Source organism: Hordeum vulgare, chromosome 3H (genome assembly GCF_904849725.1).
Source record: "Hordeum vulgare subsp. vulgare chromosome 3H, MorexV3_pseudomolecules_assembly, whole genome shotgun sequence".
NCBI classification, from domain to species: domain Eukaryota; kingdom Viridiplantae; phylum Streptophyta; class Magnoliopsida; order Poales; family Poaceae; genus Hordeum; species Hordeum vulgare.
This window is the reverse complement of record NC_058520.1, coordinates 558,160,540-558,232,628: the sequence shown is the minus strand read 5'-3', so window position 1 is coordinate 558,232,628 and position 72,089 is coordinate 558,160,540. Positions and strand designations below refer to the sequence as shown.

The window sequence follows — 72,089 nt, the reverse complement described above, 5'->3', positions numbered from 1 at the left end:
AGCCGGAACCACTCCCGGAGATGACCATAGTATGAGGAGTTCATGTATTCACCAAGTGTTAATGCGTTGGTCCGGTTCTTTATTAAAAGGAGAACCTTAATATCCCGTAGTTTCCATTAGGACCCCGCTGCCACGGGAGGGATGGACAATAGAAGTCATGCAAGTTCTTTTCCCTAAGCATGTATAACTACATACGGAATACATGCCTACATTAGTTTGACGAACTGGAGCTAGTTACTTATCTCTTTGTGTTATAACTGTTGCATGATGAATAGCATCTGGCATAATCATCCATCACCGATCCAATGCCTACGAGTCTTTTCCTATTGGTCCTTGCTACGTTACTTTGCCGCTTCTGCTGTCACTGCTGCTACTGTTACTCTGTTGCTACTGCTGTTACTTTGCCGCTACTGCTGTCACTTTGCTGCTAGTGGTTACTGTTGCTACTGCTACTATCATACTACTTAGCTACTGATACTTTTCTGCAAATACAAAATCTTTCAGGTGTGGTTGAATTGACAACTCAACTGCTAATACTTGAGAGTATTCTTTGGCTTCCCCTTGAGTCGAATCAATAAATTTGCGTTGAATACTCTACCCTCGAAAACTGTTGCGATCCTCTATACTTGTGGGTTATCAAGACCTTTTCTGGCGCCGTTGCCGGGGAGGCACAGCTATATTCTCTGAGTCACTTGGGATTTACGTCTGCTGGTCACTATGAGGAATCCGATAGATCCAAAAACCAAAGTCTTGCCCTCAACTACGAGGACATGTAAGGAACTACCATCTAGCTCTGCACTTGATTAACCTTCAGTTATTAGTAAGTTTGCGACACCACCTCCTGCTAGAAATCTTGATGTGTCGCCTGTGCTTGATGATGCTACTTCTGCTGCCCATGATGCTTATGATGATGCTATGCTTGATAGTGCTTTGCCTGATGATGCTATCCTTGATACTGCTTTGCCTGATGATGCTATGCTTGATACTCCTTTGCCACTAGGTGCATTCCTTGATGCACAAATTGCTAGAGTTGCTGCTAGATGTGATGATACTTCTGAAACTGCTGATACTATTGAAGTAGAACCTGCTATTTTGCCTGCTAGAACTAGCTCTCCTAAACATGAATTGCCTGATATGCCTGAGTGTTATGTTAGTGAGGGAGAGATAGCTGAGGATTTTCTTGCGTGTAAGGATAGCTATGATGTTGATAAATTACTGCTCAAGTGGAAAGAAAAATCTCTGAACGCTAGGATGAAATATGACCCGAAGTTTGCTACTTTGCCTATCTTTGTGACCGATAAGGATTATGAATTCTATGTCGACCCTGAGTTAATCACTCTGGACTAATCTGATCCTTTTCACGGTTATGAGTCTGAAACGGTTGTAGCCCATCTTACCAAACTGCACGATATAGCCACCCTATTCAATAGTGAGGAAAAGATCCACCACTACTATATCCTCAAGCTGTTTCCTTTCTTGCTAAAGGATGATGCTAAGACCTGGTTCACTTCGCTTGCTCCTAGTTGTGTGTGTAGCCCCTAGGATATGGTCTACTACTTCTCTGAAAAATATTTCCCTGCCCATAAGAAGGAAGTTGTCTTGCAGCAAATATACAACTTTGCTCAAGCTGGAGAAGAGAGTCTCCCACAAGCTCGGGGGAGGCTTGTCGAGCTACTGAATGCTTTGCCTGATCACCCTCTTGAGAAGAATGAAATAGTTGATATCTTCTATAATAGACTTACCGATGCTTCTAGAGACCACCTAGATAGTTGTGCCGGTTGTGTTTTTAGGGAACGAACTGTAGAACAAGCTGAGATCCTACTGAATAACATCTTGTGCAATGAGAATGCTTGGACTATTCCCGAACCACCTCCTAAGCCAAATCCGAAGAAAAGAGGTATTCTATTCCTCAGTCCTGAAGATATGCAAGAAGCTAAGAAATCTATGAAAGAGAAAGGCATTAAATGTGAAGATGTCAAAAATCTACCACCTATCGAAGAGATCCATGGTCTTGATAACCCGATACAGGTAGTAGAAGTAAATTCTCTGCGTAGGTTTGATGAGAGTGATATTCCTTTTGATAAACCTGCTAGCCTTTGCCTGGATGAATTTGATAACTTTGTTGCCAAACAACAGAGTTTCAATGATTATGTTAGGAGACAATTGGAACAGAATGCTCGTATGCTTAGTCATTTAAGTGTTTGTGTAGACAGAAATGTCAATGGTCTTAAGCTTCTGAGTAAACATGCCTCTATGGTTACTACTCAAGTAGAACAAGTACTTAAAGCTCAGAATGACTTGCTCAATGAGTTGAATGACAATTCTATCAGAGTCATTACTAGAGGCGGTAGAATGACCCAGGAACCTTTGTATCGTGAGGGTCATCCGAAGAGAATTGAACAAGATTCTCAAGGAGTTAGCACTGATGCACCTAGTCATCCTAGAAAGAAGAAGAAAGATGATAGGAACCTGCATGCTAGCAACCCAGATGCTAATACACCTGAGAATCCAAATGATGTCTCTGTCTCTGATGATGAAACACAATCTGGTGATGAACATGAGCCTAATAATAATATTAATAGTGATGTTCATGTTGATGCTCAACCTAGCAATGATAAGGATCACTACTGGAAAACAGTTTTTTGCCATATGCCTAATCTTTGTCATCTGCTAGCTGATGGCAAAGAGTGTCTTTGTCGTCAGCTTCAACAAAGCAGACGACAAAGCACTGGCTGATGGCAGAGAGTGGTTTTGCCATCACTCACATCTTTGCCGTCAGTTAGCGGACGGCTAAGAGCCTCACACCGGACGACAAAGATGTGGATGGGCCCACCTGACCGCGGGGTGGCTAGGTCAAACTGGAGTCCCTTCTTTGCCGTCTGCTAGCGGACGGCAAAGAGCCTAGACTCTTTGCCGTCCGCCAGCAGACGGCAAAGAGCTAACTCCATTAACGGCTCTCTCCCCACACCCCGCCCCTCTCTCTCTCTCACCCACACTGTGTAACAGCACCCCGCCCCTCTCTCTCTCCCAATCCCCGACGCCCACCGGCCGCCGCCACCATCGTCGCGCCGTCGCCCCCGTCGCGCCGTCGCCCCTGTCGCCCCCGCCACCGCCCGTGTCGCCCCCACCGCCGCCCCTGTCGCTCCCGCCGCCACCGTCGCGCCACCACCACCGTCCTGCCACTGCCCCACCTCGCCCCCGCTACCGCTGCCCCACCACCGTCGCGCCCCCGGCGCGGCCCCGCCACCCCCAAACCCTGGGCCCTCCAGAGCCGCCCCTCCCGGTGAGCCCCCACACCCCCACCCCCCCACCCCGCACCCGCATTATTTTTTAGTAGTTTTAGTAGTTGTTCTTGTTAGTAGTTTTAGTGGTAGATTTAGTTAGTTGGTAGATTTAGTAGGTAGTTTAGTGGTAGCTTGTTAAATTAGTTTGGTTAGTTAGTTAGCTTGGTTAGTTAGGTGGAGGAGGAGAAGAGGAGGAGGAGGAGGACGAGAAGAGGAGAAGAAGAAGAGGAGTAGGAGGAGGAGGAGGAGAAGAAAAAGAAGAGAAGAAAAAAATAAGAAGGAGAAAAAGAAGAAGAAGAGAAGAAAAAAAATAAGAAGGAGAAGAAGTAAAGAAGAAGAGAAGAAGAGAATAAGAAAAAAATAAGAAGGAGAAGTTAGTTAGCTTGGTTAGTTAGCTAGATTCTTTTTTAGTTACTTAGTGGTAGATTCTGTTTTTTTTATTTTTTTGCTGTTTAGTGCTATCTAGGTTTAGCAATAGGTTTAGTTAGCTTGGTTAGTTAGGTTAGTTAGGTTAGTTAGTTAGTTAGCTTAATAGAAAGAATAGGAAGAAGAAGAAGAGGAGGAGGAGGAGAAGAGGAGAAGAGGAGGAGGAGGAGAAGAGGAGAAGAGGAGGAGGAGGAGGAGGAGGAGGAGAAGAAGAAGAAGAAGAAGAAGAAGAAGAGGAGGAGGAGAAGACAAAAATAAGAAGGAGAAGAACAAAAGAAGAAGAAAAGAAGAAGAAAAGAAGAAGAGAAGAAGAATACCTTCTCCTCCTTCTCCTTCTTCTCCTCCTCCTCCATCTCCTTCTTCTTGATTTCTTCTTCTTCTCCTCCTCCTCCTCTTTCTTCTCCTCTATCTTATTCTCCTTACCTTATTTTCCCCAACAATGAGATAATTAGCCCATTTAGCTACAAAATGGCATAAAAACCTTGGTTAGCTCATGAATATTATATTCTTAACTTGTTTTCCTCTAAAATGACATAATTATAATATTTGTGTTGATTGGGTGGATTTACATGTGATAGTTGTCTCGTCGCTGTGAGGTCTGCTGTGCGAAGACCTCCCCGTGCGTTGTACGAGCTCCGCCCCTGCATTCGTGGGTCAGTACAAATTTCATCTCCTCCCCGCCCCTTCATTTACTGTGGCTCGGTTTCCAGATGAAACTTTCTAGATTTAGGTAATTAAATTAATTTATCAGTATGCGTGACCAGTATGCGTCTCCCGTTCGAAAGGGCGACATCTATAAATATGCATGTCTTTGCATATTTATAACCGTCATCCTTTCGAATTGTCCAACATTATCCATGGGCAGCCCGAGTATGTGTAGATTGGGTTCGTTTTCCCGTATGTTGTGCTCTGGATCCGATGCGGAATTTTGTTAGTGCCTCCCTGTTGTTCTCCGGATGCACATCCTCTCTGTTTATTGCGGAGAAGTGTATCAGGAGAAAAGCGGGGAGGTGCTGCCAAAATTTTGCGTTGGATCCGGAGCAGAGCATGGGAAAACGAACCCAATCTACACATACTCAGGTGGGATTATGACCTATCTTTACCTATTAGCGTGTAGGTTGCCTGGACGTAATGAAAATGGCGAACCTGATTAACCGATGAATATAAATGCTAAATTATATATAAATATATTTCTTCTGTCTTTAGTAGCTAGGCAAGATGAGTGATCGTGCGTGGATGTATACCGTTCACCCTAGTCAGAAAGATATGACGAAAGAATGGTTTGTAAAAACAAAGGAATTTGTGAAAGCCGTATTCGCAAATGGCCAGGAAAGAAACTATTGCCCCTGTCCTGGATGCGACAACTATAAAAAGACGACACAGGCTGTAATGATTAAACACCTGCAGAGGAGGGGTTTTAACCTTAATTATACGGTGTGGACATTTCATGGTGAGTCTATACAACGCACAAGAGCTGAGGTGGTCCGTCGTCGCACGAACGAGCATGGTACCGGGATCGAAGACATGGTGCAAGACTTTGATGATGCTCGGGATTCGGAAGATGAGATGGAGGAATTTGCAAAGGTCTTTTATGAAATGTTGGAGTCTTCAAAACGTCCTCTCCATGAGCACACCGAGCTCTGTCAGCTGGATGCAATTGCACATGTAATGGCTCTGAAGGCTCAGTTCAACTTGGGAAGAGAATGCTACGACGCGATGATGACACTATTTGGACGCTTCCTACCCAAAGGCCATGTCATGCCTGCAAACCTGTACCAGTCGGACAAAATACTTCGTGTACTTGACATGCCCTATGAGAAGATAGATGCATGTGAGAAGGGATGTGTCTTATTTAGGAAGGAGTATGCACACTTGGACTATTGTCCCAACTGCGAGTCTTGCAGGTATCTTGTGGTAGACAACGGTATGGGTGAGAAGAGGCAGACCAAAATCGTAGTTAGTGTTCTTCGGTATATGCCAATCGTACCAAGACTTCAACGTCTTTTCATGGTCGAAGAGACAGCCAGACAGATGACATGGCACAAATTGGGCAAAAGAACCGAACTAGATGTGGATGGGAATAAGATGGTGGTACACACATCGGATGGGGAAGCGTGGAAACATTTCGATGGATTGCATCAGGATAAAGCGGCAGATCCAAGGAATCCTCGAGTCTGCATCGCCATGAATGGTTTTAATCCCTTCGGCATGACGGCAACCAAATATAGTTGTTGGCCTGTATTTGTCATTCCACTCAATCTCCCCCCGGACAGATTATGCAAAGAAATAACATATTTCTGATGTTGATAATTCCAGGGCCCAATTATCCGGGGAAGAATATGAATGTGTACCTGCAGCCGCTTAAGGATGAATTGGAAGATGCTTGGGATAATGGGGTCAAGACATACGATGACGCTAGAAAACAAAACTTCAAAATGCATGTGTGGTACATGTACTCTACGCATGACTTGCCGACGTATGCACTATTCTCTGGATGGTTTGTGCATGGAAGGTTCTCGTGCCCCCAATGCAAGGCAGCTCTTCAGTTTCATTGGTGGCAGGAGGGTCGGAAGTATTCTTGCTTTGACTTGCATAGACAGTTCCTGGATCCTGACAATCAGTTTAGAAAAGACAAGAAGAACTTTACCAAAGGTAAAGTTGTCAAAAACTTGGCACCACCTGCATTGAGAGGCCAACAGATCCTGGATGAGTTAAACGCCCTCGAGCCTGATCCAGAGCGTCCAGGGTATTTCAAGGGGTATAATTCAAAACACGCCTAGACTCACAAGCCATGCTTCTGGGATCTGCCTTACTTCAAAGACCTCCTTCTTCCACACAATATCGACATGATGCACACTGAAAAGAATATCGGAGAGGCTATTTTTGGTACATTGTTCGACATAGATGGGAAGAGAAAGGATAATACTAAGGCTAGAGTCGATCAAGAGACACTATGTCATAGACCGTTACAAAACATGCGAGAAGGCAAAGGAAAGCACAAGTGGTCGAAGCCAAATGCCTGGTTCAATCTTGGAAGGCCAGCTATGAGGGAAATTATCTTGTGGGTCAAAATGCACTTGATGTTCCCCGATGGGTATGGAGCGAATCTAAAGAGGGGAGCGAGTCTTGAAAAATTAAAAATCTTTGGTCTCAAGAGTCATGATTGGCACATATGGCTAGAGCGGGTAATGCCGGTGATGTTACATGGCTTTATTCCTGAGGATGAATGACTAGTACTAGCGGAGCTGAGCTATTTCTTCCGTGTTCTTTGTGCGAAAGAATTGTCGCCTGGCGTGGCAGAAGACATGGAGGAGTTTGCACCGGAGTTGTTGTGCAAGTTAGAGAAGATCTTTCCATCGGGCTTCTTTAATCCAATGTAGCATTTGATTTTACATCTACCGACCGAGGCAAGATTGGGTGGGCCCGTGCAAGATCGTTGGTGCTATGCAACTGAGAGGATGCAGAAGACCCTTCGAGCTAAATGTAAAAATAAGCGTAGAATTGAAGTATCGATGGCTGAGGCATTCATTACTGAGGAGGTGGCAAACTTTGTGACAGCACACTACGAAGCCAAATTCATCATTTGCATAATCCGAAGCCTCGGCACAATGATGCAGACCCTAAAAAAGGTGGGTCCAACCTCAGCCTATTCAAAGGGAAGCTCGCACCAGCCGGTGCTTCGAAACCAATAATGTTGGATGTCGAAGAATGGCGGAACATTTTGTTGTATATCTTCAACAACCTAATAGAAGTGTGGTCGTACATCGAGTGAGTTCTCGGCACATTTTCCCGTAACTTCTAATTCCTTTGAACTTCTCTTATTCCCGGATATTTCAAACAGCCGTTACGTCGCCAAATTCTCGAATGGAGCGGTGATCGAAAATGATTCCGTCGAAGAGTATGAGCTTCTGTCAAAGACAGGAGGCGGCTATCCCGGTTTCGTCTCTTGGTTCAAACAAACGGTAATTATCAATAATGGACCATTTCATTTCTTGGTCTAACTTGCGGCTAATGCAACAATCGTTTCGTATTAAACTTGTAGGCTAATAAAGAGTCTATGGATGCCGAATTGAGACAAGTCGCTAATGGTTTTGACTATAAGGTCCGTTCATTTGAGAAATACAACATCAACGGGTATCTCTTTCGTACCTTTGGCAAAGAGCTATCTATGCCCGACCGGAAATATACAAATTGTGGTGTCTCTGCTATCGGCAAAGGTGTTATCGAGTATTATGGAAGAGTTGAAGCAATTTATGAACTTCAATTCTATGGTGAAAACCCACCGAATGTCGTAGTCTTCAAATGTTATTGGTTCCAGCCGAAGGAGACTAGAAGGACTCATGAACATATAGGACTAGTCGAAATCAATCCAAATACCCATTTAGATGTTCCCAATGTCTATATTACGGCTCAACAGGCGACCCTAGTTTTCTATCTACCGTGGGCATGCCAAACGGATAAGAATCTGGAAGGTTGGTATGTTGTTTATGAACTGCCGTCACATGTCAGACCACCTATCCCAAATGAACAGGATTATGAACCTCACATTAACCCAGACACATATGATGGAGAATTCTTCCAAGAAACACGTCTTTCCAAGAAACGTTTCAAGAACCACCGTGCTTCACCCAAGAACATGGAAGTAGACAGCGACAATGAATCCGACTCCACCCCTGAGCCGGAACCAGAAGACCTGAAACTCGTAGAGGTTACTCATGCCGATGACCTGTCAATGCTTCAACGATTAAAGAAAGGCCTTTCACAACTTCACGCCGTTGAACCCGACGAGCACGTCATTCATGAAGACATGCATGATAGTGATGATGATGATGATGCATTTATTGATGATGATTATTAGTTTGTAAGATTCACAACTTAAATTATATATATATTAATCTTTATTATTCATGTACATATTATTATTTATGTCAGTTATTCAATTTTTTTATGTTATACTAATTTATTTTAATCTTTATCATGGCAGGTCACCAGGTGTTGAAAGATGGTGGGCGCTGGTCCAGAGCGCTCGACGGGTTATTCCCAGCCGCCCCGCACGAGGGGTGGTACTTCCCTTCCACCCCTATGTCTCTATAGAGCCTTGGCAGACAGTCTGTCGACACCACCCGTGGGTTCTTCTTCGTCGGCGGCATTGCCCACTGGGAGAGGTGCTGGTCGGGTAGGGAAGAAGGGGAAGGGTACAGGGAGAGGTGGTGGCCGCGGAAGACCCAGGAGGACTGTTGAGCCGTCCTCGCCACCACCACCATCTCATTCACCCGAGCATAGGACTACTATGGTCGACCCGTTTGCGGAGGAGGCTACGGGGACTCTGGTCCAGGAGCCTGGTGTTGACGGGCATTCGTCCCATGAGACTCCGGTCCAGGATCAGCCTCGGGTCGAGGTGCATTCGGTCCACGAGACTACGGTTCCGGAGGCTTCACCCGACGTGGAGAGGTCCGGATGGGATACCTGGCCGGATCGGACCGAGTTGCCGGATTGGACCGAGGGTCCGGGTGGCTTAGGGGGCGGGGATGGCGGGGATGAGTTTACGGATAGTGAGGGCGATGTGCAGGTGGACGGGGCCACCGTGTACAATCGTGGTAGTACACGTCTCCCGGTCGTGCCAGCTACCCGCGAGAGAGGCCGGTGATTAAACCTGAAGGAGATAGGTAAGTGCATTTACTCTTTTTTAGCTTTTGCCTTCAAGTTTGTTCAAATATCTAATGCGTTGAACTTATCATACTGCAAGGGATGGGTACACCCTCTTGGAGTCCACAGGCCGAACTCCGTCCTTGGTGTGCTTTGTTGGACAAATTTCCCGGAGTTTGTCACGTTGCGTGGTGAGGGTCAGGTTCCTACACTAGGAATTTCCTGGGAGCACTACCAGGCTGCGCAGGCCCCGCCGGAGGAGATTATAGATGGTGTTTTGTGCCACACGAGGGCCGAGATGGTGATCAAGAGCTTTTGGGTAAATTATCCTTTTACACAATCTAAAATTAACAATATAGCTAATTATTGTACTAATCGGTGTTTTCACGTTTGATTGCAGACCTTCTATAGGTGTGAGGATGGATATGAGGAGCAGGCGGCCAAGGTTCTCGAGGCCAAGTGTAGGCGGTTACTACAGAACTTACGCCATGAGGCTCGGCCGCAGGCTATTCGAGACTACTATGCCACGCGTGGTATTAAGAAGCAGAAGAAGGATTGCCGCGGAAAGTTTCTGAAGAAGGAGCAATACATGAAGGTAATTACCTATTCTTAAGTCCTTCTACGTAGTTTCTTGATTTCATTCATAGGCGTAGCGCTCAAAATTCTTTCTAATAACTTACAGGTGCCCCCGAGATGGTGTGCGGATAAGATGGATTGTTGGGAGGCGTTGGTTGATGAGTGGTGCACAGGCAGCTCATGAGCCGTCCACGAGAATGCGAAGGATCGGCGTAGCCAACTGGTTGGTGTGCCACACCATCAAGGCAGCGCCAACTTACTTCAGTTCGGACGAACCTGTGTATGTGATTTGCTTCATGATTCATGTAATTCATTCTTCATGCTAATATTTTGTTCCTCTCTTTTAGGCGCATCACAATAAGACGGAGATGCCACACTTGTACGACCTTTATGGCATGGACCATACTGCCTCATACAAGAAGGCGAAGGCATTCTCTGAGTCTGACCTGGATGATCCCAATAACTTCACCGACATATCATCCCACCACAAGCTCGTGGCATACATGGACGCGGGGAAGGCTACGAAAGGGGATGACTTTAACCCTAGCCAGGAACCTTTGGGTCCAGAGCTGGTGATGATATCTGGTGGCGGGAGGCCCCATGGCTCGATAGCCATTGGAGATGGGATAATACATTGTCCACTCACTCTCCCGGAGATCAAGGCGCGCCAGTCGAGCAGCTGTCCTGAGATAACGCGTCGTCCACGGCCAGTCGATCTTGCCATCGAGGTTAGTTGTACGGACTAAGAACACTTCCATCCATTTCATTATGTGTGTCACCATAGATCATTACTGTGGTAACGAGGAATGGTGTTTCAGGCAGCTCTTCAGAAAGAGAGATTGGCAAACCAGGCTGCTCTTGAGAAAGAGAGATTGGCAAGCCAGGCTGCTCCTCAGGATGCTCTTGATGAGAGGGAGCAGACCATGACACGATTGATTGAGGAGGAGAGGTCCCGGAATGAGGCGGGTCAACGGGCCCTGTACGAGCTTTTTGTGGTATGTTTTTTTTCACATTAGCCAAATCATGTTTGTAATGTTTGTTTCATTACTAACTAATACAACCCACTCTTCAGGGTCTGTGCGAGAAGAGCGGTCAAGTCCCTCCGCTGATGCCCGTCTTCTCTTCGATTGGCACGGTGAGTTTCATTATAAACTACTATTAATAATTGAGTGTCATCATGCTAACTAAGACATTGCAAAATATCTATTCTGCAGAATAACTCCCGAGCGGCATCGCACGACCCTTCTCCAGGTGTTTCTCCTCCTTGATGACCACTACGGTAAGTTTCTCTTCTCCTCTTTCATATTCTCCTTGCCTTAATTTCCCCAACAATGACATAATTAGCCCATTTAGCTCCACAAAGACATAGTTAGCTAATTTAGCTCCAAGAAGAGAAGAAATGAAAAGGAAGAACAAAAATAAGAAGAGAAAGAGAAGAGAAGGAGAAGGAGAAGAAGGAGGAAGAGGAGAAGGAGAAGGAGGAGGAGGAGGAGAAGGAGAAGGAGGAGAAGGCCAAGGACCTTCTAGTCCTTCTCCTCCTCCTCCTCCTCTTGGCCTTCTCCTCCTTCTCCTTCTCCTCCTCCTCCTCCTTCTCCTCCTTCTTCTTTATTTCTTCTTCTTCTCCTCCTCCTCCTCTTTCTTCTCCTCTTTCATATTCTCCTTTCCTTAATTTCCCCAACAATGACATAATTAGCCCATTTAGCTCCAAAATGCCATAATAGCCTCAAAATGGCATAAGAACCTTGGTTAGCTCATTAATATTATATACTTAGCTTGTTTTCCTCTAAAATGGGATAATTAGCCCATCTAGCTCCAAAAAGACATAGTTAGCTAATTTAGCTCCAAGAAGAGGAGAAGAGGAGAATAAATAGGAAAAATGAAAAGAAAGAAGAAGAAGAAGAAGAAGAGAAGAAGGAGAAGGAGGAGGAGGAGAAGGAGGAGGAGGAGGAGGAGAAGGCCAGTGACCTTCTAGTCCTTCTCCTCCTCCTCCTCCTCCTTCTCCTCCTTCTTCTTTATTTCTTGGGATATTTAAATTAGTGCCCCTGGTTCCTTAGTTGTGCTCACTTTTCCCCATGCTCCAAACGTTTGCTCACTTTTCCCCTCTTCCTTAGCTGAAACTCTCACAAATGCTCATAGCGGCCGTTTGTCGTCTTGACCGTCCATTGACCGTTAATTGCTGACGAGTGGGGCCGAGTCTTCGTTTGACTGTTGCTTGCTAACAGGTGCGACCGCAAGGAGACACGTATTGGGCAGCTTGTCTGAATCTGAAACATATCTAGACAGGCCGTACTGCACTGCGCCGCCCCGCCCTCTCCTCCGGCGTCGTGCCGCGTCCACCGCAGTTGTTTCCTCCACCCTATGCCCCTATTCCATTCGTCGGCGACGTCGCGTCTCCGCCAGATATAGCCCACCTCCCCATCTAGGATTACATAGCGATGTTGAGTGAGGACGCCCGGAATGCAGTCGACCGTGGAGAGGATTGGGTCGAATCCGGGGCAGATAATTCATGGATTAAACCTGGGTAAGCATTGTTTCCTCTCGAATTGACGTTCTAAGTCGTATTGTAGGCCGTATTTGACTTCTTTTGCTTGAATCGTTCGAATTTGTGCTCGATTTTACCCAGCTAGCTGAAGCCTTTATTTCCTTCAACAAAATAGGATTGATCCCACATTGGCTTTCCGGCTGGCGATTAGAATGCAAACTAGTGTGCTGCGTGGTACTAAACCGCATTTGATTTCATCATTTTTCTATCCCAAAGTGGTAGAAACCAGCATATCTTTCAAAGATTTGCAACCTGAGCTCAGAAACACCTATCCCTGGAGTGATGCCGATGTTGTTGAACTGAATTACTTCAGCAGTGACGAGCAAAGATTTCTCCCACTAACTTGCGACGATCATATGCCGTTGCTTTTTGCTGGGATTGATGGTTGTCGATTCGGTAAACTCCAAATCGATGTGCTTCAGCTACGCGCAGAACGGGTGAAGGGGAAGGGAGTTCAAACATCATCTGTATGTGCTAATAGCCAGCACCCCCGCACTCCTTGTAGGTCGACACCAAGTAAAGCAAGTGGTTCGTGGAGCCACAACATGCGTGCTGCCAATTCTGGTTCCGATTCAGCTGCTGCTTCTCGTGTACCTTCTGCAGTTGGTGTAGAAGAGGATGCAGAACCTGACGAGGTAGTGCCTACAAATGATGATGAAGATGAGATGATGTTTCCTGAACTGGTCGATGTAGCCAGTCAGCAAGCAGTGGATGACGAATATATGGAGGAGCCCATCAGCCAAGCTAGGTTTGATGACACTGACAATGAAGAGAAGGTGGAGAACATGGACAGCTTAATCGAGGATGAATACGATGGTGATGACATGCCACCTATTGAGTGGAACAGGGAAAAACCTGAGCTTAATGTAGGTACCATTTTCCAATCAATGGTGGACTGTCGGAATGCAGTGACAATATGGTGCATTATATCTGAAAACACCTATAAGATTAAAAGGAGTGAGCCAGCAAGGTTCACAGTTTTTGTCCATATCCTAGGTGTAGGTGGAAGTTGCATGCATCTCATATGAGAAAGAGCAAATATATTCAGGTAATCCAAGTTCAGTTAGTAATTTAGTTTCAGATTGTTGAGTAAGGTTTCTTAACTGTTTTTTACCCTTTTATTTTGTTTCAGATAAAGAAAAACCCACACAAGCACACCTGTCCACCTAGAGGGGGAGGGGGAAGGCCAAAACTAAGCTAGCAAAAACTAGGTCGGTGGCAGATGCTCTATTGGATTGGCTGAGAGAAGAACCTGGACTTGGTCCAACAGCACTCCACGGAAAGATTTTTGAGAAGTACAAGATAGAAATTCCTTACATGAGAATTTTCAATGCTAGGGAAAAGGCTCTTGACAGAATTAATGGTCAATGGAATGACAGTTTTCATCTGCTTTACACTTTCAAAGTTGAAGTGGAGATGGCAAGTTCAGGGAGTGTTGTAGAGATTGACAAGCATACAGTTCAATTCAAAATAAAACGGAAGTCATTTCAGAAGGAGTGCTTCAGAAGGGCTTTTGTTTGTTTCAAGGCTTGCTGGCACGGGTTTCTAGATGGTTGTAAGCCCTATTTGGTTGTAGATGCTACACATTTGACTGCAAGATGGAGAGGACGGCTAGTAGCAGCTTCTGCAGTTGATGGACACAACTGGCTATTCCGAGTTGCATTTGGTGTGGTGGAGGCAGAGTCTGAGGAAAGTTGGGTCTCGTTTCTGCAGCAGTTGCGCAACATTATAGGCACAACCCCAGGTTTAGCTATACACAAAGATGCTTGCAAGGGTTTAGAGAGTGTAGTGGAAATTGTATTCCCTGGAGTGGAGCATAGGGAATGTATGCGACACCTAGCGCATAATTTCAAAAAGAAGTTCAAAGGTAAAGTATATGATGAGAACTTATGGCCAGCATCATACACATGCAGCAAAAGGAAGCATGAACACCATTTGAGAGTGTTGTATGCTCAAAATCCTCTTGTGAAGGAGTACATGGATGCACATCCTGGTAATGTGTGGTCAAGAAGTAAATTCAACAAAATCTGCAAAGTAGATTATGTGACCAGTAACCTTGCAGAATGCTTCAATTCAAAGTTCAAGTTAGTGAAAGGGCTCTTGTTGTGGCAACCATTTGACAAGATGAGGCAAATGATCATGATAAAGATGGATCTTCGCAAAAGAATTGCAGAAACACAATATGTTGGTCATCAAATGCTCCCATCACTGATTAAGGCATTGCACTTGAAGGCAAGAGGACTAAAGATGAAATGTATTCGATCTGGTACATATGAGGGAGAGGTTACCTATACTGACACTAAAAATAGGGTATGGAGGTATCCTGTGAACCTAAGTACTAGAGAATGTACTTGTAGGCAATGGAAGATCCGTGGGAAGCAATGCATACATGCCCTACATCTGATGAGCGTTATCGGTGGTGCAGATGGTGAAGTTGATCAATATTGCTCTGAGTATTTCTCTGTTGCCAAATTTATGGTTGCTTATGCTGACAATGTGCCTGCACTATTGGGGAAAGATCAATGGAACCTAGTAGATCCAGGGTTCAAACTCCACGCTCCTGTCATTACTAGACCAACAGGAAGACCAAGGAACCAGAGGATTAGAGCAGGTGAGGAGGGTCGTCTACCAAAGAAGCGTGCTTGCAAAAAATGTGGAGTTCTGGGGCATATTGCTAGGATTTGTACCAATGCAGTGGATGCATCATTTGGAGAGGAGGAAAGATGGACAGCAGCCAATGCTGAGGAGAATGCAGCAGCAATGGAGTTTGAAGATGCAGTGGAGAATGCAGCAGCAATGGAGATTGAAGATGCAGTGGAGAATGCAGCAGCAAATGAAGCAGAAGATTTTGAAACCATGGCCTTTGATGGTTTTGAAGCTATAAGAGAGGAAGAGGAGGGGGTAATTTTTCCAATTGTGCCTTTAAAGATTATTGAACCCATAGATGACCGTCAAATGGTCGTCAAGTGCTCGGCGAGTGGAACTACTCCATCAGCACCTCCACGGGGAAAACACCAAGTAAAGCCCAAGATCAAAAGGAACAAGAGTCTGAAAGAAAAGAGCATCTCAACTAGGGAAACCAGGAGCAAGACGGTGAAGCCAGCTACAAACACAAGGAGCAAGTCAAAAATTTGAATTAAGTTGTTGGGAAATGTTTGTGTTGTCAATTTGAGGGCGAGTCGATCGCTTAAAACTTGGTAGATTTGTATTAAGATGTTGACATCTTAAAACTTGGTAGATTTGAGCTACTGTAATAATGTTGGCATCAGTTGTAATAATGTTGGCATCAGTTGTAATAATGTTGCTTCTACTTTGGTTCCTTATTTGAGTCAGAATTCAAATTTCCATCAAAATTTGAATTTAAATCAGTATTTGAATTTGGGCCAAAATTTGGATGCGAGCCAAAGTTGAAGTTGAACATTGGAGGTTCATTGTTGTGTGCGGTGTATTTGATCGAGCATTTGAAGTCTAATATTCCTAGGTGAACAGTCTGAATGAGAAATGTACTAGAAACGAGCTCGAAAGCTAGGGTAAACAACCCTATTTGAAATCAAGTTTTTTTTACCTTCCCTAAATGAGACATATATATTTTTATTAACACTTGTTCCATATATATAGGGTAAAAACCAAGTCTCACTATTTGTTGATTAATATTCATATTACTACATTTTTTTTGAAAAAATATGCTTTTAATTCAAAACCGTCAAATAACACGTTTTAGATATGAAAATGAAAAAGTAAGTTCAGATCCTTCTTATTCACTCGAAAATGAAGCTATGGAGATTTTTCTGATTTTTTTTTTTGAATTATTTTGTTTTTTTTCAAACCTTAAACCCTATCTCCCTATTCTACGAACTCTGAACATGTTCATAGGTGATAGCTTTTGTGTGAAGCCTTCTTTCATGAAAATGACCTACACCGAGTTTATATTTTTTTCTCATAACCTTGTCACATATGACGGCTATGTGCGCAAGAATTACAACATTTTGATTTTTTTTGAATTGTTTAAAAAAATTGGAACTTGATTTCGACAAATCACTTCAAAAAATGATTTTTCAAAAAAACGCCACTATACCGAGTTTATATTTTTTATGGTAACTAGGTCTCATAAACGGACGAACTACGTTTGTTTTATATTTTTTCGATTTTTTCTAATTTAGTTATGGCCATTTGAAATCTGATCAAACCCTAATAACCCCGTTGACTCGCTCATAACCCCGCAGAAATGCTCCAAACCCTAGCGTCGAACGTCCGCCATCGGATCCTACCCTAGCGCCAAACACCATCCGTCATATGTGGGGCAGGCATGCGTGATACGCGTGATGCATCCTGATTGGCTACTGCACTGTCCTTCTCAGGTTTTTAAGATCTGTCCCACTTTACATATGAAATTGTATTTTTCGCACATGACCACCACATGTCAGTGTTAAGAGTTGGTTCAAATATTCAAACTGCAAAATACAATGTGGCAAATCGTCAATATAGCTTCCCCTTCTCCTCTTCTCCATCTGACAGACAAAGGCATCGAGCAGATCGAGCAATTCCTCTGTTTCTTTCCCCATCTTCTCGTTCTTCTTCCTCTCGACCAATTCCTCTGTTTCTTCCTCTCGGGCGATATGTCAACCTCCTCGTCAGCCCCCCGTTCCACGTGGCCGGTGTATGGTCCAGTGCCGATGACTCGATGCACTGACTGCCCATGGACTGCGCCACTGAAGCGGTTGACTTCGAAGGAGGAGAAGAATGGGAACTTTGGGTGCGAGTTCGTCAAATGCGAGAGCAAGCCAGATGGGCAGGTTAGATCTGAGTTTTTCTCGCATCCTTTATCTCTAGTTTCTCAAAAAATCTGTCAGATTTGGATTTAGGTTACATGATTTCGTTTTCAGATCATGAAGAAATGCCACCATTTCGAGTGGATGGATGATTACATCTAGAGGCTTCAAGGATTGGGCTTGCTGGATTCGAGGGGGAATGCAATCCGCGAGTTCAATTTGCCCCATGACAGTGCCGCTCCGGCAGCAGCAGCGCGTCCGGAATACCCGACGGTGGTAGATGTCAAACTGAAGACGGAATTGAAGAAGATGAACAAGAACTTCAAGCAGCTGATTGAGTTGAAGAAGCAATCCAATCTGATAGCTTTAGGAATACTTGCTCTAGGAATTTTTTACTTGATGGCCATCTCTCGTTAGAGATGTTTGTCTACTGTTGTTGCCACTGTTTAGCAATCCTCGTCTGTTTATCTCAAATGCAACTCTGTTTAGTGCAACTGTCGATTTCTGAATGTATGCAGTTTACTGTTAAGTTTCGACAGAAGACAACTAACAGTTCAGTGATAGGATTATTTTGTTAGCTAATAACCTCGAGTGTTGGATCATACCCTAGCTCGTCAGATGACAGTAAGCAGTACTTGAGCAGCACAAGGGATATACATGAAGTTCATCTCTTCTCTCTCGCACTTGCCAAACTTTTGTCCTCGAGTTCGTCAGTTCTGCTAGAAAAAAAACCTAGTTCGCGAGCCAAAGAGAATCAAGCTGCAATAGGCCCACAAAGGATAAATGAGGCCCAGAAACAAGCGATGTTTCTTTTTTTGTTTAGGAACGATTGCTTTGTTCTTTTTTGTTTCTGATTGCTTTTTTCATTAATTTGATTGCCCAATCTCTTCTATCTTATTGAGGAATTTTTTTTGGCTTTCCTTTATGGGTCCCTTCATTTATCCTTTTGACTAAAGCCAAACATCTCAAAGTGTAGTTTTCTACATAGTGTAGTTTTCTACATAGTGTAATTTATACTTCATGATTGGAAAAAGAGGTCCAACCATACTTCAAACATAGTGTAGTTTTCTACATGTTAAAGTAGAAATTAAAGTATATAAAACTACACTTTTGACTAAAGCCAAACATCTCAAAGTATTTGATATTCAATATTTCTGAAAACCAAAGTATTCTTGGAATACCTAAAAAATACAGAGCTCTCAGCAAACCAAAGCCGTGTACAAATGTACAATATGTTCTTATTTTTAGAAGGCATCTATAAACACATCATTTTTAGTTAGTTTGGTTAATTTTTCCCATGCCAATTAGCCGTGTCTAAACTTGGGACAAACAAAATACAAACATAACAAAGCATTAATATAACACACATAACTTAACTTAGATAGGGTTGCTAGGGCAACATAAGTTCTTACATATAACACGACACACCAATTGCTAGGGCAACATAAGTTCTTACATAGATAATAATAATTAACCTTACATGCATAGATAGGGTAGCTAGGTCGGGCAACACACACACCAAACTCACACTACATAGTAGATAGGGTAGCTAGGGCAACACCGCCATGTCTTCACTGTAGTCTTCACCTTAACCGCCGGCTTCACCGTCTTCTTCGCCGCCGGCTTCAGTACTACTACTCCTCAAGGCCGTTGTCGCCGAGGTAGTACGGGAGGCTGTGCATGCGGTTGCGAGCGGGGAAGATGCTCTCGAAGTCGGTGAAGATGTTATAGGTGGTGAATGCGATGAACTCGCACCCACACCAATACACCTTGCCGAGCAGGTAGTAGGCATTGAACCTGTTGGTGAAGTGGACGACGAGCCCTACCACTGGAGCGTTGGCGTGGGGACGTTGCTCCACGAGGTTGAACATGGGCGGCGAGCCCACCGGGAGGTGGTGGAAGCCCGCACGAAGGAACCCCCGTGCAAGCTCAGTGATACCCCTCCAGCGTGAGAACGCCCACACGCGGAGCGATTCCTCGACGACGATGTTGGCGGGGTACCGCCGTTCCGGCACGGTGGGAGGCTCTTGGAACACCGGCCCGTAGTACTGCATCTTGAACGCTTCGCTGAGTGGAACGGCTTTGGCTTTTGGGGGAAGAAGAGAAGTGGGAGGCGCAGATGGATCTGTAGAAGAAGAGGCAATGAAGGGCAGTTTAAATAGTCGGGGGAGATGAAGTGGGTACACGCACAAATGGCGTAGATCGTGACTTAGTGTGTGCGTGAACCAATGCGATCATCAATGTGTGAATGTGAATCGAAGTGAGCGTGCTTTGCGTGATCTGCGTTGGCGGCTGCCTACCTCCCCCTTCTCCGTGCTCTGCGTTGGCGGCTGCCTGCCTCCCCCTTCTGCGTGCTCTCCCCTTCTGCCACCGGCACAACTGAATCGAGCGGCAACCATGCAGCGTGAACCGATGCCTCGACATATGGACGCGAGCGTGCGTGCAGCCTGCCCCTTCTGCCACCGGCACGTATGCCTACGACGCGTGAAACGACGTTGCTGAGCGACTGAATCCACCGGCAACCGTGTGGCACGGATCGATGCTTGTGTGTCGGCGTGTATGCATGCGTTTAGGTCTAGGTCACTAGATACGTGCGTAGCGGTGTTCGCATGCATAGCAGGCTACATCGATGCCAAAGCCGGGCATGCATAGCAGGCTGCATCCATCGATAGTAGGCTTTTTTAATTTATTACCAACAAACTAACGGGCCCGTCCTATAAACACAAACACGGCCCAACCAGCGAAGCCATAGCCATAGTCAACAGAGTCCAACATGGCCCCACAAGTCAGTTAACGGCCAAGACGGCAAACGCCTCTTATGAACATTTGTGAGAGTTTCAGCTAAGGGAGTGGGGAAAAGTGAGCAAAAGTTTGAAGCGTGGGGAAAACTGAGCACAACTAAGGAATTGGGGGCACAGATGGAATAATCCCTATTATTAAGGGGGGTGCGGTAAGCTGGTGCAGTTCCAAGCAGAGCGTCGTAGCTGAGTGTACATGTGGAGCGGAGTACATAGCTGCCTCGGAGGCGTCTAAAGAGGGTCTGTGGATGAAGCAGCTCATGACAGAACTTGGAGTTGTGCCAAGTGCACTAGATCTAAAAACATTGTTCTGTGACAACACTGGTGTCATTGCTCTAGCCAAGGAACCAATGTTTCACAAGAGGACCAGACACATAAAGCGACGCTTCAATGCCATCCGTGATTACATCAATGAGGAGGACATAAATATTTGCAAAGTGCACACGGACGTGAATGTTGCAGACCCACTCACTAAGCCTCTTCCACGAGCAAAACATGATCAACACCAGAACTATATGGGTGTTGGATTCATTACGTTGTAAGTCACATAGAGATGTGAAGCTAGATTATTGACTCTAGTGCGAGTGGGAGACTATTGGAAGTATGCCCTAGAGGCAATAATAAAATAGTTATTATTATATTTCCTCTTTCAAGATAATCGTTTATTATCCATGCTAGAATTGTATTGAATGGAAAAGCAAATACATGTGTGGATACATAGACAAAACACTGTCCCTAGTAAGCCTCTAGTTGACTAGCTTGTTGATCAAAGAAGGTTAAGGTTTCCTAGCCATAGACAAGTGTTGTAATTTGATAAAGGGATCACATCATTAGGAGAATGATGTGATGGACAAGACCAGAACTATGAACGTAGCATGTGATCGTGTTATTTTATTGTTGCGGTTTTCTGCATGTCAAGTATACATTCCTATGACCACGAGATCATGTAACTCACTAACACCGGAGGAATACCTTGTGTGTATCAAACGTCGCAACGTAACTGGGTGACTATAAAGGTGCTCTACAGGTATCTCCGAAGGTGTCCGTTAAGTTAGCATAGATCAAGACTGGGATTTGTTACTCCCTATGATAGAGAGGTATCTTGGAGCCCCCTCAGTAATACAACATCACGACAAGCCTTGCAAGCAATGTGACTAAGGAGTTAGTCACGGAATCTTGTATTACGGAACGAGTAAAGAGACTTGCCGGTAACAAGATTGAAATAGGTATGGAGATACCGACGATCGAATCCCGGGCAAGTAACATACCGAAGGACAAAGGGAATGTTATGCGGGATTAACTGAATCCTTGACATAAACCGATAAATATCTTCGTAGAATATGTAGGATCCAATATGGGCATCCAGGCCCCGCTATTGGATATTGACCGGAGAGTGTCTCGGTCATGTCTACATAGTTCTCGAACCCGCAGGGTCTGCATACTTAAGGTTCGGTGACATTTCGATATAGTTGAATTATTGATGTTGGTAACCGAATGTTGTTCGGAGTCCCGAATGATATCTCGAACATCACGAAGGTTTCCGTAATGGTCTGGAGACGAAGATTGATATATAGGAAGTATCCATTTGGCTTCCGGAAGGTTTTCAGACATTACCGGTAAAGTACCAGGAGTGACGAATGGGTTCCGGAGTTCCACCGGGAGGGGCCACCCACCCGGGATAGAACCAAAGAGCCCAAGGGTGGCGCACCGGGCTGGTGGCCAGCCCAAAGAGTCCTATTTAGGCCAAGGGAGAAAAGGAAAGAAGGGTGGGCCAAACCGAATTGGGGAAGGACTCCACCTTAGAAGTTGTGTTGGAGGAGGACTCCTCCTCCTCCTCTTGTGCCGGCCGAACCCTAGGGCTTTGGCCTAGGGCGCCACCCCTCCTCTCCCTCCTATATATAGTGGAGGTGAGAGAGGCTTTTGGCACCTCAAGCCATATCACAACCCTCTCTCCCTCCACCATTTCATAACATGTCGTAGCTAGTTCGGTACGGTACAGTGAAGCCTTGCCGGAGTAGCTCCACCACCATCACCGCCACGATGTCGTGCTGCCGGAGAATTCAGCTACCTCTTCGTCTCTCTTGCTGGATCAAGAAGGCGGAGATCGTCATCAAGTTGCACGTGTGCTGAACGCGGAGGTGACGTCTGTTCGACGCTAGATCAGGATGAAGTTCTTGGGACGCTTGCGATTCGAATTGCGAAGATGTTCGACTACATCAACCGCGTTTCTTAACACTTCTCGCTTATCGATCTATAAGAGAATGTGGATCCGATCTCCCCTCTCGTAGATGATCATCACCATGGATAGGTCTTGCATGTGCGTAGGAATTTATTTGTTTCCCATGCAACGTTCCCCAACAAGGCCACCACATTTGAATGAAGTGAGCAGAACACAAACATGTATGCAGCCAAATAGTTGTGGTTTGCATCTTCTCACCCTTGAAGCACAAACATGGGCAATCAAACAACCGGCCCTAAAGTGGCCATTGATACAATGCATGCAACCAAATAACATGCACATGTTAGTTTGTTGCCTGACTTTGCTCAACCAGGCTGGCTCGAGATGTGTATGAAATGCATGCACTATTCATTGGAGGCAACTAAACATTCCCTTGTGGGTTAACCATGTCGATACAAACAAAGAAGTTTTTTGCACGTGCCCCTCATAAGGAGGGCCCTAGCTAGAACCAAAATTGACATCATTGAATTCTTAAATCAATTTGAAGCACGTGACACCAAATGTTTTCGTTGCACGGGCACGACAAGAAACTTTAACCTCGCCACCTCAAAGATATGGCAGGATTCTATGCCATAGCTCCGTCGACTCCATCCCGACAGACAAGCTCAAACTCGTGAGGATCTGGACCCGGAAGGCCAGCTCAAAAATAAAGTGTCATCATCCATCTAAGCGCCGGTTCTACAACAGAAAAAGAACCTAAGTTATACTACTGGTTGGCAATGATCCCCTTTTTGGCCACTGATCGCAGGAACAATGGGCACGGGAGGGGGTAACCACGCAGTCGTCGGAGAAGCTTGGATGAGTTAGCCCTTGCTACTACATGGGAGAGGGAGGCGATAGGGAGAGTGGCATGAAGGGTACTATTTTTGCACGCTCTGCGGAACTCTAGCCCAAATTTTGGCCAGCAAAGTAACCACTTTCTTGGATCGCCAAATTTTGGTGAAAGGGGTGTTTGGTTTGAGACTGAGTTTGTCAAAGGTTGCCACACCTAAGTTTAGACAAGTTTGACCAATTTAGATGGATGTTTGATTCAAGCCACAATAGAGCCCTCATTACACACACACAAAGTGTGACAAGATTTTTTTAGGCTTGCCGACTTGTGGCTCTCATTTTATTGAATTAACCTTAAACAAGCTTGGCAAAAAAAGTGTGGCAATATGTGGCAATGCTAGGCCTAGAGCCAAACAACCCCTATTTGGTTTGAGACTAACTGTGCTAAAGTTGCCACACCTAAGGCTAGGCAAGTTTGATCAATTTAGATGGGTGTTTTAAGCCATACATTTATCAAGCCATACCAGGCCCCCACATTACATACACACAAAAAATGTAAAATTTCTTTAGGCTTGCTAACTTGTGGCTCTTGTTTTACTAAATTAACTTTAGAGAGGCTTGACAAAAAAGTATGGTAAAATGTGACAATACTAGGCCTAGAACAAAACAAACCAGGGCGTGATATGCCAAGTACGTGTGTGGATTGGTGACAGCGTCGACTAAAACACATTGATCGACATACTATTACTAGCTCATAAATCTCTACGGGACACCTTAACGAGAAAAGGACCCTGACAATCAAGGCCATCGTACGTACGTGATCAAACGAAGCGACTAACCGACACGTATGAGCGCACACACACACTGCATCGATTTGTGGTTCCGCCAGCTAGCTAGCTCTTGAGTAAGAGCATATTGATAGAGCATCTTGAGTTGTTACTGGTTAGAGCATCTACGGACATAGCAAACATGATTCTTAAACGTCTGCGGACACGTCTGATCAATAACCGAGCGTTTTTCATGTTTGTCCGTTCACACAGTCATATTTTTTATTTTATTCCTCATATGTCCGATCGCTTGATTGATGAAGAGAAAGAGATAGAAAGAAAAAAAATGAATGAAGAAAGGGAAAAGGTGGTCAGAATGGGTCGAGTTTTACATGACCGGATTTGTCCGAAAACGTCTGCAAACCATCATATTCATCCTATATTTGAGATGGATATAAGGGTTTGCGAATAGCCCAAACGTATGATGATGATACAAAAGGTCAGATAGACTCACTCATTGACCGGACGTTCGTGAACATACGAGTGATCACTTGAGGCGTCCGGATGTAGATGTTTTTAAACCACACAGCTGCTACTAGGGCAGCACCTGTGCACGCACGGGAGAAATTAATTAAGCTTCAGTTGCACCGGCCAGGCCAGCTCGATCGATGGGCACCGGCACTCCCATCGCCTTCCTAATTAACTACTCACTTAGTACAGCCATCATCAACCCAACCAAAACCGACCGCCAAAACCTAGGATAGGATAGAGCAGCAGGCTAATTAAACTAGTGATCACCAGTGCTGCTTAATCAATGCCTCGGCCAGTAGTTAGCTGGCTGGGTTCTATAGCTTGGTTACGTAGTACTGCCTGCTCGGAGTATACTAATCGAGTGGTACAGTTGGCAGTGAGGAGACTGCTGAGACGTACAGCCAGGCACTGCTAGACAAGCCTAGCGCGTCGTCAACCTGGATCGTGCTGGCCTATTCGCCGGCTTAAGCCGTCCACGTCACGCGTGGAAACCAGCAGGGGACGGGACACGCACGCACGTACGTGGACGTTGATGTATCACGAGATGATCATCACATCTCCGTCTCCACCGCATTGACTATTCGCGGCAGGCTTAAACCAGCGCAGCGACTGATCCTGCATGCTACTTCCTCCGTTCCAAAATACTTCCTCCGTTTTTAAATATAAAACTTTTTAGAGATTCTACTATGGACTACATACAGATGTATATAGACATATTTTAAAGTATAGATTCACTCATTTTGCTCCGTATGTAGTGTATGGTGAAATCTCTAAAAAGCCTTATATTTAGGAATAGAGGGAATATAAGTCCTTTTAGAGATTTCACTATAGGACCACATACGAAACAAAATAAATGAATCTGTACTTTAAAATATGTCTATATACATCCGTATGTAACCCCCTAGTAGAACCTCTTAAAAGACTTATATTTAAAAACAGAGGGAGTAATTCGGAAATTAGGCAGAGCATGCTTCGAACTAAACTTGATCGGTTTCGAGACTTGAAGAACCAAATGTCTATAAAAAAAGTTAGGTATGAGCGGTATACTTTTTGATGAACTCAAGGGGCAAAGAGCGTATTTTCTCTGTCAATTGTTTTTTCGAGAGTACTTTCTCTGTTTAAAATGAGGTGAGGGAAATTCGAATTCTCCTACTATGTGCAACGCGTGTGTGACGTATAAGTACGTACGGCGAGGCCGGGAGAGATTCCTTCTCTCCACAGATTCAGACCCCGCAAACCAATCCGTGGTTGGATGGTTAGAAGGACCGGGATTTTTTTACTGTTTTGATCCTTAAGGCGTAAGTTCATCACATAACGAACTCGGCTCGAAAGTATTTCACGTTTTGACCCTTTTAAAAACACCAGAGTCCGTGGCGTTGCAGGTCTTAGGCAAAACGCCAGTCTACTGGACGTTGCAGGCCTCATGTGCAACGCTAGTCTACTGGACGTTGCAGCCCTTAGCAGAAACGCCAAGGGGGCTGGCGTTGCAGACCAAAGCAGAAACGTCAAGGGGGCTGGCGTTTCCTTAGTCCGGTACCGCAGTGCTGGGTCCTCGTCAGCGTTGCACCCAGCGCAGAAACGCCAGACATGATGGCGTTGCAGACCCAACCAAAAACGCCAGGCTTCGTGGCGTTTCCTTAGTCCAGTACCCTAAAACAAGATTTTTTTTTCACTGTTTTGATCAACAAACATATTTCATACTCCCTCCGTCCCAAAATAAGTGTCTTGAGCTTAGTACAATGTACTACAGCTAGTATAAAGTTGAGACTTATTTTGGGACGGAGGGAGTAGAATATAGTTTAAATCGTAAGACCATAATTCACAACATAGTTCATAGTTTAACAGACGTAGTTCAACAAACAACATAGTTCAACAGACAATATCATAACATTCAGAATACGACATAGGTAACATACTTCACTTCCTCCCTCTCTTTGCAGCCATCTTGCCCTTAGTAACGTAGCCCTCTAGAGTGTTCGGCCAGCCAGGACGTCTGATGTTCCTTGAGCTAGCTCGACGTGTTTCTTCCGTCGGCTGAGTGGGTTTACTTGACTGCGGATCATCTTCCATCTGCGAAGCCCCAAACTCAATGAAGTCCGGATCCGCGGCCTCGTTGTCGGACTCATCTTCTTCTTCAATCTCCTCTTCATGTGCTCGGCTAGAAGAAACATGTGCTCGACTCGAAGACGGACGAGCGGAAGAGGCCGTGGCCGGCTGGCAAACGGGCGAGCGGAAGACTGCACATCCATCGTGTACTGCGCACGTGCCCTCACATCTGTGGACGAAACACCATGGCAAGAAAGTAAAGCCGCTAGTGTGTGGCACAGATTGGCGACCTTCTCGTAAGGAAAAGATAATGACATGTTAATATGCTAACAAAGGTATGACAAAACAAAGGTTAACAAGGCATCAAACCTGCAGAGTAGTTCTAACAAGTCCGTCCGTTTGTGGACATGGGGCACGGGCAAGGACCACGTTACTCTCGTTGATACATCTACATAGCTCCGTGCCCTAGATAAAACACATGTGACATATCATCCACGAATAAATGACACTTGTTTATATTTTAAAGGAGGGACGTACCACTCGGTCATGGAGAGGACCATAGTCAAGATGCGCTCCAAGTGTCTCCCTAATTGAATTGTTGAATGCAGCATCAACAGCCTCACTCGGCAGTAAGTCCAAGCAATCGGAACGAGTCCAGGCAGCCTTATGGATAACTTTGTACTCTGTACGATCCACTCGAAATGCCTTAAGTATGCCGCCTCGTCAGTGTGTGGTGTTTCATCATTTTCAACTCGATGTTGTCTCTGAGCATTCCACATGTCCACCCAAGTAATGTGGTGCTCCTCCCAATTGATGACAGTCTTATTGCTTTGCCGGTTTGTCCTACAAAGCATTAGAATACTATATCAGTTTCATTTTTTCATGTTAGACATTGATCAACAGGAGAAACACATGATACAAAAGACTCACTTATGTAGCTTCACACTTGTCTCGACGTAATCCGGCGGGGTGTGTTGTTGTACCCCGAACTGCTTTGAAACACGATGAGGAAGATGCCACTCCACCGCATAAAAGCATATCATCGGGCACCGCACACGCCAAAGATGCTGGTCACGAAGGCACATGTTGCTCAGAGGATACTGCCTAATACCGTGTACGGCCTCCAATTAACCTACATAACAACAAGTCACTCAACCATCCATGAAAAAAATCAGCAAATTTGATAAAGCATTTACGTGTTCGTAAGTTAGCATGTCAAGCTCGCTTATGTATGCCTTATACCGCCCCATAGCCGCGATACTCGTCCATTGGACATTAGCCCATGTGTGTGCGATAGTGGGGTATCGCTCCTCGTCCCCGTAAAACGGGTACTTCCAGGGTTCTTCCGGAGCAAGGCTGAAGTTCCGCCCAACAGGGATACGCTCCCACATCCAAACCTGTAGGGCCCAGACGAAACCTCCAAGACAGGACGTCGGCTTACTCCTCATGCATGCTCCATCCAACTACAGATTTAATAAAATGAAAATGCATCATATCCCATTGAATAAAATGAAAATGCATGATATTAAGCCATACCTGACGGTACAAGAAGGCTAGTGCCGCCGAACCCCAACTCCACTTCACATCCCAGTCACGAAACGGATCCAAGAACATCCATGAGGCTGTGTCCCCAGTGCCATCCGGAAACACCACTTGGGTCAAAAGATTCCAGAGATAAGCTCTCGCTAACCTCTCCACAACAAGCGGACTAGCATCCCTTGGGCATCTGTGAAAATGTCTCTGTATCCAAGAGAACAACACACCGGATGGCCTAGGATCCTTCCTAGTTTCATCAGTCCATGGCTCGGGTTCAACACCAACCAATGCTGCAACCCGTTGTCGCCATCCGGCGGCCCTAACCTTCCCTGTAAGAGCCCTGCCCTCGATAGGAAGCCCGGAGATCATAGCAATATCCTCCAAGGTTATGCTCATCTCACCAAGAGGAAGGTGAAAAGAGTGCGTCTCCGGCCTCCATCGATCCGTAAGTGTTGTTAGGGCAGTGGCGTTCAACCATGGTGGTGTGCCTTTAAAGTTGAGCACAAATTGAAGAAGATCCATTCTTCTAAAATATGGCTCGTAACGAGGGTCATATACAAGAGTTTCATTGGGGTTGTGCCCCCTCAAACGAAGTAGTGGAGGAACCTAAACAAACAAATGCATAATTTGTTAATTGACTCAACTTGTGAAAATATACAAATCATGGAGTGTATAAAAATAATCATCAACAAAATCATAATTACCTCTCCTCTTTCAACTAGCACCGCACGATGCTTCTGCTCATAGTAGTCATCAAGACCCGGATATTGATCGGGCCGAAACATCCTACATAATATGAAGAAAATTATTACCGGCCTCTTCGAATAATATGAACTAAACCTAGGCATAAACCTAATGCGGATAATATGAACAAAACCTAGGTTATACATATAGCCACAAAAAACTACACCTAGACACACCATAAACTACACCTATTAACAATCACAAAATAAATTTTACTACAAAACATACGTACACCTATTGCAAAAAAAATCTACACAAATACAAGATCATTGCAAAAACTAATTGGAGGGATTGGAGGAGCTTACCGGCCTCTTCGATTTGCCCCAAAGAACCAACAAAACGGTTGGGGGAGGAGGGAGATTGAAGGGGGGGATCTGGAGGAGGAGGGAGAGCTTTTTCGTGGAAGAGGAGGAAGAAATAAGTGGAGGTGGACGAAGGGGCCGCGGGGCAGTTGCTTATGAGGCCTGCAACGCCAGCCCCCTTGGCGTTTCTGCTAAGGGCTGCAACGTCTAGTAGACTGGCGTTGCACATGAGGCCTGCAACGTTCAGTAGAGTGGCGTTTTGCCTAAGGCCTGCAACGCCACGGACTATGGTGTTTTCAAAAGGGTCAAAACGTGAAATACTTTCGAACCGAATTCGTTATGTGATGAACTTACGTCTTAAGGATAAAAACAGTGAAAAAATCCGAAGGACTGTGGTATCCCCTGTCCACCAGAGTTCATAAAGGTAGGGTGTGCATGTATGGACGACTTCGATTGTACCGTGCCTGCGCACGCGAGGGCCTATGTGATGAGGGGGGACTAGGAGGGCCACACATGATGCTCAGCCTCCGTGTCTGCCTCGCGTGGCAGCGATTAAACAGCTGGCCAGATCGGTCGGGACGACATACGAAATTCGGTCCTGTTCCACCCTCCGGCTCCGGTACGCACGCCTCGTCCTCTCCTCTCGCTCTCTGCCCGCCGTTGCTGTGGGATGTCTCAGTCCGCCGCGCGCGCGTACCGGCATCGTCGATGGTAAGATTTGAGGTCCAAACGGAGCATCGGCACGTAAATTCACCAGTGATCCGCAGTAACCACGGCCGCGTACGTGCCCACGCTCCCGGCTCCATCGTCGGCAGCAGGACAAGGAACGAGCCAAGCTCGAGTTCGCACCACCGCCATGGCTAGAGCCTAGAGGCATTAGATATAGTCCAGGCCAGGGATGCGCAGCCGCGCGAAACAGTACGAGTTTGGCGCCTGTTCCCCGGCCGTACACAAGTCCTTGACGCACTAGCTCCCAAACCCAGGGAAATTGACCAGGGCCAGAAATAACTAAGGATTAGACGTAATACTACTATGCGGTGCTTGTTTGGGGGTGACGTACAAAAACGAATTGGGATGACAGGATCCGGCCTGGGCCGGCGGTGCCTCCAAGCTGCCCTTTGGCCACGACTTCTTTTCTAGAATCAAGACATATGACAGCATCAGCTTACGCTGATCGGAATGCATTAGCATGTGAGGGCGCATATGCCGATGTCCCCCGGGCTCTGCACGTACGGCAACGGCCGGTTTTTGAATGGACGGCGACCGGCCGGCCGAGAGGTGCGTGGTGGTGGCTCTGGCCTCCACGTTACCGAGTGCACCGCATCGATCATATCTTCGGATCCGTCCCATGTGAGTGAAGTCTATATTTTAAACCTTGTCTTTATAGACGAGGTCGAAATTAAACCCCGAATCTTAAATTTCTGAATTCGGCATCCTATATTTAGCGACCCCACTCAATTTCAACCCTAGGCTTATTTATCACACCGGAAAAATGGCAATCCCGACGGGATACGAAGCGAGTGGTATGAGACGCGATGGAGAGCCACACCGTCGTTGCGTCCGTACGAACATAGCATTGGTGAGGTAGTTGCAGACCATGACGCACGAAGAACTTGCTAGCCCCGGGATGGTTGTTGCAATGGTTGTGGCCATTAAATAGGTCACGCGAGTTCATACTAGCACGCCGCCGTGTTCTGCCCGTGCATCGAGATCGCGATAGGAGGCCTGGATGAAGCAGGTTCATTCCTTTGTAGAAAAAAATAGTGTTAGGATAAAAGTGAATGATGATATAAGTCATTAATTATTTCCCAACTAGAAAGGGGTTAAGGCAAGTTGATCCAATGTCTCCAGTCCTTTTTAGTATTGTCGTCGACGTGCTAGCGGTCCTAATTGATAGGGTTAAAGAGGAGGGTCAAGTTAGTGGACTCATACCACAACTAGTTGACGGTGGGGTGTGTATCCTACAGTATGCACATGACATTATTATTTTCATGAAACATGATGTGACAAAGGCTAGAAACATGAAGCTGGTTTTATGTCTCTTCGAACAACTATTTAGTCTTAAACTAAGTTTATTAAAAGTGAATTATTCTACTTTGGACGCGCCAAAGAATATCAGGATGATTATAGACATTTGTTCGAATGTGAGTTGGGACAAGTGTCATTTAGATATCTAGGGATCCCAATTCACCACCAAAATCTCACTACTAAAGACTGAAAATGCATAGAAGATCGATTAAAGGAAAAACTAAGTTGTTGGAAGGGCGGACTTATGTTTTATGGAGGACGGCTCATACTTATTAATTATGTTCTTACGAGCATGCTGATGTTCTTATTGCCTTTCTTTCAAGTACGTGTAGAGGTATGAAAAAGATTAGACTTCTATCGATCATGATTCTTTTGAAAAATTGACGATACTAAAGCCAAATACACGTTGGCAAAGTGGGAAATCATTTGCAGACCAAAAGACCAATGTGGACTAGGTATTGAAAATCTTGAGGTAAAAAACATATGCTTACTTAGTAAATGGCTCTACAAACTTTCTGTTGAGGAGGAAGGAATATGGGTATAGTTGTTGCGTAACAAGTATTTACACTCCAAGACACTTGCACAAGTGATAGCGCAACCGACGGATTCGTTGTTCTGGAATGTAAGTGCATCTAGTGCACTTAGTGATTTTGGTGGTTTGAAGACTTATAGGTTAAGTATCTAATGTGTTCATGAGTGTACACACAATCTATAAGTCGTTGAGGAGTTTGAGTTATACGATGAATATCGATCCCTAAAAATGTATATCTTCGGCTGAAGAAATTGGTCTTATGCTCAAGACTTTGATCGCGAAGAAATTGCGATGAAATTGCTATTCCTCATGAAGATATTGAAGATGAGGAATTCGGTGTGTCATGAAGAAAAACAATCCGAAGACTTTGAAGCGTGAAGATTTATTCCTTCTCTTTTATTTTCTTGACTCTTGAGTCATAGGAACACGATACTGTTAAAGGGGGTCGAGGTAATACTACGGAATGAATTTCCTCATGATGCTCAACCCAAGCCTAATCCTACAAAAGCCTCATGTGAGGAATATGAGAGACATGAGGACTCTCACAGTTGAGGGTCCCGACCGTTGCCGCGATTCGAGCCACATCATCGATCTTATCCACGCCAACGGTCATAATATTTAAGGGCACTTATGTCAAATCATGTAGGGATGATCTCAGGCTATAAATAGCCGCCCCCCACAACCATTAGCTGGTTGGTTGCTCCGTGAGAAACTGACACTTGTCATTTAGAGCAACCCAAATTCCTCAGAGTCTTCGAGAGCAAATCATCAGTGAGGAAATACCCCAAACACCAAACCACAAACCTAAAACCAAGTGATTGAGCATTACTGAAGAATTTGTTCCTTTGTGGAACTGAAGCATTTTAGCTTTGAGGATTGTGCGTCCTCCATACGGTTAGGCGTCATGGTATAGAGCAATCCAGCAGTCAATTGTGGATCGTCGGGTGACCGAGTTTGTGAGGGTTTGGAAGTCTGCCCTGAAGACTTACCACGAGTGTTGGGCGAGGACTGTGTGTCCTTAGCTCAAGGAGAATACGGTAGGGACTGTGTGTCCTTTGGTTTCGATACCAAGCCGCTCCAAACCAGACGTACGACTGTCACAACAATTGGTACTGGGTCATCAACAACTGTCTTCACTGTGATACAGGTTCTATTTCTTGAACTTTTTAAATTCCTCAGTATTGTATGTTGAAGAATTTCACTATGTGTTTGAAGAATTTGTTGAAGACTTTCTCTGAATTTCCTCAACCTCAAATTCTTCACACTAGTTAATCCTCACCTGTTTAGTCTGTGTTTGCGTACTGTGTAAACTGTTTTTCATAATCCTCATCGAGAAAACTGTTGTTGTGATACTTTGTGTTGGAAATATGCCCTAGAGGCAATAATAAAATGGTTATTATCATATTTCCTTGTTCATGATAATCGTCTATTGTTCATGCTATAATTGTATTAACAGGAAACAATAATACATGTGTGAATAAATAGATCACAATGTGTCCCTAGCAAGCCTCTAGTTGGCTAGCTCGTTAGTCAATAGATGATCATGGTTTCCTGATCATGGGCATTAGATGTCATTGATAACGGGATCACATCATTGGGAGAATGATGTGATGGACAAGACCCAATCCTAAGCATAGCACTAGATCGTATTGTTCGTATGCTAAAGCTTTTCTAATGTCAAGTACCTTTTCCTTCGACCGTGAGATTGTGCAACTCCCGGATACCGTAGGAGTGCTTTGGGTGTATCAAACGTCACAACGTAACTGGGTGACTATAAAGGTGCACTACGGGTACCTCCGAAAGTGTCTGTTGGGTTGGTACGAATCGAGATCGAGATTTGTCACTCCGTGTTACGGAGAGGTATCTCTGGGCCCACTCGGTAGAACATCATCATGAGCTCAATGTGACTAAGGAGTTAGTCACACGATGGCGTGCTACGGAACGAGTAAAGAGACTTACCGGTAACGAGATTGAACAAGGTATAGGTATACCGACGATCGAATCTCGGACAAGTTCTGTACCGACAGACAAAGGGAATCGTATACGGGATTGATTGAATCCTTGACATCGTGGTTCATCCGATGAGATCATCGTGGAGCAAGTGGGAGCCACCATGGGTATCCAGACCCCGCTGATGGTTATTGGCCACAGAGGTGTCTCGGTCATGTCTTCATGTCTCCCGAACCCGTAGGGTCTACACACTTAAGGTTCGGTGACGCTAGGATTATAGGGAATTGTTATACGAGGTTACCGAAAGTTGTTCGGAGTCCCGGATGAGATCCCGGATGTCACGAGGAGCTCCGGAATGGTCCGGAGGTAAAGATTGATATATAGGACGGATGGTTTCGGACACCGGAAGTGTTTCGGGCATCACCGGTAACGTACCGGGACCACCGGGACCACCGGAGGTGGCCCTGGGGGTCCACCGAAGGGGGGAAACGACCCCGGGAGGTAAGGTGGGCCAAGTGGGGAAGGGAACCAGCCCCTAGGTGGGCTGGTGCGCCTCCCCACTCAGCCCAATGCGTGGGGGAGAGAAAAGGGGGGGCAAACCCTAAGCCAGGTGGGCCTAAGGCCCACCAGGTGGTGCGCCACCCCCTCCTCACCCTAGCCGCCGCCCCCCTTTCCCATCTGGTGGCCGCCGGCCCCTAGGGAGGGAACCCTAGGGGTGGCGCAGCCCCTCCCCCTCCTCCTATAAATAGAGAGGGGTTTTGGCCCTTGGGAGACAGACTTTTGCCTCTCCCTCGGCGCAGCCCTGCCCTTCTTCCTCCTTCTCTCTGCCGGTGCTTGGCGAAGCCCTGCCGTGAGACCTCGTCTCTCCATCGACACCACGCCGTCGTGCTGCTGGAGTTCTTCCCCAACCTCTCCCTCCTCCTTGTTGGATCAAGGTGCGGGAGACGTCACCGGGCTGCACGTGTGTTGAACGCGGAGGTGTCATAGTTCGGCACTAGATCGGAATCACACCGCGATTCGAATCGCCGCGAGTACGACTCCATCAACCGCGTTCTAGTAACGCTTCCGCTTAGCGAACTTCAAAGGTATGAAGATGCTCTTACCCCTCTCTCGTTGCTGGACTCTCCATAGGAAGATCTGAATATGCGTAGGAAAATTTTGAATTTATGCTACGTTACCCAACACTTTGCACTTCTAATCCTTTGCTGTTTTCGCTGCAAGTTATTCATCAGTGAGGAATTTCCTCAAGAAAAAATTTCCTCAGCGATGAAATTCTGAAAATCTCCTATCCGCCCCCCTCTAGTCGATATAACGCACTTTCACTTGGTATCAGAACAAGGTACTCCCTTGTTCTGTGTGATTTTGATTTAACCATCTGGAGTTTTAGTTATATCGACTGCAGGCATGATCAAGGTTACTGCAGGATGTCCTACCTTCGAAGGAAAGGACTTTTCCTACTGAAAGACCAAGATGCAGATGCATCTTCAAGCTATTGACAATGATCTCGGGTATATTGTGGATCATGACGTTCCCTCCATCGCAGCTATTGTCTCTGTCGCTGATGTGAAGAAATTCAAGCAACTTGATTCTCAAGCGAAGAATATCATCTATGGCCATCTGAGCAAAGGTCAGTATGGCAGAGTGAGTGCTTTGGGCTCAGCAAAACAAATCCGGGATAGGCTGTCCAAAGTCAATGAAGGAATATCAACTCAGTGTGTCTCTCGTGTTGATGTTCTTCGCAATCTCTTCAATCGCTTCAAGAGACTTGACAATGAAAGCTGCCAAGATACATTTGATGGCGTCACTGACATCTCAAATGAACTGCAAGCACTGGGAGCTCGAGACATTACTGACCATGAAGTTGTGAAGAAACTGCTAAGATCTTTGGATTCATCATTTGATACACTGGTTCTGATGATTCAAGAAAGATCGGACTACAAGATGCTTGATCCTGCTGATATACTCGAAACACTCAATACTCACAAATTCCAACAGGAAGAAAAGAGAGATATGTATGGACCAAGCTTCTCTAGACCTCGTGCACTGAAGGCCAAAGCAATTTCCTCATCTGAAGAAGAAGACTCATATTGCAGCATTGGTGATCCTGAAGAACTTGGACAGGAGCTTGCAATGCTCGTGAGGAAATTCTAGAAGTTTACAAGACGTGGCCAGTTTGGTAAATCTTCAAGAAGAGATATGAGGAAATCAAAATCTTCATGTGAGGACTACAAGAAAAGAACCTGCCACAAATGCAAATAACCAGGTCACTATATTGCTTATTGTCCTCGTTGGGTGAAGGAATCAAAGAAGAAGAAATACAATGATGAAAGTTCTGATGACTCAAAGAAAAAGAAGAAATATTCAAAATCATCATCCTCAAAGTCCTCATCGCACAAGAAGACTAGTTTCAGAAAGGCTCGGACATTTATTGGCAAGGAAATGGATTCTGAGGAATAATCTGAGGAATGTGATGGAGAGGAGGGTTCTGAAGAAGATTCGGAGTCTGGTGTGGCTAGTCTTGCATTGGCTACCACATACGTCAGCAAGTTAATCTTCAACCTTAAAGAAAACGACAACGCCATCTACGCCGATGACTATGCTGATGACTTCGCTCCAACCTATTGCTTCATGGCAAAAGGTTCAAAGGTATCGAATGACACTTCCTCCTCTGATTCAAGTGACTGTGAACCTGATGATTATAAAAAAACCAGTTACAGTAAACTTGCCGACATTGCAACTAAACAACAAACTGCCCTTGAAAAGCTTCAGAAACTGCTAAACATAAGCGATGACCTGTTGAATGATGAAATGAATCTTACCCAAATCCTCACTGAAGATATGAAAAGTCTTCAGTCCAGATTTGATAATCTTCAAGATCGTCATGGCACACTCTTGGCTGATCATGAGAAATTTTTCTATGAATTTCTTCAATAATATAGTTGCATGCTTCACATTAGTGCAGAGGTCGGAGGCATTTCTCATTTTTAAAGAAGTTAAGTGACTCACCGATTACTTACTTGCCCCCTTAACAGGAGATAACTGAATTTTCCATGTCACCATTCACAACAAAGGCAATGAAAAGAGCTCTTGCTGGAAAATCAATTGTGATGGAAAGGGTTAAAATGGGACATACTAACTACCCAAGTACATACCTATTATGACTGAACTCTCACTCGGGTCAACTCACTCGGGCAAAATCGTGGTTGAATAGAAGGAGAGGAGGAAATAAATATGTCGTTTATAAAAGCAAATCAAAATCATTAACAAGCATTTTCATCATATAAACAGCACCCAAATATCCCATCATATTCGTTTATATCTTTGCAGGAATTTTGTAAAACAATTACATATAAGTAATGTTTTTACCAATAGTCCATATCCTAATATTAATTGGAAATTGTTCATTTTTATTAGGCAAAACAAAAATTAAAAAAAAAATGGTCCTTGATGCCTCGAACGCAAGACCAACAAAAGCAAACATGCAAACGCTAGCCAAATTTTTAGCAAAGAGTTTCAATACTACTTGACGCCAAACGTAAGTTATTTCCTATATACCCTATCGTCAAAGACTATGAAAATAGGTACATTCAACGATCGTGATGGCACAGTCAAGTTCTATCGTCATAGACCTCGACGGTAGGTTGTATTACCCTCTCGTCAAGGACAATGACGATAGGAAAAAGTCAGATCAAAAAAAAAATTAAACCAGGATCAAATCGTGTTAAAGTTTTCAAGAAAATCAAAACGGTGAATTCGGCCCATGCAGAGTCGTACAGCTACTCTCTGTTTTTTCTTTTTTTTGAAATAACAGCTAGTAAGTGCTAGAGAAGGCTATCCCGTCGTCAACTTGGATCGTGCTGGCTTATTCCCGCTTAAGCCGTCCACGTCACGCGTGGAAACTAGCAGGGGTACGGGACAGTGGGGCACGCACGCCCGTACGTGGACGGTGATGGATCAGTCATGAGGAGACGCGTTGGCCAGGAGATCGATGATGACATCTTCGTCTCCACCGCATCGGCTGTTCCCCTGATGCTAATTTCAAAAACAGGCAGAGTACGCCGGAAGTACCGGTGGAATTCGAATCCCCCCCTATGTGCAGCGTGTTTCACTACGTGCGGCGACGTCGACGTCGCGCGCTCTCTGCCTGCCACGCCGTTGCCGTGTGATGTTTCAGTCCCGAGTTCCCGACGTCGTCGGCAAGATCGAGGTGGAAACTCAGGAGCAGGCGTCCCTCTCTCGACCGGTCCATCGCCAGCCAGGCCACCCAACAGCAGCAAACTCACCACTGTGACAGTGCCGCTTCCCTTTCTCGCCGTGAGATCTCAAGCTCTCCACCGTGCCAGGGTACAAAACGGCACCGGTGCTATTTGTATTGAAAGCTTGGAGTCGGTCATGGCTCGGAGGGCCACCGCATAACGTTAATCCGTGCTAGTAAACGGCCATGGCCGCCACGCTCCCGCCTGTATCAGCAGCGGCAGCAGGACAGAGAATGTGCCTGCCAGGCACAAGTTTGGCACCCCCACCCGCACCACACCCATGACCATTACCCAGGCCGAGGCCAGGATTGAAACATCACAAGTTTGGCGCCTGTTCCCCGGCCGTACACAACCCCCTTAACACACTAGTACGTGGAGTACTTACCATGACAGCATCCAGCCAGGGCCAGCGGTGCCTCCGAGCACCCCCATTGGCCGGTTGCTTCTTTTCCAGGATCAAGACAGACAAAGACCCCAAGGCGAGCGCAGCATCAGCTTATTACGCTGATGGCAGCGCACATTAGCATGTGAGGGCGCATATGACCATGTCCCCCGGGCTCTGCACGTACGGCATCGGCCGGTTTTTTAAACGGACGGCGACCGGCCGGACGAGAGGCGCGTGGTGCTGGCGCTGGCCTCCAGGCTCCGGCCAGGTGCACCGCACCGCATGTGGTTGTGGAGGCGACGCGAGCGGCGCGAGACGCGGTGGGCACGAGGGGCTTGCTAGCGCGGGAATGGGATGGCTGGCTGGCGCAGCGGCCGTGGCAATTAATACGTCTCCAGCGTTCATGCCGGCAGTACGCCGTGCTTTGCCCGTGCATCGAGATCGCCGTCGGACGGCGCCTGACCAGACCGAGGGCCAATAGCTGGTAGTAACTCGTGCTGCCGAGTCTGAATTTTCGGACCTGAAGCTCGTGGCCTCGGGAGGGCGGCTATTGTTCAGGACTCTTCACGGACGTGCCTGTTTTTAGCGGCCGGAGATCATAATACTACTCCTAGATGATTTGATCCCACATATAAGGAGCAGGTGAACAAACAACATAGTATCCATCTAAAGAGAGAAATGATGATCGGTTGCGTAGATCCTTCGGCGAAATCATGTCGATTTCCCTTGAAGAGAAGGACTGTTACTATATGATATACGAATCATTGGGTGTCAATTAGTGTTGGCATTCATTCAGGAAGGGAGCTACTCCTACCACCACGAGAGAGATATTTAGTGGACGTTAAAGAACAGTTAGAGGCATCAGTACGAGAGTGGAGCGTACTTGAATGGTGCACATGGGGGCTCAGCGGAAAGCACTTGTTATTGCCATCTAACCTTAACAAACGATGCTCATGGAACATTCATTGGGGTCGTTTGACTTGCTAAAGGAATGGCTAACCAATGGCCGAAAGACAGAGATGGTGAGCTGCTAGGGTATAGGTGAGCGTAGCTCCCATCTCTTTTGGACTCGGATAAAAGGAAGAAAAAGGAACCCCATGAAGTACACTAGCTAGTGCATTTTAACACCGCAACCAACAAAAAGTGCTTGCACTGGCAACAACAAATCATTGGACGCGTTACGCCCACGTGGACATAACTCCCCAAGAAAGACCTGCTTTTGTCACGGCACCCTTGTTTTTCTTTCATAACTAAGGAGCGCCTATATCCTGGAGATCTCTGAATGCAAAAATCTTCACAGGGAAAATGGCAGATGACAAGCTTCAGGGCTCTGTGTGTTGCGCAATAAAACAATTTGCATTTCAGTGCTGCCGGCTGCCGCTCAAAGCAACTGCTCTCAGGTAAGGCTGAAATGAAGCCTGAGAATAAAATTCATCCCAGAAGCAGCAGCAGGTCAGCTCTTCAGTCAAGAATAGTCAAGGCATGCAACATATATACAGTACATGATTACATGCTACTGAATCCTGAGCCCTTCCCCCTCCTCCCAAAACACACCCAGTGTCTACTCTAAGAAGCCACCTCCTCGTTTTCCAGTGCAGTAAGAACTCAATGTCCAAGTCCAGAACACAGTTCGTGCCACAAGTAACATTCCTAGCTAACCTATCATCGCTGGTTCAAGCCTCGATTATAGCAGCCAGATCTTCTTCTTCTGATGTTTCAGGCCTGACAGTCTCCTCAGGCAGATCGCCCAGCATGTCGTCTTCAGCCTCTTGCTTTCTCGGTGGTTCAGTCTGGATCAATCTCCTTAGCTCCATCTCCAGTTCCTTCGCAGCACCCTCGTTTTTAGTAAGGAAAGATTTAACGGCATCTTTACCATGGAACTGCTGTTCGTTGAAAGAATAATATGCGCCTCCAGTCTTTTTAACAAGCTTGTGCTTTAATCCAAGCTCGAAAAGCTCTGAACTGCGGCATATTCCTTTTCCAAATTCCAGCTCAAACTGTGCGGTCCTGAATGGTGGGGCGTGCTTATTTTTCACAATCTTCACAGTAACCTGACTTCCTATAATCTGCAAACAAAATTCATTGTCATCATTTCCACAAGATTGTTAGATAAGCAGTGTGTATAATGGTTCAAGCCACACATCTGACATAGCATATGAGGAACCTAATCTGCAAGGTCAGTTATTTTTATTTTACCCAATGATTGCATGGCTTAATATTCAATTCACTGCATTGATAGCAAAAGGCAGGCCCCTAAGAGTTTAGTACATGTCTAACATAGATTCAGCACAAAGAGACAATTGAAAAAAATAAATCTCATGCAGACATAACCCTCAAAAGAAGTCAGTTTTGAACACTAACACCAACATGTTAAAAGTATGAGTCAATTCTCAAAAACAGCTAATGTTAAGGATATATGAATTAGTAAATTACCTCTTCACCTTTCTTTACCATGCCAATTCGCCTGATATTCAGGCGAACCGAGGCATAAAATTTAAGGGCATTTCCACCGGAAGTGACCTCTTGTGGCCCTCCAAATCCTCCCCCAAACGTCTGTACCTTAGACCTGATCTGCAACATATTCAAGGATAAATATTATTAAAAAATAAAAATATGTGAAGACGAAAAGACTGGAGAGGTCATTGCAATGCCAAACATGGGAATTTTGAGGAGAAATGCAAGATGAATGTGAATAATAATGATGACCATCTCCAATTAACCATGCTCAACAAACAGAGGATCAAGAAGAACCAGTTGTGTTGCTATAAAGAATGGAATGAAGTATATGTACTTTAATGTTTCTTAATCTTCAAAGAAAAACATTTCCTAGCTTTAGCGGAATGTTGTTCTGGAAGTTTCAAGGTAATTATACCCTCAAGTAAAGTGAAAATGGCTATCAAGACTTATTGACTTAGTCATCCACTCACCGTTGAGCCACAGAAGGAATCCTATGCCAACTTAGAAGTAAAAAACTCAAAGAAATGGCCATATGATTAATACCTGATTAATAAATAACAAAACTGTCTGGGACAGTGAAAGAGAATGGCTCAGCTTGCGAAGAGCTTGACTCATCAGTCTGGCTTGGAGAGCGACATGTGCATCACCCATCTCTCCATCAAGCTCTGTCTTGGGGACAAGAGCTGCTACCTGCACAATAGAATAAGATGAGTAGGGTAAATAACTCTGAAATGAAGGAAGAATTTTGGTTATTAAGATTGAGTGGCATGTTTAAAGTATTAACTTGCCAATGCTCTAATTTGAGCAGTATTGCAGCCATGATTAAGTAGAAACTAATTCTGCTATGAAATAGAAAATCAGATGGGAGGGACAGCGCTCAAGATCTTACACTGTCAACAACAACAACATCAACAGAGCCACTTCGAATCAGCGTGTCTACAAGACTGAGTGCCTGCTCAGCAGAGTCTGGCTGAGAGAGAAGTAAGTTACTGGTGTCGACACCAATTGACTCTGCCAGAGTTGGATCCAAAGCATGCTCTGCATCTACAAATGCACAATAACCTAGCGACAAGGCAAACAACAAAAATAAAAATAGTTAAGTTGAATTTCTAAAACCACAGGACTCATCGTTTGATTGTACTTAAACTATGTTTCAATTCCTTCAACAAGTTTGATTGTACCAAGTAAAAAAATATAGCTCATACTGAAACAAAGTAAATCAGGGTTATGGAAGAGCTCCGATTCATGGACTCATCGTTGACTTATCTTCATATTACATACTCTTATGCATAAAATTAGTTTTTCGCCACACTCCATGCTCTAAGCATACAAGAGCATGCATCATATCAGATGCAAACAGAGAGTGCCAAATAAAATACACTGGATTACAAATGTACAGCACAAATAATTTGGGAATTGACATCAAAAGAAACCTATTGTGACAACTTTTAGCCAATTGTTCAAATAGTTTTTGGTTTAATAGGCAGGTTTGAGAAGCAAGAAATGTACAAAACAGAATTAACAATACATTTTAAGGTTCACGTTATAATCAGTTGCAGGTTAGCAGAACCTTTATTGATGCATGCTACATCAACAGCAGATGAGTAAATAATATTGCTGAATCACCATCTGGTCAGTCCTATTCGGACATGCTACAAAATCCACACTTACTTCCATAGACTGAAGGGGAACACAGAAGGGTCCCACTTTTCTCTAGTACTAGTAATTAGCCAATCACAAGCAAAGGAAAACAGAACATGAAAAGGAAGTCAGATTCCAAAGTTTTGGGCTTACCACCACCGCTAAGCTTTTGTGCTTCTGCAATAACGTGAAGAGCAAGAGTTGTCTTTCCTGAAGCCTCTGGACCGTACACCTCTATAACACGTCCCTGCAAAGAATAATGTCATGCCAATTTTACGAAACAAAATACATCATTACAAGAAAACCATAAACGGTTGCTAAAAGATAACACTATAAACAGGACTACTGACTAAAGTCAAATGTAAATGAACAATTTTGTGGTACCAAGCAGATTACAAATTGCAACTTAATCAGCATCAAAGACCTTCCGCTCTGAAGAACATCTGTAACTTTATGGGAATGTGTACCTTTGGAAGCCCACCAATTCCCAGTGCCAGATCCAAAGAGAAAGATCCGGTAGACACAACAGGTACTTCTCTATGACCTTCAGAGCGGCCAAGCCACATTATTGCTCCTTTTCCAAACGAAGTTGTTATTTGATCAATGGCCTGATGTAAAGCCAAGTCTTTCTTTGACATGTTCTCCTCACCGGAGTCGGTTCCACTTGACTTTGACTTCTTTTTGGCTAAGCATACAACAAGAGGCGAATCAGTAAATGATTCAGTATGTAGTACGAATGGAACATAGTTGGAGCAAATCATGCAGTGCAGGCAACAGTAAGAAGTACTAGGAAATGATTCATTAGGTGGTAGCAATGAAGCATAATGGAAGAGAAACAAGTAATCATGCAACTGAATTTCCTAAAATTATACGTAGGTCCAAATATCAGTTCGGACAACAAAATTAAGCGGTTATAAATGGATCCACACATTGCAATGCTCAGAATATATGATAGAATATGTGCAAGAACATAAGAAGAAACGATGTGTACAACCTTTAGATGCGAAATCTCGGCAATGAAAGGAAGAACCACAGATCACCTGCCTATAGCTCTGTAGAAATGGTAAAGCATTAGCAACAACATATCAGTGTCCCAGTGTTCATAGACCATTGATTCTCATGAAAGTGTCCCACATAAATCAGCATCCTTTTATAGCCCATTAGGGAGAGACACTTGGTGAACTCTAGTGCACTATCACGTTTCCTTGAGTAATTCCTTTTTAACCTTATCATGTGTGATACATTTCTTTCATTGAATTTATTTAATCCCTGGTGGATAACAGCATACCATAAAGGCGCTGCAAACAAACTCTTCAGGCCAACTAGACTGCTACGACTTGCAAGGATGAAAAATGCGTGGGACTAATCTAGCCTTCCGAAAGCAGTTAAATGTATTTTCAGCATTGCATCACTGGTAAACCTAAATAAAGCAGAGAACATATTATGGCAAATTGCCTTTTCAAACGGTAAGCGCAAAACAGGGGATAATACCATACCTTAAAACAAATCGGTAAAAGATGGTGATTAAAACTGCGCCATCTGGTGAAATACGCTAAACTGACGCGGGCTTACAGGCTCGCACGGTGCGGAATCGAGATTAAAACAGGAGAAATCGGCCCCCACCAAAAAGGAACGCAACCGATCAAACCCCGAGACCAGAGTAGGGCTCTGGCTTCCGATCACTGCAGCGGAAGCATCGAGCTCGTCCGCTGTGGCTACGCGCCCCCAACCCCCAACCCACCCGAAAATGAAAACAGCGCACAGCGGAGAGGGCAGGGGCAGGGAGAGTTTTGACCTCGGGGCAGGAGGCGGCGGCGGAGGCGATGGCCCGCCGCAGCGACGCGCGCCTCAGGAGGGTCGCCATGGCTGCCGTCGGCGCGCTCGGTGGTTCTCCGTCCCCTGCAGCCGCGAGGGGAGGATTTGGGGAGGGAGGGGGGCTAGGGTTTAGGGTTTTACGCGCTCGGTTTTTTCTTCTCTGCTCAGTGTTGTTTTCGGCCGCCTCCTCCTCCTTTTGTTTTGCTCCCCGTTCTCGGGCGACGGGAAGCGCGAGCGAGCGCCCCACCCCCACTACTGGGCACTGGCCCGCACACCACCATGGGGACCCGCGACGACCACGCGTGGGTGGGACCCACTTGTCTGCGTCGACGAACTGCCCGAGACCTGTGTGGACCACGTCCACACGGAAGTGTAGTACGACCTCCATTTCCTTTCCCTTCCCGTGTAACCGCAGGCCCACGCACAGTCAAACAGCACGGCCGCGTTCTCTGGATTGGAGGCCCAACAAGAGGCGGGAAATGATCTAACTAAACTGACCCATACGGCCCGGCCCGGCCCGACCCGACCCGGCCAGTACATTCGTCTCCCTCGAGCGAGATCCGGCTCCCCTCCTCCTCCACGTGGGATTCGCGTGAATTTCCCGTCGTTTCCCACGGGCTGTGCCGCAAACCATCAGCTTCGGAGAGGCTCGCTCGCTTTGAGTGAGATCCAGTTCTTGGGCCGCCATTGCTGCGGCGCCCGCGTCCGTTCCCAGCAACAGCAGGAGGTCTCTGTACATGCCCGTCATCTCCCCCCTTCCTTTCTCGCTCGCGCCAACGCCGGCTGCTCCCGCGGCGTCGCGAATTCGCCGGAACGGCTTCCCGCACCACCGGCGTCTGCGAGGTATTCCGAGCTCGCTTTCTCTGTCTGAAGTTCTTCATGTCTCCTTTTGTGCTTCAGACGAGACAACTATATGTATACTGTTGGTGTTGCCTTGGCGACTTGTCGCTGACGGTGGATCGCCCCATTCGCCATGCTCTGGAATGGATACACTTGAGGCTGAAACTTGGGAATGTTCTGCGTATTCGATTTGATATCTGGGTTGCCTCTGAAGCTCCCGTTTCAGCTGAACTCAAATGTGCACTGCAGATGCGAATGGGCTGATCTGGACTGTGGTCTTGGACTAGACCTGTACCACTTGATGTTGGAAATTATGCACTAGGACTGCATACGTTCTTGCTCCACTGCTAACTAGTAGTGCAATATCGTTTCAGATCAAGTTGTTCAATTTACTTGAATTATAATTGGTTCTACTGGACGTGATGGAAGTGGAAACACTTAGCACTGGGATTTATTAGCATCATCTCCTACGAATAGGTGCCTGATGTTTTTTGTGTGGTCTGACGCTGCTGTCAGTTGGAACAGAAGCAGGCATGTGCAGCAACGGTTTTGATTCAACCAACTGCTTTCGTATGGAGGAGCTCGAAACAAATTTGTCCCCATTTCTCCACAAGCTTTTTAAAGAGGTTAGTACTGTTTGCACTTCTGTATGTTGTTGATAACTGTAACAGAAAGGAAACTGAATGTATTGTGAAATGATGAATGGTTTGTTGCAGTGGGATGACCGCAAGGCGAGGGGATTGTTTCACCACGACATCACTACCTGCGAGACCAAGGTTTCACATTCTTCTCTGATTAACTATACTGAGAATTCTCTGGGTTTTTCCCCTAGCTGAATTTCCTACTGTCACGTTGACAGGTGCTACCTGGAGAACACAATTTTGTTGCAACATTGATAGAAGGGCGTGACCAGAAGAAGCGGCCAACTGAATTTGGAATGAACCAAGTCCTCCAGCCATTTCATAGTGAGAAGTTCAATTTCACTAAAGTTAAACCACAGGAGGTGATCTTCAGGTTCCAAGAAACTGAGAATGATTCTGCCCAGTATTTTGACGGAGCTCCTCCCACTGTTTCAGCTTCTCCTAGCAGCATTTTAATCAACGTCAGTGTGTCTCCATCTCTGATATTACTTCTACCTCAGACAGCTTGAAAACTGATTTACCGTTTCTGTATTATGTCTCACAGGTGAGCCCAATTGGGTACTGTCATGTGCTTTTGGTCCCTCGAGTCCAGGAATGCTTACCGCAAAGGGTTGATCAAGAGAGCTTCTTACTGGCCATGTATGTCGCAAAGGAGGCAAGAAATCCCTTCTTCAGAGTTGGCTATAACAGTCTGGGTGCCTTTGCAACAATCAATCACCTCCACTTCCAAGTTAGTCATACTCAAACTTCATTGATTATCTCTGCTTTATGCTCGCCCTCTCACAGATATTGCTTGTCAGGCATACTATCTGAAAGTGCAATATCCAGTCGAAAAGGCACCAACAGAGGAACTAACAGTCGTAGGGAACGGTGTCAGCATTTCTCAGCTGGTGCAGTACCCAGTAAGCGGCTTTGTATTTGAAGGAGGAGCGAGCCTGGAGGATCTGTCACAGGTTGTCTCAAATGCCTGTATCTTCTTGCAAGAGAATAACAGACCTTTCAATGTTCTTATCTCTGAATCTGCCAAGAGAGTATTCCTTCTACTACAGGTACAGTACTGCAAATGCAACCTCAGTTTTATTTGTGATCTAGAACTGGACTGTCGGCTTAATATTTTTATCTCCCTCCGAAATGTTCGATCGACCAGTGCTATGCCGAGAAGCAGACTTCTGGAAAGGCGAGCCAGGAATTTCTCGACATGAGAATCAATCCAGCAGTCTGGGAGCTCAGCGGCCATCTGGTTCTGAAGAGGAGGAATGACTACGACGAAGCATCCGAGGCAACATTATGCAGTTTTTTGGTTGAAGCGTCCCTGTCTGGACCAGAGTTCCAGGAGCTGAAGAGGTGCGTCTTGGAGTCCCTGGCCAGTGCAAGTCCTGAATAGTAGAGATGAGACCAGTTTTTAGGTGCTGATCAGTAATGTTGGGTGTGCTAAGTTGTTTCAGACATGCTATCAACTCTGAAATCGGCAAGGCCTGAGGGCCTCTGATGAGTCACCCGTTTGTTCCATATATCCGTAAATGATAACTTGTACATTGTCATTGAGCGTTTCGGAGCTGAATTACTCTTTTTTTTAGAAAGCTGGGGGCTGAATTACCGTAGCAGTGTAGATGTTTTCAGTCAAAGCCCTGAACACCATAATCTTCAATCATGCATGCGCTACGGAGGCTATGTTATATCCGACCTACAATTGTTTCCCAACTATTCTTGTTCCCAACAACTCCTGTATTGTTCTCCCAAAAAAGAAAAACTACTCTTGTACTGTTCCCAACTAGTCCTGTCAGGTGATAATGTATTTAAATTATGTCCAAAATGACCACCAATTGGCCTATTAGCTCAGCTGGTTAGAGCGTCGTGCTAATAACGCGAAGGTCGCAGGTTCGAGACCTGCATGGGCCAAAGGCTTTATTTTTATGGCGTATATTTTTTTTCTTCCACGGGCAGACAATTTTATCATTGATTGCAACAAAAAAAAATCAGCTGCGAAGAAGAAACAGAAGATGGGCCCATATTTCAGGCAGAAAGAGGACCAGCCCCAGCCACGAGCAGAGAGATTCCTGGCCCCGTAAAGCCATCCAAGCGACCGGTGCACAGCACGCTGGCTCGCCATGCTCAAAAGCGGACCACCAGGCACTGCGAGTGGTGTTGAAGCAACCAGAGGTCACTGTACCCATGCCACGCGTTCACAGCCACGCAGAGAGGCAGCGCCCGTGTGTTATTGAAGGTTCATGCCTTTCACAACCGAATAGCCGATGGGCATTCTTAAATCATGGATCACGATAGATCTGCAACTGCAAGGGACCCAACCCAACGATTGAAGAGAGATGGTCGTGCAGATGGTAATCGCATTTATATATCTTTTAGAATGCGTGCACGTCGGTGGGATGGACGGGAATCCGATCGGATAGGAATCGGCAGCTGCCGGAATCTCAATCCCGGAGGCTAAACATACGAGGTTTTGGTTGCAAGGCAGCGAAAATCCATTTTTGAGCCCACACTCATCTGTATCTGTATTGAATAAAAAAATCGAAATAAATATTAAAAAATTTAGATAATTTGATATGTGAGGTTCGCTTTAATTTTTGAATCATTTAGATATCTGAGCAGCTCTTGGTAAAAAAAGATAAATTCGAGGTCTCTAATTTTTTTATTATTCATGCATTGTCTCGATCCGATTTGTCTTTTTTACTGAAAGCTGCTCAGATGTCTAAATAATTTAAAAATTATACCAGACCTCACGCATCAAATTATTCATCATGAAAAAATGATTTATTTTTTAATTTTGTAGTATTTATTTTGCTTTTTCTTCTGACCGGGTGTAGATGAGTCCGGGCACCGACAGGTTGCACTCTTTTCTTAGTGTCTAATCAATCAAGGCAAAGAAGCCTACCATTTTTTCTCGCGGAATTGCTAAATCTTAGACGTCTGAGATTTAACGAAGTAACAGTCAATTCTATATTCATGAATTCTTAGATCAAGATTCGTGCAAATTTTCCATTTAGTTGTTTCTTGCTTCCTTTTTATATGTTGTATTACTTGACCGAGACTTGGTTAAGTCTGAGTAGACTGAGATTTAGTTACACCATTTTTTCTTAACTTTTGCAAGTACTCTTGACTCCCAAATCCTTTGTAGCCTTGGATAGCCAATCTAATCCAAGAGGCCGATACATAAAAACTGTGTAACACTATAACATGTCCATCTCGATCTTTTCTAAACGAAGGCAAAAGACTTTTTTTCAATTATTATTTAAAAAAGAAATAGAGATTCATTATTAGTCTTCAGCATTATTTGACCTAAAAGTTTCATACCCGCTTCTTTCTTGATGTTTTCGATAGGGATAGTTGGTGGCGCTGATTTGTGACGGAAGACTCCTGTGTTCCTTTCATTCCAAATGATCCAGCTAACAAGCATGGTTATAGATGTTATGACGCTGCTATTTGGGACATTAGCTCCGGACATGTTGATCCACCACTCTTTGGTTGAGCGCTCCAAGTGCCAAGCCATGGTGTCGAGGTGTGCAAGATGAAGCCAACCCTTCGCCAATCCCCAAACTCTCAAAGTGTACCGACAATTGTAGAAAAAATGATAAGTTGTTTCTTGATGAATGAACCAGGTACATGACACTCACATTGTTCCTTTTACAAATTTTGTTGTAATATGAATTTATTGTATTAGATTAAAATTTATAAACAAGAAATACTTGTAACAAAATATGGGACAATTATTATTTACATGTAGCCGAGGAGATTGGTTGTCAAAGTGATGGTTGGTCTCCCTTGCTTCTGCACAAAAAGACCAAGCACCCCTTCTCCCCTTGAATTTTAGAGCATCTATGGTCGGACGTACCAACATGTCTCAAACGTTCGAGTGGTCGTCCGGTCACTAATCAACCACGAAAATCTGACCTAGACAAACGCCTTAAATGGGCCTCAAACTTGGGTTGACCAGCACCACTCGTATCCAGTCCAAATATGGAACGGATATGACACGCCCGGACGCGTTTGCCACGTCACCTTGGCCCAGCCTAGACCACCCCAACCCCACAAAATATCCTTATTCGGCAAACCCTAGACATCGATTAATCCGAACTCCACTCCACTCGTGTCTCTGTCCACTTCATTTCCAATCCCCTCCCCTCCGATTCAATGGTCGGCGACAGAAGCAGCAGTGGCTCCGGCAGAGAATCTGATGCCTCGACCCTCGATGTGGAGAAGCTCGTCCTTCACGTTGCCATTAGAAGGTCACTGCTCGAGAAAGGTGTCCCGGTGGATCTTCGTTAGCGTCTGTCGCACGTCAATGCAGCACCGACGATGTCGCCGACCCTTCGTGTCCGGTGCGCAGCTGCGCAACTCCGCTCCGGTAGCACCGCTCCGCTCATTCAGGTATGTCGACCACCTCCACCACCCTCTAGTGTGTATCTAGTGCCCGGCCACCGTTGGGTCCTCGTGTCCGTGTCGGGACCGGGGCGCACAAGAAGCCCGAGTCCGAGGCACGTACAGCACGTCGCGAGCAATAGCGGACGAGAGAGAGGGGGAAGGGGATGACTGTGCGCCATTCATGCGTGAGCGCGTAGGACGATCCCGAGGACGTGCTCCTCGTATCGGTTCTTCGACGCTCTCTCACGACGACGAAGATGGATCCGCGACGTTGTTGGAATTATGCCCTAGATGCAATAATAAATGTATAGTTATTATTATAATTCCTGTATCAAGATAATAGTTTATTATCCATGCTATAATTGTATTGAATGAAGACTCATTTACATGTGTGGATACATAGACAAAACACCGTCCCTAGCATGCCTCTAGTTGGCTAGCCAGTTGATCGATGATAGTCAGTGTCTTCTGATTATGAACAAAGTGTTGTTGCTTGATAACTGGATCACGTCATTGGGAGAATCACGTGATGGACTAGACCCAAACTAATAGACGTAGCATGTTGATCGTGTCATTTTGTTGCTACTGTTTTCTGCGTGTCAAGTATTTATTCCTATGACCATGAGATCATATAACTCACTGACACCGGAGGAATGCTTTGTGTGTATCAAACGTCGCAACGTAACTGGGTGACTATAAAGATGCTCTACAGGTATCTCCGAAGGTGTTAGTTGAGTTAGTATGGATCAAGACTGGGATTTGTCACTCCGTGTGACGGAGAGGTATCTCGGGGCCCACTCGGTAATACAACATCACACACAAGCCTTGCAAGCAATGTAACTTAGTGTAAGTTGCGGGATCTTGTATTACGGAATGAGTAAAGAGACTTGCCGGTAAACGAGATTGAAATAGGTATGCAGATACTGACGATCGAATCTCGGGCAAGTAACATACCGAAGGACAAAGGGAATGACATACGGGATTATACGAATCCTTGGCACTGAGGTTCAAACGATAAAGATCTTCGTAGAATATGTAGGATCCAATATGGGCATCCAGGTCCCGCTATTGGATATTGACCGAGGAGTCTCTCGGGTCATGTCTACATAGTTCTCGAACCCGCAGGGTCTGCACACTTAAGGTTCGACGTTGTTTTATGCGTATTTGAGTTATATGGTTGGTTACCGAATGTTGTTCGGAGTCCCGGATGAGATCACGGACGTCACGAGGGTTTCCGGAATGGTCCGGAAACGAAGATTGATATATAGGATGACCTCATTTGATTACCGGAAGGTTTTCGGAGTTACCGGGAATGTACCGGGAATGACGAATGGGTTCCGGGAGTTCACCGGGGGGGCAACCCACCCCGGGGAAGCCCATAGGCTTTGGGGAGACACACCAGCCCTTAGTGGGCTGGTGGGACAGCCTCAAGGGGGCCTATGCGCCAAGAGAAGGAAATCAAAGGAAAAGAAAAAAAAGAGAGGGAAGAAGTGGGAAGGGAGGGGGACTCCTCCCACCAAACCAAGTCCAACTCGGTTTGGGGGGGAGTCCTCCCCCCCTTGGCTCGGCCGACCCCTTGGGAGTCCCTTGGACTCCAAGGCAAGGTCCCCCTCCCTCCTCCTATATATATGGGGCTTTTTGGGCAGATTTGAGACGACTTTCTCACGGCTGCCCGACCACATACCTCCATAGTTTTTCCTCTAGATCGCGTTTCTGCGGAGCTCGGGCGGAGCCCTGCTGAGACGAGATCATCACCAACCTCCGGAGCGCCGTCACGCTGCCGGAGAACTCTTCTACCTCTCCGTCTCTCTTGCTGGATCAAGAAGGCCGAGATCATCGTCGAGCTGTACGTGTGCTGAACGCGGAGGTGCCGTCCGTTCGGTACTAGATCGTGGGACTGATCGCGGGATTGTTCACGGGGCGGATCGAGGGACGTGAGGACATTCCACTACATCAACCGCGTTCTCTAACGCTTCTGCTGTACGATCTACAAGGGTACGTAGATCACTCATCCCCTCTCGTAGATGGACATCACCATGATAGGTCTTCGTGCGCGTAGGAAAATTTTTGTTTCCCATGCGACGTTCCCCAACAGACGTCTCCACCACAAGAATGCCAAGGCGCTCCAACTCGTCATCGCACCGTCGGAGCGCGAGACAAACAAGGAGGCGACGGCGAAGGAGAACGCGACCCGCCATGTTGTTGGGGAACGTTGCATGGGAAACAAAAAAATTCCTACGTACACGTAATACCTACCCATGGTGATGATCATCTACGAGAGGGGAGAATGAATCTACATACCCTTATAGATCTCTCACTTGCACTAGAGTCAATAATCTAGCTTCACATCTCTATGTGATCTACAATGTAATGAATCTAACACCCATACAATTCCGGTGTTGATCATGCTTTGCTCGTGGAAGAGGTTTAGTCAGCGGATCTGCAACATTCAGATCCGTGTGCACTTTGCTAATATTTATGTCCTCCTCCTTGATGTAATCGCGGATGGTGTTGAAGCGTCGCTTTATGTGTCTGGTTCTCTTGTGAAACCTTGGTTCCTTGGCTAGAGCAATGGTACCAGTGTTGTCACAGAACAAATTGATTGAATCCAGTGCACTTGACACTACTCCGGGACGTGATGACTGTCGTCGTCGTGACAACGCTCTCCGTCATCGCACCCGAGAGAGTGTTGGAAATATGCCCTAGAGGCAATGATAAAATAGTTATTATTATATTTCCTATTTCAAGATAATCGTTAATTATCCATGCTATAATTGTATTGAATGAAAGCATAGATACATGTGTGGATACATAGACAAAACAATGTCCCTAGTAAGCCTTTAGTTGGCTAGCTAGTTGATCAAGGATGGTTAAGGTTTTCTGACCATATGCAAGTATTGTCACTTGATAACTCGATCACATCATTAGGAGAATGATGTGATGGACAAGACCCAAATTTTAAACGTAGCATGTGATCGTGTCATTTTGTTGCTATTGTTTTCTGTGTGTCAAGTATTCATTCCTATGACCATGAGATCATGTAACTCACTGACAACAGAGGAATACCTTGTGTGTATCAAACGTCACAACGTTACGGGGTGACTATAAAGGTGCTCTACAGGTATCTCCGAAGGTGTCCGTTGAGTTAGCATGGATCAAGACTGGGATTTGTCACTCCGTGTGACGGAGAGGTATCTCGGGGCCCACTCGGTAATACAACATCACATACAAGCCTTGCAAGCAATGTGACTCAAGTGTAAGTCACGAGATCTTGTATTACAAAACGGGTAAAGAGACTTGCCGGTAACGAGATTGAAATAGGTATAGAGATACCGACGATCAAATCTCGGGCAAGTAACATACCGAAGGACAAAGGGAATGTTATACGAGATTATATGAAACCTTGGCACAGAGGTTCAACCGATAAGATCTTCGTAGAATATGTAGGATCCAGTATGGACATCCAGGTCCTGATACGTCTTCGTCGTATCTACTTTTCCAAACTCTTTTGCCCTTGTTTTGGACTCTAACTTGCATGATTTGAATGGAACTAACCCAGACTAACGCTGTTTTCAGCAGAATTGCCATGGTGTTGTTTTTGTGCAGAAATAAAAGTTCTCGGAATGTCCTGAAAATTTACGGAGAAAATTTCTGGAATAAAAGAAAAATACCTGCGCAAAGATCCACCGGAGGGGGTGTGCCAGTGGGCCACAAGCCACTCGGCCGCGTCCACCCCCCTAGGCCGCGCCGTGAGGGCTTGTGGGGCCCACGTGGCACCACCACCCCCAAACTCAGCTCTATTTATTCCGTCTTGCCCGGAAAAAAATCAGGGAGAAGGATTCATCGCGTTTTACGATACGGAGGCGCCGCCGCCTCCTGTTCTTCATCTGGAGGGCAGATCTGGAGTCTGTTTCGGGCTCCGGAGAAGGAAAATCGTCGCCATCATCATCATCAACCTTCCTCCATCGACAATTCCATGATGTTCTTCACCGTTCGTGAGTAATCTCATCGTAGGCTTGCTGGACGGTGATGAGTTGGATGAGATCTATCATGTAATCGAGTTAGTTTTGACGGGGATTGATCCCTGGTATCCACTATGTTCTAGATTGATGTTGCTACTACTTGGCAATGCTTAATGCTTGTCACTAGGGCCCGAGTGCCATGATTTTAGGTCTGAACCTATTATGCTGTCGCCAATATATGTGTGTGTTAGATCCTATCTTGCAAGTTGTAGTCACCTACTATGTGTTATGACCCGGCAACCCCGGAGTGACAATAGCCGGACCACTCCCGGAGATGACCGTAGTATGAGGAGTTCATGTATTCACCACGTGTTAATGCGTTGGTCCGGTTCTTTATTAAAAGGAGAACCTTAATATCCCGTAGTTTCCGTTAGGACCCCGCTGCCACGGGAGGGATGGACAATAGATGTCATGCAAGTTCTTTTCCCTAAGCACGTATGACTACATACGGAATACATGCCTACATTAGATTGACGAACGGGAGATAGTTACATATCTCTCCGTGTTATAGCTGTTACATGATGAATCACATCCGGCACACTCATCCATCACCGATCCACTGCCTACGAGTCTTTTACTACTGGTCCTTGCTACGTTACTTTGCTGCTACTGCTGTCGCTACTGTTGTTACTCTGTTGTTACTACTGCTGCTGCTACTGTTGTTCCTTGCTACTGTTGTCACTACTGCTGTTACTTTGCTGCTACTTGTTGCAAGACTTTTCTGGAGCCATTGCTAGGGAAGAACAGTTCCCCGTTCACGTGCTATTTACTGGCGCGATTGATAAAACAGTTAGGAATAGTCTGCCGTCAACAGATCTGTTTCTGGCACCGCTGCTATCATACTACTTTGCTACTGATACTTTGCTTGCAGACACTAATCTTTCAGGTGTGGTTGAAATTGGCAAACTCAGCTGCTAATACTTGAGAATATTCTTTCACTTCCCTTTGTGTCGAATTAATAAATTTGGGTTGAATACTCTAACCTTGAAAACTGTTGCGATCCCTACACTTGTGGGTTATCAAGACTATTTTCTGGCGCGGTTGCCGGGGAAGCACAACTATATTCTCTGAGTCACTTGGGATTGACGTTTTCTGGTCACTATGAGGAATCCGAAAGATCCAAGAACTAAAATCTTGCCTTCCACTACGAGGAGAGGTAAGGAACTGCCATCTAGCTCTGCACTTGATTCACCTTCAGTTTTGAGTAAGTTTGCGACATCGCCTCCTGCTAGAAATCTTGATATGTCGCCTGTGCTTGATGATGCTACTTCTGCTGCCCATGATGCTATGCTTGATACTAAGCTTGATGATGCTACTTCTGATGATTCTATGCTTGATACTAGGCCTGATGATGCTATGCTTGATACTAAGCCTGATGATGTTATGCCTGATACTGATTTTCCACTAGGTGCATTCCTTGATGCACAACTTGCTAGAGTTGCTGCTAGACGTGATGATACTTCTGAAACTGCTGATACTATTGAAGTAGAACCTGCTACTATGCCTGAATTGCCTATTATGCCTGAACGCTATGTTATGGAGGGAGAGATAGCTGAGGACTTTCTTGCGTGTAAGGATAGCTATGATGTTGAGAAACTACCGCACAAGTGGAAAGAAAAATCTCTGGACGCTAGGATGAAATACGACCCGAAGTTTGCTACTTCGCCTATCTTTGTGACCGATAAGGATTATGAATTCTCTGTCGACCCTGAGTTAATCACTCTGGTCGAATCTGATCCTTTTCACGGTTATGAGTCTGAAACGGTTGTAGCCCATCTTACCAAACTGCACGATATAGCCACCCTATTCACTAGTGAGGAAAAGATCCGCCACTACTATATCCTCAAGATGTTTCCATTCTCGCTAAAGGACGATGCTAAGACTTGGTTCACTTCTCTTGCTCCTGGTTGTGTGCGTAGCCCCCAGGATATGGTCTACTACTTCTCTGAAAAATATTTCCCTGCCCATAAGAAGCAAGATGCCTTGCGGGAAATATACAACTTTGCTCAAGCTAAGGAAGAGAGTCTCCCACAAGCTTGGGGGAGGCTCATCCAGCTACTGAATGCTTTGCTTGATCACCCTCTTGAGAATAATGAAATACTTGATATCTTCTATAATGGACTTACCGATGCTTCCAAAGACCACCTAGATAGTTGTGTCAATTGTGTTTTTAGGGAACGAACTGTAGAACAAGCTCAGATTCTACTGAATAACATCTTGTGCAATGAGAATGATTGGACTATTCCTGAACCACCTCCTAAGCCAACTCTGAAGAAAAGAGGTATTCTATTCCTCAGTCCTGAAGATATGCAAGAAGCTAAGAAATCTATGCGAGAGAAAGTCATTAAATCTGAAGATGTCAAAAATCTACCACCTATCGAAGAGATCCATGGTCTTGATAACTCGATACAGGTAGTAGAAGTAAATTCTTTGCGTAGGTTTGATGAGAGTGATATTCCTTTTGATAAACCTGCTAGCCTATGCCTGGATGAATTTGATAACTTTGTTGCCAAACAACAAAGCTTCAATGATTATGTTAGCACACAATTGGAACATAATGCTCGTATGCTTAGTCATTTAAGTGCTTGTGTGGACAGAAATGCCAATGATCTTAAGCTTCTGAGTAAACATGCCTCTATGGTTACTACTCAGGTAGAACAAGTACTTAAAGCTCAAAATGACTTGCTCAATGAGTTGAATGATAATTCCTTCAGAGTCGTTACTAGAGGCGGTAGAATGACCCAGGAACCTTTGTATCCTGAGGGTCATCCGAAGAGAATTGAACAAGATTCTCAAGGAGTTAGCACTGATGCACCTAGTCATCCTAGAAAGAAGAAGAAAGATGATAGGAACCTGCACGCTAGCAACCCTGTTGCTGCTACACCTGAGGGTCCAAACGATGCCTCTGTCTCTGATGCTGAAACACAATCTGGTGATGAACATGAGCCTAATGATAATATCAATAGTGATGTTCATGAAGATGCTCAACCTAGCAATGATAAGGATGTGGAGATTGAACCTGTTGATCTTGATAACCCACAGCCTAAGAATAGAAGGTACGATAAGAATGACTTCACTACTAGGAAGCATGGTAAAGAAAGGGAGCCATGGGTTCAGAAACCCATGCCCTTTCCTCCCAAACCATCCAAGAAAAAGGATGATGAGGATTTTGAGCAATTTGTTGAAATGATCAGACCTGTCTTTCTGCAAATGCGTTTGACAGATATGCTCAAAATGTCTCCGTATGCTAAGTACATGAAGGGTATTGAGACTAATAAGAGGAGGATACCTGAGGTTGAGATTTCCACCATGCTGGCTAATTATACCTTCAAGGGTGGAACTCCTAAAAAACTAGGTGATCCCGGTGTGCCCACTATACCTTGCTCCATTAAAGGCAACTACGTTATAACTGCTTTATGCGACCTTGGAGCCGGTGTTAGTGTTATGACTCTCTCTCTTTATCGTAGACTTGAGCTGGATAAGTTGACACCCACTGAAATCTCTCCGCAAATGGCCGACAAATCAACTGCTTTCCCTCTCGGCATTTGCGAGGATGTACCTATTGTGGTTGCTAACGTCACCATCTTAACAGACTTTGTTATCTTGGATATTCCTGAGGACGATGCCATGGCGGTCATCCTCGAAAGACCCTTTTTAAACACTGCATGGGCTGTTATACATTACAACAAAGGCAATGTCACTTTCCATGTCAACAGTAATGAGCATACGGTGCACTTCCCGAAGAAACAATATCGAGTACATTGCATCAATGCTATCGAAGAAACTTCATCGATTCTTATTGGGAGCTTTGAATGCCCTATTCCTCGTGTCAAGATGAAGTATGATTTGCTTGTTGGGGAAATACACATCCCCATTGAGGTGACCTAGTGACTATTCGGAAAATCTCCATTCTCTTTTGCGATTCGAAAAAGTTTGTCAAGGAACTTGATCAACCTCATCGACGGATTTCTTTCGATGACCATGAGATGGATGAATCGAGGAGTCACAAACCTCTGTTCCAAGCTTTCACCTTCGGTTGCTTAGAAGAAACATGATAGATTTAGTTTAGTTTTTCATGTTTTCTGTTTTAGCGTACGGTAGAAAAGTACCCCAAAAATAAAAGTTCTCCGAACGTCCTGAAAATCTAGTATGATTTTTTTCTAGAATTTTTTAAAAATTCTCAGACAAAGAGCTTGTCTGGGGGCCACACCAGTGGGCCACAAGCCCTAGGGGCGCGGGCACCCCCTGGCCGCGCCACCCAGGCTTGTGGGGCCCACAGGCACCCCCTCCACTCATTCTTGCTCTCATCTGGTTCTCCTACCTCCAGAAAAATCGTTTCACAGCTCAAACCCGTGTTCTTGCTCCTCTTGCTGGGATTTTCGATCTCCTTGCTCAAATCACTATTCTCCGAACTGTTTTGGGGAAATTACTCCTTGGTAAGTGACTGCTCCGTTGGTCCAATTAGTTTTTGCTCTAGTGCCTTATACTCCGCGTATTTTTGCTTCCTTGGTGACCATGTTCTTGAGCTTTGCATGCTGATTTTAGCTGGTCCCAACTAGTTTTGATGCGTAATATGGTCTCTAGGCACTTGTGGGAGTAGTTGCTACAAGTTTGGTTGAGCCTTGTTCACCTTTTCTTAGAATCACTGAAAATTTCAGAAAAGGAAGATGTTCTGGAGAAACTTTCATGGTGGTTCCTCAAGCAAGAGAGGTCCCCGTCTTGCGATTCGGGAGCCTGATCCTTACCAACCAAGGGATGCGCATGTACAACCATGTGAATGGCCTTCTGATGAATTTATGATTGAGGCAGGTTTCAAAGATGAGTTTGATGCACTTGTTCACAACGTCGGACTCGAAGAATTCATCTCCGATAAATGTGAACAGTATGTTGCTCTCACTGCCTCTTTTGTTCATAGATTCAAATTTTCAGCTGGTCGTGAGACATCGGTACTGTTTGATCTCTATGATAAATCGTATACCATGGATTTAGACGATTTCAATAGAATTTGCAAAATACCTATCTGGGGTAGTCTCAATGATCCTCCTAAATCTTCTGTTAGAGATTTTCGCTCTGGTATTACTGTTGGAGAAACTAGAGACATTACGCAAGCTACCATGGGGAGTATTCATTTTCCTGCCTTGCATTACTTTGCCCTCTTCATAGGCCGATGCATTAATGGCAAGATTGAGCATTGTCACCTCTGCGCACCCGACCTTAGTATCCTTAAGAGCGCAGTGACGGGTGACAAAAGCTTCAACATGGGAGCTATTATAGCAAGGAGGCTGAATAAGAATGTTATTGAAGAGGATTTCTTTGGTGGGATCTATGCCACTTGAATAGCAAATTTTCTTGGAGTACCCATCCGCGAAGGAGATCCCCCGCTCCATACAGCTTTCCTTGACCGCGTCGCTTTGACACGCTACCAGTTCCTTGAGAGGGATGACGAATACCTCCTATACCGTTTGATATTTAACCGGCAGCGTGTTTTCCATATTACCCTTCCTGCTCCTGCCTTCTTTGACTTTCAGGTAAAACGGAGATATTACATAACCAGAGGAGAGGCAGAGGAGTATGAGAGGGAGGCAAAGGCTGCTCGTCTCCGTGAGGCAGCTATTCATGCAGTGGCTGCAACGCTCCCGTATAAACCCCCATTATGATTTTGGGTTTCACCACGACCATCCTTGGGAGTAGACCAACTTAGGCCAAAAACCTAAGCTTGGGGGAGTACGTGTTCTCACCGACTTTACATTCTTGTTTATGCTTTCACTTTGTTAGCCGGTGTTCACACTTTGCCACTGAATCATCCATGCTAGTTTTATATTTTTCTCGTTTCTTTTCGTGTGTCTGTCTAGTTTGAGAAAAAAAGATTTTCTTTTTCTTCTTTTGCTTGTTGGGAGCTTTCCTGTGTAAATAGTTTTCTTTTTCTTTGGGTCAAGCTAGAAGACCATGGTTACAATGTTTAGTGGCTCTTGCATGCATACCTGTTTAGCTTTCAAAGAGCCATATTACTTTGTCTTCTCCTTTGTGTTTGCCTGCAGATTCCAGCTTTAGTCCAATGCACGAGCACACTTATTATTGTTCACATCGTTCGGTCATGCAAGTGAAAGGCAATAATGACGATATATGATGAAGTGACTGAGCCTGGAAAAGCTGGTATGAACTCGATCTATTTTTTTTTGTAATTTATGACTAGCTCATCATGCCTGATTCAGCTTTGTTGTGACAGAAACATGTTTGCAATGACAACTTAGAGATCATAGTTGCTTATGCCATGCTTATTTAGCTAGTAGCTTATAATGGTTTGTCTTGGATGCCCACATGAATTTTGAGATGAATGTGTTGTAGTATGATAGGATGGTATCCTCCTTTGAATGATTCAGGTGGCTTGACTTGGCGCATGTTCACACATGTAGTTGAAACAAAATTAACATAGCCTCTATGATGTTCATGTTCATGGTGATTTATGTCCTACTCATGCTTGCACTCAATGTTAGTTAATCTCAATGCATTTTGATGACTATTGTCGCTCTCTAGTTCGTCGCTTCCCAGTCTTTTGCTAGCCTTCACTTGTACTAAGCGGGGAATACTGCTTGTGCATCCACTTCCATAAACCCAAAGTTGTCCCATGTGTGTCCACCATACCTACCTATGTGCGGTATCTACCTGCTGTTCCAAGTAAATTTGCATGTGCCACTCTCTAAACTTCAAGAAATAATCTGTTTTGCATGCCCGAACCGCTCATGTGGTGACAGGGGGCTATTGTATCTTCCATGCTAGGCGTCTTATCCATGATATGTGTTTATTCACTGTCATTCACGAGAAAGGGGCCGGTAATTGGAATTCCCAGTTCCATACACAAATCGAAAAGATAATTGCAAACAAAACTCCCCCAGGATTGATGTTGGTATGGACGGTACCCGAGGATTCGGCTAGCCGTGAAGTGTGATTGATTGGTGGTGGGGGAGTCAAAACTTTACTTTTCGGTTTGGGAACCGCCTATAGCATGTGTAGCGTCGAAGATGTTGAGAACTCTTGGTCATTGCGTTGACAATGAAATCATGCCACCCAAAATTATTATCTCTGTTTTCAAAGCTTGAGCTCTGGCACCTTTGCAAATCAATGCTTCCCTCTGCGAAGGGCCTGTCTACTTATGTTCCTGTTGAGTCATCCTCCTCTTATAAAAGCACCAATTAGAGATCACCTATGTCGTTTTTATGCTTTGCTTTTAACTGTGTTGAGTATGACTGGGACTGGATCCTCTTTGCCATGAGTTACAATGTTTAGTTAGCCCTTGGTCTTTGAAGGTGCTCTGCATTTATGTTTTGCGGTCTCAGAAAGAGCTAGCAAGATACCATCTATTCGTACTGCTTCATGTTGTTTTGATTGAAGTGTTGACATTTGAGGCTTATTATTATTTGCTCGCTAATTGATTATGCCATTGATATGAGTTTACCGTGAGACCTAGATGTCATTTGCTTATGTGGTTTGCTTGTGATCTTGCCGAAATTCTGGTTATGAGTTAGACATAGTTGCAACCACAAGATCAAACAGAGTTCGTCAAAGTTTTCCTTTGTCTCTTTCAATTTGTCAACTGAATTGCTTGAGGACAAGCAAGGCTTTAAGCTTGGGGGAGTTGATACGTCTCCGTCGTATCTACTTTTCCGAACTCTTTTGCCCTTTTTTGAACTCTAACTTGCATGATTTGAATGGAACTAACCCAGACTAACGATGTTTTCAGCAAAATTGCCATGGTGTTGTTTTTGTGCAGAAATAAAAGTTCTCGGAATGTCTTGAAAATTTACGGAGAATTTTTCTGGAATAAAATAAAAATACCTGCGCAAAGATCCACCGGAGGGGGTGTGCCAGTGGGCCACAAGCCCCTGGGCCACGGCCACCCCCCCTAGGTCATGTCGTGAGGGCTTGTGGGGCCCACGTGGCACCACCGCCCCCAAACTCAGCTCTATTTATTCCATCTCGCCCGGAAAAAAAATCAGGGAGAAGGATTCATCGCGTTTTACGATACGGAGGCGTCGCCACCTCCTGTTCTTCATCTGGAGGGCAGATCTGGAGTCCGTTTCGGGCTCCGGAGAGGGGAAATCGTCACCATCGTCATCATCAACCTTCCTCCATCGACAATTCCATGACGCTCTTCACCGTTCGTGAGTAATCTCATCGTAGGCTTGCTGGACGGTAATGAGTTGGATGAGATCTATCATGTAATCGAGTTAGTTTTGACGGGGATTGATCCCTAGTATCCACTATGTTCTAGATTGATGTTGCTACTACTTGGCTATGCTTAATGCTTGTCACTAGGGCCCGAGTGCCATGATTTCAGATCTGAACCTATTATATTGTCGCCAATATATGTGTGTGTTAGATCCTATCTTGCAAGTTGTAGTCACCTACTATGTGTTATGACCCGGCAACCCCAGAGTGACAATAGCCGGACCACTCCCGGAGATGACCATAGTATGGGGAGTTCATGTATTCACCACGTGTTAATGCATTGGTCCGGTTCTTTATTAAAAGGAGAACCTTAATATCCCGTAGTTTCTGTTAGGACCCCGCTGCCACGGGAGGGATGGACAATAGATGTCATGCAAGTTCTTTTCCCTAAGCACGTATGACTACATACGGAATACATGCCTACATTAGATTGACGAACGGGAGCTAGTTACATATCTCTCCGTGTTATAGTTGTTACATGATGAATCACATCCAGCACACTCATCCATCACCGATCCACTGCCTACGAGTCTTTTACTATTAGTCCTTGCTACATTACTTTGCTGCTACTGATGTCGCTACTGCTGTTACTCTGCTATTACTATTGCTGCTGCTACTGATGTCACTACTCGTGTTCCTTGCTACTGCTGTCACTACTGCTGTTGCTTTGCTGCTACTTGTTGCAAGACTTTTCTGGAGCCGTTGCCAGGGAAGAATAGTTCCCCGTCCACGTGCTATTTACTGGCGCCATTGATACAACAGTTAGGAATAGTCTGCCGTCAACAGATCTGTTTCTGGCACCGTTGCTATCATACTACTTTGCTACTGATACTTTGCTTGCAGACACTAATCTTTCAGGTGTGGTTGAAATTGGCAAACTCAGCTGCTAATACTTGAGAATATTCTTTTGCTTCCCTTTGTGTCGAATCAATAAATTTGGGTTGAATACTCTACCCTCGAAAACTGTTGCGATCCCCTACACTTGTGGGTTATCAGGTCCCGCTATTAGATATTGACCGAGGAGTGTCTCGGGTCATGTCTGCATAGTTCTCAAACCCGCAGGGTCTGCACACTTAAGGTCGGTGACGTTTTAGTATAGTTGATTTATATGTGTTGGTAAATGAAGGTTGTTCGGAGTCCCGGATGAGATCACGGACATCACGAGGGTTTCCGGAATGGTCTGGAAATGAAGATTGATATATAGGATGGTTTCATTTGGACACCGGAAAGATTTCGCGTATTACCGGCAGTGTACCGGGAGTTACGAATGGGTTCTCAATATTCTTCGGGAGGTGTCCACCCACCCGGGAGTGAGCCCAGTAGCCCTATGGTGGCGCACCAGAACTTAGTGGGCTGGTGAGGCCAGCCCAAGTGGGCTATGGCGCCACAAGGAGAAAAAACCAAAAGAAAGGAAAAAAAAAGGAAAGAGGGAGGTGGGAAGGAAGGAGTGGACTCCTTCCCCCAAACCGAATTAGGGTGGGAGTCCACCTCCTCCTCTCGGCCGGCGCCCTTGGGGATCCCTTGAGCCCCAAGGCTAGCCCCTCCCCTCCTCCTATATATATTGGTGGTTTTAGGGCTTTTGAGACACAACTTTACCACGTGCAACTCAAACCTATACCACATAGTTCTTCCTCTAGATTAGATTTCTGCGGAGCTCACGCGGAGCCTTGCAGGAATAGATCATCACCAACACTGGCGCGCCGTCATGCTACCACAGAACTCATCTACTTCCCCGTCTCTCTTGCTGGATCAAGAAGGCGGAGATCGTCATCGAGTTGTACGTGTGCTGAACGCGGAGGTGCCGTCCGTTCAGTACTAGATCGGGACGGATCGTGGGACGACGGTGATTTGAATCACGAAGCTGTACCACTACATCAACCGCGTTTCTTAACGATTCCCGCTTAGCGATCTACAAGGGTATGTGGATCCGATCTCCCTCTCGTAGATGAACATCACCAAGATAGGTCTTCGTGTGCGTAGGAAATTTTTTGTTTCCCATGTAATGTTTCCCAACAGTGGCATCATGAGCGAGGTTCATGCGTAGATGTAATCTCGAGTAGAACACAAAATGTATTTGTGGGCGTTGATGTTCGATTTGCTGCCCTCCTTAGTCTTTTCTCGATTCGGCGGTATTGTTGGATTGAAGCGGCCCGGACCGACATTACTCGTACGCTTACGAGAGACTGGTTTCATCGACCAAAATGCAACTCGTTGCATAAAGATGACTGGCGGGTGTCGGTTTCTTCAACTTTAGTTGAATTGGATTTGACCGAGGCGGTCCTTGGAGAGAGGTTAAATAGCAATTTGCACATCTCCGTTGTGGTTTTTGCGTAAGTAAGATGCGAACATACTAGATACCCATAACAGCCACGTAAAACATGCAACAACAAATTAGAGGACGTCTAACTTGTTTTTGCAGGGTATGCTTGTGATGTGATATGGCCAAAGACATGATGTGATATATTGGATGTATGAGATGATCGTGTTGTAATAGTTAATATCGACTTGCACGTCGATGCTACAGCAACCGGCAGGAGCCATAGGGTTGTCTTTAAACTAACGTTTGTGTTTGCAGATGCGTTTACTATATTGCTAGGTTGTATCTTTAGTAGTAATAGCATAGATAGCACGATAACCTCGATGGCGGTACGATGATGGAGATCATGGTGTGGCGCCGGTGACAAGAAGATAATGTCGGTGCTTTGGTGCTGGAGATCAAGAAGCACAAGATCATGGCCATATCATGTCACTTATGAATTGCGTGTGATGTTAATCCTTTTATGCACCTTATATTGCTTAGAACGACGGTGGCATTATAAGGTGATCCCTCACTAAAATTTCAAGATAAAATTGTGTTCTCCCCGACTGTGCACTGTTGCGACAGTTCGTCGTTTCGAGACACCACGTGATGATCGGGTGTTATAGACTCAACGTTCACATACAATGGGTGCAAAACAGTTGCACACGCGGAACACTCGGGTTAAACTTGACGAGCCTAGCATGTGCAGACATAGCCCCGGAACACAAGAGACCAAAAGGTCGAGCATGAATCGTATAGTTGATATGATTAGCATAGAGATGTTTACCACAGAAACTATACTCAACTCACGTGATGATCGGACTTGAGTTAGTGAATTTGGATCATGCCACACTCAAGTAACTAGAGGGATGACTATTTGAGTGGGAGTTTATTAGTAATTTGATTAGTTAAATTCTAATTGTCTTGAACATAGTCTAAGTCTACTTTGCAATATTTTATGTTGTAGATCAATGGCTCACGCAGTAGCAACCCTAAATTTCAATACGTTCCTAGAGAAAGCTAAGTTGAAAGATGATGTAACCAACTTTGTAGACTCGGCACGTAATCTTAGGCTCATCCTACAAGCTGGGAAAAAGAATTATGTCCTTGATGCTGCGCTAGGAGATGAACTACCCGCTACGTCTGACCAAGATGTTTTGAATGCTTGGCAGTCGTGTAAGGAGGACTACTCAGTAGTTCAATGCGCAGTCTTGTATGGCTTAGAACCGGGACTTCAACGACGCTTTGAGCGTCATGGAGCATATGAGATGTTCCAGGAGTTGAAGTTTATATTTCAGAAGAACGCCCGGATCGAGAGGTATGAGACCTGCGATAAATTCTATGCTTGCAAGATGGAGGAGAATTCGTCTGTCAGTGAACATGTGCTCAAAATGTGTGGGTACTCAAACCGTCTAGCTGAGTTGGGGATTGAACTCCCGCAAGAGGCTATCACTAAGAGAATTATTCAATCCCTGTCACGTAGCTATAAGAGCTTTGTGTTGAACTATAACATGCAAGGGATGAACAAGTCACCTGGCGAGTTATTCGCGATGCTGAAAGTCGCAGAGTCAGAACTCTGGAAAGAGCATCAAGTTTTGATGGTCAATAAGACCACTGGTTTCAAGAGAAACGACAAAGGCAAGAAGGGTAACTCCAAGAAGAGCGGCAAAACTGTTGCCAATCCGATGAAGAAACCCAAGGCTGGACCTAAACCGGAAACAAAGTGCTATTATTGCAAGGGGATGGGTCACTGGAAGCGCAACTGCCCCAAGTATTTGGCTGATAAGAAGGCGGCCAGAGAAAAATCACTTATATGTGATATACATGTTATTGATGTGTACTTAACCAACTCTCGTAGTAGTGCGTGGGTATTTGATACCGGTTATGTTGCTCATATTTGCAACTCGAAGCAGGAACTGTGGAATAAACGGAGGCTGACGAAGGATGAAGTGACGATGCGCGTGGGAAATGGTTCCAAGGTTGATGCAATCGCCATCGGCACAGTCTCACTTCAGTTACCATCAGGATTAGTTATGAACTTAAATAATTGTTATTTAGTGCCTGCGTTAAGCATGAACATTATATATGGATCTTGTTTATTGTGAGACGGTTACTCATTTAAGTCAGAGAATTATGGTTGTTCTATTTATATGAGTAATATCTTTTATGGTCATGCACCCAATGTGAGAGGTTTGTTCATATTGAATCTTGATTGTGATGATACACGTATACATAACACTGAGACCAAAAGATGTAGAGTTAACAATGATAGTGCCACGTTTTTGTGGCACTGCCGCTTAGGTCATATTGGAGTAAAGCGCATGAAAAAACTCCATTCCGATGGGCTTTTGGAGTCACTTGATTTTGAATCACTTAACACGTGCGAACCATGCCTCATGGGCAAGATGACTAAGACTCTGTTCTCCGGAACAATCGAGCGTGCAAGTGACTTGTTGGAGATCATACATACCGATGTGTGCGGTACAATGAGTGTGGAGGCGCGCGACGGATATCGTTATTTTCTCACCTTCACTTACGATTTGAGTAGGTATGGATATATCTACTTGATGAAGCACAAGTCTGAAACGTTTGAAAAGTTCAAGCAATTTCAGAGTGAAGTTGAAAATCATCGTAACAAGAAGATCAAGTTCCTGCGTTCTGATCGAGGGGGCGAATATCTGAGTTTCGAGTTTGGTGCTCACTTAATACAATGTGGAATAGTTTCACAGTTAACACCGCGTGGAACACCACAGCGTAATGGTGTGTCCGAACATCGTAATCGTACTTTGTTATATATGGTGCGATCTATGATGTCTCTTACCGATTTGCCGTTATCGTTTTGGGGTTATGCATTAGAGACAGCTGCATTCACTTTAAATAGGGCACCGTCAAAATCCGTTGAGATGACACCGTGTGAGCTGTGGTATGGCAAGAGGCCAAAGTTGTCGTTTCTTAAAGTTTAGGGATGTGATGCTTATGTCAAAAAGCTTCAGCCTGAAAAGCTGTAACCCAAAGCGGAAAAGCGTGTCTTCATAGGTTACCCAAAGGAGACAGTTGGGTACACCTTCTATCTCAGATCCGAGGGCAAAGTGTTTGTTGCTAAGTACGTAGTTTTTCTTGAGAAGGAGTTTCTCTCGAAAGAATTGAGTGGGAGGAAGATAGAACTTGATGAGGTTGTAGAACCTCTACCCCCTCTAGATGGTGGCGCAGGGCAGGGGGAAACTTGTGTCAAGCGACATCGGTTGAGGAGGAAGCTAATGATGATGATCATGAAGCTTCGAATCAAGTTGCTATCGGACCTCACAGGTCGACAAGATCACGTACTGCTCCTGAGTGGTACGGTAATCCTATCTTATCAATCATGTTGTTAGACAACAATGAACCTGCGAATTGTGAAGAAGCAATGGTGGGCCCGGATTCCAACAAATGGCTGGAGGCCATGAAGTCCGAGATATGATCTATGTATGAAAACAAAGTATGAACTTTGGAAGTATTACCTGAAGGTCGCAAGGCTATTCAGAACAAATGGATCTTTAAGAAGAAGACGGACGCGGATGGTAATGTGACCGTTTATAAAGCTCGACTTGTGGCAAAGGGTTTTTCACAAGTTCAAGGAGTTGACTACGATGAGACGTTCTCACTGGTAGCGATGCTTAAGTCCGTCCGAATCATGTTAGCAATAGCTGCATTTTTCGATTATGAAATCTGGCAGATGGATGTCAAAACGGCATTCCTTAACGGTTTTCTTAAGGAAGAGTTGTATATGATCCAACCCGAAGGTTTTGTCGATCCGAAGAACGCTAACAAAGTATGCAAGCTCCAGCGATCCATTTATGGACTCGTGCAAGCATCTCGGAGTTCGAATAAGCGCTTTGATGAGGTGATCAAAGCATTTGGGTTTATACAAGTTGTTGGAGAATCTTGTATTTACAAGAAAGTTAGTGGGAGCTGATGGGGTTATAGTCCCACGGTAGGGTCATAGGCCTGCCCTATAGGTCCAAGGACTACCCTTCATAGAAGGCAAGGCCCTTAGACAGTTCCGACTGAACTAAGGACCCCCCATCATCCAGTCGATGACGAGCATTCGGAGCATATTTATCGTACTGAACGAATTCCACTATGTACATCGTAACCTCCAAGGAGGGCAACGGTCACATGTTTTCATACACCATTATTAGCATTTAAGGCATACGTTACCTGCAACGTAGGCATTTATTCGCCACTATTCCACCCCTGTCCACCGGGCCGTTGTGGAGGGCAGCGCACTCTATATAAGCCGCCCTTCCCCACTGGTACAGGGGTTGGCATTTACTGTAATCCTATATTCCACTCGACACTAAGCTCCCAAGTGCACTGAGACGTAGGGCTTTTACCTCCACCGTAGAGGGGCCTGAACTCATACAACCTCGCCATAGCTAAGGCTCTGCCCATCCTTTCGTACCCTACACATCTACTGTTAGACTTATACCCACGACAGTTGGCGCCCACCTTGGGGCAGGCGTCTAAGCGACTTCCGGCGAGTTTGCAACTTCACCTTTTCATCATGTCGTCTGGCGGAGATTTATGCATGGGTCGTGAGATCCTCTTCGGCGCACTCTCCTTCATCGTCGACGATTCGGCATGGCTTCGGGATGCGTCTCTCGACGTCGAGGCGCTCCCCAGTCGCGGGGCTACGCACTTCCGTGCTGGTGCCCGCGGCGTCCTTCTTCTCCAGCAGTCGGCCCCGGTGTCGACCTTCGCCCCCGTCACGCGCCGCAACAAGCGGTCCCGCCGTCCGCGGCTTCAGCGTTGGGTGCAACATGCCCAGGCGCGAGAGAGCGCGTCTTCTCGAGTGGCGGTCCTCGAGTTGGTTGTGGTCGCATCGCCGTCCCAGTGCTTGGACTCAGTTCCGACTGAGTTACCTTCCGAGTACTTGGGTCGTGGGCCTGCAGCCGAAGTTCCCATGGGCAATTCCCATGAAAGTCCCCACCGTACTGGTCGGAACGAGCACGAGGTCGGCGAATCATCCGGCGCTCGCCGTCAACACCACCGTTCTGCCAGTCGACGCACTCGTCAAAGCAATGTGAGGTGTTCCGCGCACCCGTCCTCAACCTGGCTGCCGCCGCCAAGATAGCCTATTCCCTCCAACCGACTGATTCAGAGGCTGGTACAGGGATCGAGAAGATCCGTGCCCTGTTGCACACGGCGCACCAGCAGAATTCGGCGGTCTCCCAGTCGCACAACAGGATCCACAACAGTTCTGTTCACGCGAACACGCATCGATCGGTTTTCAGCCCCGACTCTCATCAGCGACGCACAGGGGGCAGCCGTTCCATGAATCCCGAAGATCGTCGCCGTTCACGCACCCCTCCGCGGGGTGGGCCTTACGGGCCCCGACATCATGATGATCGGCGTTCAGTCAGTGACACGTATGATCCAAGGCCCGATGCAAGAGGGTACATCGCCCAGAGGAAGGTCGACAGGAGTCGAGCCCACCGTGATGGTCATGATAGAGACCATCCGAGTGGAAGGAGGACCATCGTCTCTGGCCCCGAGTGCTTCAGTCGAGCCATCCGTTCAGCTGACATCCCTTCCAACTTCCGACTGGCGACGGGGATCAGCAAGTTCACAGGAGAATCCAAGCCAGAAACGTGGCTGGACGACTACCGAGTGGCGGTCCAGATCGGTGGCAGAGATGACCAGGTCACCATGAAACATCTCCCCCTGATGCTCGACGGCTCGGCATGAGCGTGGCTGAACCAGTTGGCTCCATCAAGCAACTACAGCTGGGCAGATATGTCCCGAGTGTTCATCAGGACCTTCGAGGGCACGTGCAAATGCCCTGCTGGTCTCGTGGAGCTCCAGCACTGCGTCCAGAAGCAGAATGAGCCCCTGCGTGATTTCATCCAGCGCTGGACGACCCTCGACCACACGGTGGAGAACGTCACAGAGCATCAAGCAGTCTGCGCCTTCAAGGCAGGCGTGCGGTACAGAGATCTGTACCTGAAGTTCGGTCGGACAGGCGACATCTCCATGAGCAAGATGATGGAGATAGCCGCACGCTATGCAAATGGCGAAGAAGAGGACCGCATACGTAGCGGCAAGCACAAGGCAGTCGCCGACGGAGATGGGAACAGCAATCGGAAGCAAAAGCAGAAAGCTCCGTCCACTCCGCAGGCAGAGGCAGCTGCCATTACAAATGCCAAGGTCAAGGGCAAGGGGAAAGCTCAGTACACCCCCAAGAAGAAGCAGTTCGGGAACTCCATCCTGGATCAACCATGTCCAATCCACACGAAGATGGATGAAGAAGGCAACGCCATATTCCCGAAGCACACCACTCGGCAATGTCGCCTCCTAATCCAAGGGTTCGGCGAAGGGCAACCGAGTGAAAAGGACAACGAGCAGGATGATGAGGACAAGGAGGATCCGTTCCCCCAAGTCCAAGCAACATTGATGATTTTTGCTGACGTGGAGAGCAAGAGTCGATTGAAGCTAGTGAACAGGGAGGTGAACATGGCAACACCAACCAACCCCACGTTCCTCAAATGGTCTCACACTGCGATCACCTTTGACCAGTCGGACCATCCAGCACATGTGCCCACCCCAGGGAGGCAGGCTCTGGTCGTCGACCCGGTGCTGGAAGGAGTCCGACTGTGCAAAGTCCTCATGGACGGCGGCAGCGGCTTGAACATCATGTACGTCGACACTCTCAAGGGGATGGGCATTCCGATGTCCAAACTTAGCGAGAGCAGCATGCAGTTCCACGGAGTCGTCCCAGGACGAAAGGCCAAGTCACTCGGCCAAATCGCGTTGGACGTCGTTTTCGGCTCCGACAAGAACTTCCGCAAGGAAAAGCTGACATTCGAGGTGGTGGACTTCCAGAGTGCATACCATGCAATTCTGGGTCGTTCGGCGTATGCACGTTTCATGGCCCGTCCATGTTACGTGTATTTGAAGCTGAAGATGCCGGGTCCCAAAGGTGTGATCACGATCACAGGCAATCGGCAGCAGGCGAAGAGTGTCTGTAGCAGGGGTCGCGGATTTCCGATCAGCAGATGGCTATCCTCGAGCTGGATGAGTACAAGAAGACAGCCGACCCCGCTGACTTGATGCCTTCGAGGAAACCAGCTTTGGAGTCCGCATTCCAGTCGGCGGGCGACACGAAGAAAGTCAGCAACCACCCGACGGACGACACCGCTACCCCGACAAACATCTCCACCACCCTTGATCTAAAATAGGAAGCCGAGCTCATCCAATTCCTCCGTGAGAACTGGGACATTTTCGCATGGAAGCCTGCTGACATGCCAGGTGTACCCAGGGAGTTGGCTGAGCACCGACTGCATGTGGATCCTACCGCTCGGCCCGTCCGAGAACGCTTGCGTCGGTCCGCCACGCACAAAAGGAAGGCAATCGGAGAGGAGGTAGCTAAACTTTTGGCAGCCAACTTCATTCGCGAGGTACACCACTCCGAGTGGCTCGCCAATGTTGTCATGGTGCCCAAGTGTTGGAATTATGCCCTAGAGGCAATAATAAATATAGTTATTATTATAATTCCTGTATCAAGATAATCGTTTATTATCCATGCTATAATTGTATTGAATGAAGACTCATTTACATGTGTGGATACATAGACAAAACACCGTCCCTAGCAAGCCTCTAGTTGG

General features: G+C 45.7%; 2 protein-coding genes and 1 non-coding gene across 4 annotated transcripts; 2 read left to right on the top strand and 1 right to left on the bottom strand.

Moving 5' to 3' along the window:
- Positions 1 to 39,465: 39,465 nt before the first annotated feature.
- Positions 39,466 to 44,205, bottom strand: LOC123445033 (DNA repair protein recA homolog 3, mitochondrial). Its single transcript, XM_045121947.1, has 8 exons — positions 44,022 to 44,205; positions 43,221 to 43,278; positions 42,694 to 42,911; positions 42,380 to 42,473; positions 41,475 to 41,647; positions 41,129 to 41,275; positions 40,562 to 40,699; positions 39,466 to 40,194 (listed from the first exon to the last, which is right to left on the bottom strand). Exons 1-8 carry the CDS (start codon positions 44,088 to 44,090, stop codon positions 39,802 to 39,804), a joined length of 1,290 nt encoding a protein of 429 aa, XP_044977882.1. The 5' UTR covers positions 44,091 to 44,205; the 3' UTR covers positions 39,466 to 39,801.
- Positions 44,206 to 44,565: 360 nt separating this feature from the next.
- Positions 44,566 to 47,067, top strand: LOC123445034 (GDP-L-galactose phosphorylase 1-like). 2 transcript variants are annotated; one of them, XM_045121949.1, is made up of 7 exons: positions 44,566 to 44,884; positions 45,407 to 45,507; positions 45,598 to 45,657; positions 45,741 to 45,983; positions 46,067 to 46,252; positions 46,323 to 46,571; positions 46,670 to 47,067. In XM_045121949.1, exons 1-7 carry the CDS (start codon positions 44,779 to 44,781, stop codon positions 46,904 to 46,906), a joined length of 1,182 nt encoding a protein of 393 aa, XP_044977884.1. In that variant the 5' UTR covers positions 44,566 to 44,778; the 3' UTR covers positions 46,907 to 47,067. The 2 variants fall into 2 exon arrangements, with proteins under 2 accessions (XP_044977884.1, XP_044977883.1); XM_045121948.1 differs by having other exon boundaries at positions 45,398 to 45,507.
- Positions 47,068 to 47,347: 280 nt separating this feature from the next.
- On the top strand, positions 47,348 to 47,421 carry TRNAI-AAU. Its single transcript has one exon. It is a non-coding gene; the product is annotated as a tRNA-Ile (tRNA).
- Positions 47,422 to 72,089: the final 24,668 nt, after the last annotated feature.

Coding starts and splice junctions, on each gene's coding strand:
- LOC123445034 (XM_045121948.1), top strand. CDS start 44,779: ATGCCCGTCATCTCCCCCCTTCCTTTCTCGCTCGCGCCAACGCCGGCT. Junction 45,508..45,597: donor TCCACAAGCTTTTTAAAGAG/GTTAGTACTGTT, acceptor GGTTTGTTGCAG/TGGGATGACCGCAAGGCGAG. Junction 46,253..46,322: donor TCAATCACCTCCACTTCCAA/GTTAGTCATACT, acceptor ATTGCTTGTCAG/GCATACTATCTGAAAGTGCA.
- LOC123445033 (XM_045121947.1), bottom strand. CDS start 44,090: ATGGCGACCCTCCTGAGGCGCGCGTCGCTGCGGCGGGCCATCGCCTCC. Junction 41,276..41,474: donor ATGTTGTTGTTGTTGACAGT/GTAAGATCTTGA, acceptor TCTATTGTGCAG/GTAGCAGCTCTTGTCCCCAA. Junction 40,700..41,128: donor TTTTGTTATTTATTAATCAG/GTATTAATCATA, acceptor AATATGTTGCAG/ATCAGGTCTAAGGTACAGAC.